General features: G+C 34.0%; 2 protein-coding genes, 1 long non-coding RNA gene and 1 pseudogene across 3 annotated transcripts; 3 read left to right on the top strand and 1 right to left on the bottom strand.

Annotated features, from left to right (window-relative positions):
• The first annotated feature begins 14,802 nt into the window (after window positions 1-14,802).
• On the top strand, window positions 14,803-26,717 carry LOC114729856 (cysteine-rich receptor-like protein kinase 10). The gene is made up of 11 exons (XM_028916891.1): window positions 14,803-16,260; window positions 16,425-16,550; window positions 16,647-16,780; window positions 16,877-17,233; window positions 23,836-24,574; window positions 24,740-24,868; window positions 24,967-25,100; window positions 25,199-25,409; window positions 25,761-25,998; window positions 26,102-26,252; window positions 26,370-26,717. Exons 1-11 carry the CDS (start codon window positions 15,459-15,461, stop codon window positions 26,715-26,717), a joined length of 3,369 nt encoding a protein of 1,122 aa, XP_028772724.1. The 5' UTR covers window positions 14,803-15,458.
• On the top strand, window positions 19,162-19,897 carry LOC114729858 (uncharacterized). Its single transcript, XR_003738784.1, has 2 exons — window positions 19,162-19,297; window positions 19,630-19,897. It is a non-coding gene; the product is annotated as an uncharacterized LOC114729858 (long non-coding RNA).
• Window positions 26,718-32,030: 5,313 nt separating the features above from the next.
• Window positions 32,031-35,551, bottom strand: LOC114729855 (cysteine-rich repeat secretory protein 38-like). The gene is made up of 3 exons (XM_028916890.1): window positions 34,812-35,551; window positions 32,404-32,620; window positions 32,031-32,114 (listed from the first exon to the last, which is right to left on the bottom strand). The coding sequence occupies exons 1-3, from the start codon at window positions 35,549-35,551 to the stop codon at window positions 32,031-32,033; spliced, it is 1,041 nt and encodes a 346-aa protein (XP_028772723.1).
• Window positions 35,552-42,146: 6,595 nt separating this feature from the next.
• Window positions 42,147-48,033, top strand: LOC114729854 (putative receptor-like protein kinase At4g00960; annotated as a pseudogene).
• The last annotated feature ends 19,400 nt before the right edge of the window (window positions 48,034-67,433 follow it).

The following is a 67,433-nucleotide window of genomic DNA, read 5'->3' as shown; positions in this document are numbered from 1 at the left end:
AATTTTTTTTAACCACTATAGTCATTGGTTCACTGCTAAATTTTGCTTTATTGAATTCTAAGATCACATAAACATGGAGTTGTAGATCCAAATCACCAAGCGCAACTGAATTGGATGACACGTCACAAAATTATCGAAGGTGTAGCTCGTGGTATCCATTATCTTCATGAGGATTCCCGACTACGAATTATTCATCGTGATCTCAAAGCAAGTAATATTCTTTTAGATGGGGAGTTTAATCCCAAGATATCAGATTTTGGCATGGCTAGATTATTTGCTATGGATCAAACTCAATGTGATACTAGTAGAATTGTTGGAACCTAGTAAGTATAACAGGTTTAAATGCCTTATCAAGAAGAAAGAAACTTGAAGATGATTATCATATGAGTAGCAACCTTCATTTTTTAACAAAGCTTGTTTATATCGACATGCAGTGGTTATATGGCCCCAAAATATGCAATGCACGGACAATTTTCAGTTAAATCAGATGTTTATAGCTTTGGTATACTAATCCTAGAGATTGTTAGTGGGGAAGAAAAACAGTAGCTACTTTCATGAAGAGCATGGACTGGATCTGCTAGGCTTTGTAAGTCTTTCTCCCCTTTTAAAACTCTCTCTCTCTCTCTCTCTCTCTCTCTCTCTATCACCCCACCACCCTCTCCCCCCAATAGAATAGTAAAATGTAAACTAAAATTAACTATTGATGAGGACAATGTTTCAGGCATGGAAAAATTGGAGGGACGGAACAGCCTCAAGGATAATAGATCCAGTACTAAACAATAGTTCAACAAATGAAATAAGAGATGCATCCACATTGGGTTACTTTGTGTACAAGAAAATATAGCTGATAGGCCAACCATGGCGTCCGTTACATCGATGCTTAGCAGCTACTCATTTTCTCTCCGATTACCATCACAGCCTCCATTTTTAATTAGTAGCACAAGCTCATCAGAGAAGAACTTTCACGAGAACAGTTCATCAGGGGCAACAAGATCAACTAAAGGAGGAAGGAATAACTATGCTGAATCCTCAACAAATGAAGTCTCTGTTACTGAGATTTATCCTCGCTGATTAAATTGGCCTTGCAGATGACTGTCAAAGATCAATTGTAATTCATGCCACTAAGTTATGCACATGAAGTAATTGGTTGAAAAGTTGAATTATGCAGCAGTGAAATTATTTCTTACTGTGACGTGTAGACAGAAAAATAAAGAGCGTTCCCACTATTGCAAAATACCACAGTACAACAGCAAAGTGTCGGACACAGAAATGCAAATGAAAATGTAATTCTTAAATTACAATAAGCAATGCTATACTCTTGATTCATTAGCAAATGGGATTCATCTCAATCTCCTTGTAATTCTCAGAAATAATTTGCCTAGCTATTATAATATGAATAAAATTTATTAGGTCTGTTTTTTTTCACGATTATTATGTCAAGTTTTTTTTTTTTTTTTGACGATATACATTACAAGAAGGTAGTGAAAACCTATTAGGACAAAAAAGAAAAAGACGTAAACGCCTAAGCAATATCCTACAAATCTTCTATTACCAACCTAAGTCCAAGTGTTGTCGAAATCTGATGCAGCAGAAACTTGAAGACCTTACTATCACGTGATTGTAGCTGCAGTGAGTATGCAAATAATTGATGAACCATAGACTGACTAGAGATAACCAACAAACCCAATTTTAAGAATATGAAATTCTCCATCCACCTAAGCTTGGTGGTGGAATTGGCCGCCTAAATGAAGTAATATACCCATATGAGAAGTAAATATCTATTGAAAACCACCTTGCAGTAGAATGTGAGGAAGATCTACATCCACTGACTGTAATTATAATTTATTATGTGTCTCATTTTTTTTTAAATATCATTATTTAATAATAAACTCAGAAAAAAAGGACATATGATAAAACGTAATTAAAGAACTTGACATGATGGTAAGAAACTTGACTATTATCCTCTGTTCAACTAATTTGGGTTGATTTAAGGAAATTTAATTAGTTATTTGTTAAAGACATGTGTTGATTTTCTTAAAATACTCTCTTAGATCATTTTGATTTAGGCTGTTTTTTGATGCAAACTCTTTTAACATATGAAATATAATAAATAGGGTTAATTCTTTTGGTTAAATCAGGAGACTGAGGTCTTATATTTGAGATTTGAGTCCTTTCAAAAGCCTTTTTTATCCTTTTCTTCTAAAATCTCATCTTTATTGTTGGATTAAATAATAAATATTTTAGATTTATTATGTTAAAAGTAGATATCTACCTTCTCTTTTATTTTTGTAATATTATAATAATAGTTTTATAAAGTATGAAATCTAAACTATTCATTATTTGATTTAACAGTGGAGATGGATTCTGAGGGGGGAAAAAAGGGAGAGTGTGGGATTCTCAGAGTATCTCCTCCCAAATATCAAGGGAGAAAATGTGATGACTATTCTTTTAAAACCCATTTAAAATTTTCAATTTATTCATAAGATTAACCATGATAGAAAAGAAGAAACTTTAAAATTTTAAAATCACTATCATGGTTAAAAGAAATAAACATATATCATGAGCAATGTCAATAAGTAACTTGGGCTTTGGACTTTCAAAGTCTAGGAATATCATTCAACCCTTAGCCCAAATAAAACTCATACTTTCAAACGAATGTCATGTGCAAAGTCTTAAAGGCCTTTGGCTTTTTAACAGTCATCTTATCAATTAGTAGTAATCAAATGTATTAGTTTACAACATCAAAGTAGATGAGTGATATATGGCAATATATAATAAAATAGCACATAAGACAAAATAAGAGAGGCTATACAAGAAAAACGTGATAGCTAAGCCTCCGCCATCTTCCCTGACGTACCAACCTTAGAGCTATCACCTGAAAATGCTAAACCACAAGGGTGAGACAAACGTCTCAATAACTAACTTTCCAACTCATCATACTTACTAACATGGGCTCGTGAGGTGTTAAGTGAGACAATTATTAATTCTCGAGAAATATAAATATATCCATAGAAATATAATTTTAATAATTCAAACCCTCACTATGGGGCTAATACACAAGCCATATAAGTCTATCCCTCACTATAGGGGATCAATCAGACATATAGGCCTATCCCCTCACTTTGGAGGATAAATAAAAAGCCACAAAGGCTTATCCCTCACTATGGGGAAAGAAGGAAGAAGCCAACCAATGTGCACCAATAGCAGCCTTACCATGTGGTAGGATAGAGCTCAATCCAAAATCCAAATAACAACCAATCATTCACAATATAATGAAAAATGTCTCAATCTTTTCTCAGTATAATCCATAAGATATAAATTATGTATCTTTTCCAAACTTCTCAATCACAATTCCAAAAATCCTGTAAGACAATTTTCATAGCTCAAAAAATATAATATATCTACTCGAATTACAAATAACAAATATTATTTGAAAATAGGAAAATACTCACAAACAACATATTAGCACATATAACAAGTAGAAAGTGGTTACTCCTCCCCAAAGTAATAGAAGGATTACCACGAGATCAATCCTTTGTTCAACCAATAATTAATCTATATAATTAATATAACCACATATTAATATAAACTAATTAATTAATTAATTAATTAAGCTTATATATTAGTTAAATTCGTAATTTAATTTAATTTTCATTCTAAATTTTCACAATTCTTATAACCTAAAATTAAGTACTTTAGAACTAACTGATAATTTTCTAACAAGCCAAATTATTTATTTACATCCTTCAACTTATTTACTTTAATAAAAAGAATTTTTCAAAATTTCTAGATATGAAATTATTATATTCTAAATTCTAAAAATCTCATTTGAAATTTAAACCTCAAAACCAAACCATCAAAAATTCAATAGTGTCTCAAATATTTATATATATAAATGATCTAATCAAAATTTTAATGGCACATATATATTTTTGTAAATAATAAACTTTAACTACAATAATTATTTTAAAACCTCTAGTCACCCAATAAATAAAACTAAACGATTAAAATTTTAATAATATGTCAAACAACCCAAATAAATTATTTAACTTAATTTTAATCGGTATAAATATGATATATCTCACAAATAACGTATTTTTTAGTTAAAAATTAATTTTTAAATACTAAAATCAACAAATAGACAAATCTAAACCGGTAAAAATGATCTACTATAACAGATCTACAATACTGTCTTTAACACTCATCAAAACTAAATACTTACTCGAAACTCTATACCAAAAATTTTCTCTAAGTAACACAAAATTACTATTGTTAGATAGATCTGATTCAGCAGAATAATTTTCATGAAGGAAGTTTTGTAATTAGAAGTAGTTTTACTTACTAAAATAATATGTAACGATGGAGAAAGAAACAACTGGGAGAGAGCGACGCTGCAAGCCACAACCTGCAGAGAGAGAGAGAGAGAGAGAAGGAGAAGAGAAAAACAAACGGGGGAGAAGGTTAAAAGAAAACACTTGGGATAAACTGAAGTTAAAGACCCTAAGTAAAACGAAAAAAATAACGGTTTGAACCCTTTTTTTACATTTTTTAAATATTCAAATCTTTGGAGTAGAATTTAAGATGTTACAGAAATTATACTCTCAGGATCCCTCTTTCTCTCTTATATTAAGAACAATGATTAGGATCAAATTATTTTTCACACGTGAAAATAATATACGAATAAAACGTAAAATTAAAAGCTAAATGATGTGAAATAAGACAAAAATCAGAAAGAGGATACTCTCTCTATCCTTTTTTATAAGTGATTTGAACCTTTTTAGTCGCCTTGGGTTAAATAAAAAATAAAACCAAATTATGCAGTAAAGCACAACTCGGGTCGAGTCTCTTGAGGAGTTTTTTATTAATTCCTTAATTAACTAAGTGACAAAGAATTGAAAGGAGGGGTTGAAAAAGGATTTTTCAATTAATAAAACTAATTAAGAGAGTAAGAAATAAATCTAAACTACTTTTTTTTGGTATTTTTAAGAAAGAATGAAAAATGCAAGTTTGAATTGTAAGAAATCAATAACAAGAATGCTCTTGAGGAATGAATCAATGACTATCTTAGCTTGTTTAATGATATGGGAGTAACTTAAGTGGTTAAGATTGGTTTATATAAGTTATTCCTTTTAAATTAATACTCAACTAGAACATTAATTACTTGTTAAATTCACTTCAAGCATAATTTCTACACAACTCGCATAAAAATCACACTAACAATGAATTAACAAAGGCATAAACATAAATATATGTATAAACCAAGTACTCAAACTTATAAATACCAATCCAAATATCAGCAATTCCAATCCAAACCAAGAATTACAACTAGCAACTCTTAGCTTTAAACCAAATATAACAAACTTCAAACCAGAAATCATCAACAAAATAGTCTAAACTAAGGACTAAAATTAAACTCCCCTTTGTAGCTCCCAAACTCAAGCCATTGAATTCAATCCCGAAGAGCACAATGAATTTAGCCTCTCATAGCTCTGAACCAAGCTACAACTCGTGCCAAAGATAAAGTAGCCATGGAGGATAGATGGAGGGGAAGAAAGATGAATTTGGAAGATTGAATTGAAGTGTTGCGGCAGTGGAGTATGCGTGTGATGCGAATATGGCTCTGTGGTCTTGCGTGCGGCTGTGAAGGACGTGAAGGGGTGCGCGGTGGCGTGAGGCGTGGTTGCGTGTATGGCCTGCTCTTGCAATGGATTTAATATATAACCTAATATCTTTCCAAAATCCATGCCTTCCCTCTCTTCCGTCCTTTTCTTTCTTTTTTTTTTAATTCTTTTCTTTTGTTTCAACTTTCCTTCTATGTTTATTTCCTTTTCTGAGACCTGCAAAAGATAAATTGAAATACTATCATAAAGCCCAAAATCAATTATTTAAAAAGAGATAAAATATGATAAGATTTTCTTTTAAATTTCTAATTTTGTGCAATCAGTATTTGATTCAAAATACCCACAATTAATGCAATTTATCCCACTTTAATTGATAAATATATCCAAAAAGATATCAAATAAGATATTAAAATCAAGATTTATCAACTCCCCCACACTTGAACTTTTGCACTCCTGGGCGAAACAATCAATACATGAAAAACTAAGACTAACACCAAGAGCAATTAAAGAGTTATACAAATTCATGGAAAGAATATAATAGTCTGATAAATGACATCCAACAAGCTAGCAAAATCCATAGTTAAAACCAATGCAAAGAATTAGTTAAGTATGCAATCAACCTTGAAAGTGAATAAATGAGAGAAAGCTCTCAAGAATAATAATATTTCACTCATGTCACCTTATTAGGGTAATTTTCACTCAGATCTACTTAATTCACACTCTATCATAGGCTTGTAACAACTCTACTGTCTCAATTACTACCACAATTATACAATACATCATGAGGACTTTAAAGGGTTGTAATGATGGAATTAGGCCACATGGAATGAATGAGAAAAATGACAAGAACTATGCATGCACATATGAATGATAAGCATCTTAAATACTACTAGATATTTTATAAAATCATGTCTCACAAAGCTACTTTTGCTACTTCACAGAATCCAAAGGAATGCCTTATTTTCCCATACTTCTTCTTTTTTTTTCTATTCTTTTTCTTTTTCTTTTTTTTTTTTTTTTTTTTTTTTCATATTCAACTTTTTTTTTCTTTTTTTTTCACTCCTCTTTTTTTTTTTTTGGAAATTGGCATTCAAACACATTATGAAAGATAGTAGCAACATTCTATGATATGACAAGTCATGAGTATGTTAAGGTGCTTTGAGAATGCAATTGAGATGCATATGCATTGTTGCTTGTCGAAAACGAGAGTAAAAAGAAAGTGAGGCTCAAAAGGGGTATGCAATGGATAAAAATGATAGAGGTTTGTGTTTGGGATAATAGGGTTATAAATATGAATGCCTCAATCACTTTTATCATATAATCACAATGTAATTAGACTAAGAGTTGAAACAAGTTCTGCAGAATGAAAAATTAAGTGGATAATCACACACAAAGAAAGGAAATTAGGCCCAAAAATCTTCCAACAAGGTTTATTCTCTCATGTTCACTCACATTGGCTGATTAGACACTAAACTAATCACAAAGCATTAATCAAACTACTCAAATTACTAGCTATAGGAGTATCATAAATCAAAGCATTATATTCAATCATGAACAAGCATAACTCCAAATTGAAATAGTGAAAGCCATTTTCTCTCTTTTCAAAACATGGAGTAGCAAAAATCTAAATACGGGGTATAATGAGCAACAGAATCACCAAAACCAGCAGCAAAAACAGCAAAACTCAACCAGTTATAGGACCACAGCAAGCAATAGAAGGACTAAGAAATACAAAAACTTCCCCCACACTTAAATCATGTATTGTCCCTAATGCATAGCCCAAATGTAAAGTAGCAACAAGAGTAAGAGAACTACAAAGGAGAGATTTTATTGAATAATAAAAAAAAACTACATCTACTTTTCCTACTGGATTACCCCTTCCCCCACACTTAAATCAAACAAACATGTTAAACAGATATCACGAGCAATCATAAAACATGGAAAAATGAATCAAGGGAAGGAAGGGGACAACCTGACGAGTTATGGGGGTTTATAACTCGAATGGTAAAGTCGGAGCCGATCCAACTTCACTCGCATCCGCTGCCCTTTAGCAATCTTCACCACTGCTTTCTTTTCATGTGGACAAACAGAAGTGATCACCACAGGTCCGATCCATCTTGCTTTCGTCTCATGGTCTGGGGTCTCGAATTTAGAGAACTGGACCCAAACTGCCTCACCAATGGCCAATGATGCTACTCTTTCATCTTTTTTGAACTTCGGATCATCAATAGGAACATCAAGTATTTGGAGATGGCCAATGAGGTGGCTGATGTCATAAGATGTGAGTCTATACTTTCCTTCTTCTGTCTTTGTTTCTTGAGACTCTACACTCTGTACTTCAATACTATCAAAATCACCATATGAGCCAGGGTTAGCTTGCAAGATGGATTCAACAATTCTAGCTTGTTTCCGCTTCTTTTTCTTTTTCTTGTTGGCTTTAGAATGGGCAAGAGCCGCTACAGTAGCTTGTAGGGACTTGACCTCTGTGATCAATTGTGTTGTAAGCTCAACTGAGTTCTCAATCCTTCCAGTGGTACCTGCAGCATTAACATCCACAATACCTTTCTCAAGCCAATTTGAATCAGAAACAGGAGTAACATCTGATGTGTTAACTTCATAAGTACATGGTGTGGAAAGAGTACAATCCACATGAGCAACTGTAGAGTACTTCACGTCATCACCATGCGTGGGGGAAGGAGAAGAATGGGATGGAGAAGTGGGGGGTAGCATATAACCATCAGCGTGAGCGTGTGTAAGAGATAACCCATGTTCACTAGAAGCATCATTAATCAAAGCATCAATAACACTAACACCAAACAATGAATTATCTTCATACAATCTTTTCATGGAATCTTTAATGTTGAAATGCACATAATGATCTCCCACTGACATAGTAATAGTCCCTCTAGGCAAGTTAATATTAGTATTTGCAGTCATCAAGAAGGGCCTACCTAGTATCAAAGAACCATTACCCTTAGACTCACTAGCTATATCCAACACATAAAAATCAGCTGGAAAGACTAGGTCTTTCACTTTTACTAAGATGTCCTCAAGTATTCCGTGTGGATACCTAATGGTCTGATCAGCAAGTTGGAGTACTACGTTTGTTGGTTTAAGAATATTAACCCCTAAGGACTCATAAACTGACTTAGGCATCACATTGATAGCAGCTCCTAAGTCTAATAATGCATGGGGATAGTACTCTTACCAATGGTACAGGGTATGGTAAAGGAACCAGGATCCTGACACTTGACTGGGAGAGGGGATTTAAACATAGCAGACACATTCAATCCCAACTGAACCTTATCATGTGGCTTAAATTTTCTTTTATTAGTGCACAAATCTTTCAAAAATTTAGCATATTGTGGCACTTTCTTAATTAATTGAAGCAAGGGAATGTTAACCTCTAACTTGCTAAACATCTTAATCAATTCATTATCATGTTGTTCATCATGCATTTTCTTTTGTGATCTAAGAAAAGATTGAGGGAAAGGAATATCACTTATTTTTACCTCCTTACCTTTATGTATGATAGTTCCTTGTTGGCTTGATTCACCATGCTCCAATGTTGTGCACTTGTCATCTGGAATCACTTTAGTATGGTTCTGTCCCTCTTCTTGCCCTTCAGTAGGCTCTTTAGTGTTAGCCAGTAGTGCTCTTTCTTTAGAGCTCTCAGATTTCTTGCTTAGCGCAGTAGGATGCGGAGCAGGCTCAGCTTCTATTTCTTCATCCACATCCTCTTCATCCTCTTCAGTGAAGCGTACTTTCCTCCCACTTCTCAGAGTGATGGCATTAAGGGCCTTGGGATTAATAACTGTATTAGAGGGTATGCCTCCACCTCTAGCTTGCATATCACTCACAGTATTGGTTACTTGAGTTAGATGAGATGTCACAGTACTGTTCTTCAACTCTAACTCTTCCAACTTCTTACAAATGGTTGCATTATCACCTTGCATCTTTTGTAAAATAGTGGCAATGGATGAAAATTGGCTATCATTCAAGGCTTTATCTTCTTTCAACCGGTTATCCATATTGTTAAGTTGGGCGGCCATACTCTTCAACAGTTGATTGGTCTCATCACTCTTTGGTTGAGAAAGTGAATTGTTCTGGAGTGGAATGACCATCCTTGAAAGTTCTTGAAAGTAGCTTGAAGAAGCACCAAATCCACTAGTTCCCTCTTGAAATTGTTTCGACCCTCTGTTATCATTATCCCTCCAACTGAAGTTAGGGTTCTGTCTCCACCCTTCATTGTATGTGTTGGAATACGGATTCCATTTTTGGTTGGTAGGACGTCCCTAAAACATAGCAGAAACTTCTTCGTATCTTGAAGGACATGCATTGCTTATGTGCATAGGAGAACCACAGTAATCACAACTAGGAGCTACCAATGCTTGGGAAGTTCCCATTGCATTACATTGTCTAGGAACCCTTTCACTCTCTAGTTTCTCCAATCTCCTATCAATCTTCTCCATAAACTGCTTAAGTGTATCATTAGAAGAGGATGAGGCAACTTCTCTAACACACTGTCTATCTCTAGTGCCATACTGTTGGTCATTTGTGGCAGTCTTCTCAAAGAGGTCCCAGGCACCTTGCGGAGTAAGATCAAGAATTGAACCATTAGCAGCAGCATTAACAGTCCTCTGATAGTATGGCAAGAGACCCTCATAGAAATACTGAACCAATTGTGACTTAGGCAATTGATGATTTGGACACCGAGACATCATGGTTAAAAACCTAGTCCAATATTCATAGAATGACTCCCCTTCATCTTGTTGTGCTCCGAAGATAGCTTTCTTAAGCTTGGAGGACCGAGATGCAGGAAAGAATTTCTCAAGAAAAGCGTTCTTGAGTTGCTCCCAGGTAAGTGTAGCATAGTGCTGGGGCAAAGTTCTTAGCCATTCCTTGGCTTTTCCTTCCATGGTAAAGTGAAACGTTCTTCTCAAAAGTTCCTCTACATTTGCACCCTGTGGCTTCATAGTGGAGCATACCATCATCATGGTTTCAATGTGTCCATAGGGATCATCACCTGAAAGACCAAAAAATTTAGGCAAAGTATTAATCAAGTTACCTTTGATTTCAAAATTAGCATCAAAATTGTAAAAACCATGAGGATCAAAATTCACAGTAGAGTTATTTATTTCTCTAAGACTCCTCTGGTCTTCACCATTATTCCTAGGCACATGATTTTCCCCATGACCATTATTATCTCCATTACCCCCATTTATGTTTCTATCATTTTCACCATTATTACCAACATTACCAGTACGATCTGCCATGTCTAGATTTTGGTTAGGTGCACTAGGAGTATGGTGTTCTAAGGCAAATTCACTTGTACTGTTTTGACCCTTTTTCTTTTTCTTCTTTAATTGCTTCAAAGTTATTTCAAGCTCAGGATCGTAGGGTAAGGGTTCTTTATCTCTGGGCATGCAACAGAGAAATTAGAGCAACAAAATGCAAAAACAAATGAAGATTCAAGTACAAATGGAGGGATGCAAAATGAAATGCAAGGTATGCCAAAATAAATAAATAAAAAGAATTAAAATAAAATCAGGATTTTTTTTTTGAAATTTTTATTAAAAAAAATTAATGATATGCAAATGCAACCTAAACTAAGGAAAAATAAATAAATTTAAAGAAAATAGAAAGAGAGAAAAAAAAAAACTGACACTTAGTTTACTAAGGAACCAATTACTTGGCTCCCCGGCAACGGCGCCACTTGATTTGAACCTTTTTAGTCGCCTTGGGTTAAATCAAAAATAAAACCAAATTATGCAGTAAAGCACAACTCGGGTCGAGTCTCTTGAGGAGCTTTTTATTAATTCCTTAATTAACTAAGTGACAAAGAATTGAAAGGAGGGGTTGAAAAAGGATTTTTCAACTAATAAAACTAATTAAGAGAGTAAGAAATAAATCTAAACTACTTTTTTTTGGTATTTTTAAGAAAGAATGAAAAATGCAAGTTTGAATTGTAAGAAATCAATAACAAGAATGCTCTTGAGGAATGAATCAATGACTATCCTAGCTTGTTTAATGATATGGGAGTAACTTAAGTGGTTAAGATTGGTTTATATAAGTTATTCCTTTTAAATTAATACTCAACTAGAACATTAATTACTTGTTAAATTCACTTCAAGCATAATTTCTACACAACTCGCATAAAAATCACACTAACAATGAATTAACAAAGGCATAAACATAAATATATGTATAAACCAAGTACTCAAACTTATAAATACCAATCCAAATATCAGCAATTCCAATCCAAACCAAGAATTACAACTAGCAACTCTTAGCTTTAAACCAAATATAACAAACTTCAAACCAGAAATCATCAACAAAATAGTCTAAACTAAGGACTAAAATTAAACTCCCCTTTGTAGCTCCCAAACTCAAGCCATTGAATTCAATCCCGAAGAGCACAATGAATTTAGCCTCTCATAGCTCTGAACCAAGCTACAACTCGTGCCAAAGATAAAGTAGCCATGGAGGATAGATGGAGGGGAAGAAAGATGAATTTGGAAGATTGAAATTGAAGTGTTGCGGCAGTGGAGTATGCGTGTGATGCGAATATGGCTCTGTGGTCTTGCGTGCGGCTGTGAAGGACGTGAAGGGGTGCGCGGTGGCGTGAGGCGTGGTTGCGTGTATGGCCTGCTCTTGCAATGGATTTAATATATAACCTAATATCTTTCCAAAATCCATGCCTTCCCTCTCTTCCGTCCTTTTCTTTCTTTTTTTTTTAATTCTTTTTCTTTTGTTTCAACTTTCCTTCTATGTTTATTTCCTTTTCTGAGACCTGCAAAAGATAAATTGAAATACTATCATAAAGCCCAAAATCAATTATTTAAAAAGAGATAAAATATAATAAGATTTTCTTTTAAATTTCTAATTTTGTGCAATCAGTATTTGATTCAAAATACCCACAATTAATGCAATTTATCCCACTTTAATTGATAAATATCTCCAAAAAGATATCAAATAAGATATTAAAATCAAGATTTATCAATAAGCAACCTTGAACTAAATCATGTAGATCAAAAAGTTAGTTAATATTAGTTAAAAACAATAAATATGTAAAAATTAATTTTTTTTTTCAAAATAATCTTATTTATAGAAGAGAGAGTACAAGAAAGAAAATAAAAAAGTCATTATAATAAAGAGAATTATGAAAGAAAGAGAATGTTAATGGAGAGAGATTATATTAAAATATAATTTTCAGAACATTTATTATCTAGAAAATAAATTTTTTAGAAAACAAAAAAATTAACTATTAAAATAAGTCTTTTAAAAAATAGAAAATTTATTATAAAAATTTTGAAAAACTTGTAAATATTGTTTATATTTAGGACATAATTGCTACTACTCTGACTCTATTAGTTGTTTGGAAACACCTAGAAGGATTTTTGAAAAGTACTTTTTCATAAATCAAAATAAATTTTTTTATATATTTATTTCGTAGACCGTAAAAATATTTTTAAAATTATAATTTGATTACTCTCTGAATATTCTTTTAATAGATGTGAGAGAAGTTATTTTTTGTAATAGTTTTCCTTTTTAACGGGATGTTTGGGATTGAAAAAGCAAGCAAAGCAAAAGAACGAAAAGGCAGATTAGAGGAGAGGAGGTAGGGGCTGAAAACTGAAAAGTGAATAGAGGGGAAAAAGCCCCGAAGGTAAAAAAGAAATGATCGAACAAGATCGAGGGCACGCCTTTTTTTCTGTTTCTGTTCTTCTTCTCCTGGAGGTCGCGCTTGAAGCCGAGAGAGGAGACGAAGCCGACGGACAGGAGAGGGAACGCGAAGCTTTCATTTGATTCTGGGCGTGTTTGGATAAACGGGAGAGAAGTTATTTTTTTTTTTAATATGACTTTTGCATAAGTTAGATTAGATAAAAGTCAGTTACGGTGATGTGATTCATGTTTGTATTAACTTTTGTAGAAAAATCAGTTTGAGAAGCTAAAACTTATTTGGATGAATGATAAAAAAATAAGTTTAGATACAAAATAACTGAAAAAGATATAAATTTTATTAAGTAATATTATAATAGTAAATTCTAAGCAATAAATAAAAAACAAAAAGATATCTTTTTTTACAAAAAAAATATAAACATTAAGTATTTACTTTTGCAATAATTTATGTCCAGTATTTACTAAAAAAAGATTATCCTTTATTTATTGTTCCACTTTTAATGTGAATGTCAAAAAAAAAAAGTTCACGTCTAATATCATCATCTCTTCTCTTTCTTCTTTTTTTTCTCTCCTGCACACGCCAAAGTCCCTCACCCCCAACCAACCGCTCATCACTCCAAAAACCAAAAGAAGTAGCTTCTGCCCAACAGCTCATTAGACCCTATAAGCCCATCACAAAAAGAAGTCAATCCAAACAACTTCAAAATCCCAAAAACAGCTTTTACTGGTGGAGACGTACGTTCAGGCCATGAAACGTGATGCCAAACACAGCCTCTATCGTTGCTCGCCGCTCTCAATCTCATCTCCGCCACAACGCCGCTGACAATCGCCTCTTCTCCAGTCCTCCGTTTTGATTCGATCAAGGTACTTTCTATGCTTGTGTCATCTTTGCTCCAACTATCGTCTTGAGCTTGGATTTCACCAGCTATGGCTTTTTCCTCCCTCACTATTTTTTTTCCTGTTGCTGTATTCTGATGTTTATGTCGGTTTTTATTAGCTTCAAGATGAGAGGGTGATTCTTTGTAAATACTTTCTTTTGGGTATATTTCTTATGTTTGATTATTTAATCAGAGCATTTTATCTTAGATTTTTCAATTGGTTAGACTTGAGATAGATTATGGGTTAGATCTTAGCTTTGTCAGGAATTGGATCTTATGCCACATTTAGTGATATTAGAATTGGGGTAAATTAATGCATTAATTAATTGATTGCGTGTGAATACGACATTATAAGTTAGTTAATTCGCAGGCAGTGGACCTTTTTTCCCCCCCAAGTACAGGCACGAGGCACTAATGTAGACACAGAGCACTCAAACCTTGCTTTTTGTAAACCTTCTGTTAGACCCAACTCTCATTGATTTAGTAGACCCTCATTCTCTAGAATAACAGATGCATGGGATTAATAATAGAGAGTAGTAATTACTTACTCTTTATTAAGGGAAGTAATTGGCTTAAGTAGCCTTATCTGTCTACAAAATCAGCACTAGCATTAACTGGACGATCGGACAAGTCCTTATGAGAATTGAGCAGGTTATTCTCCTCATTTTTCATTATCGGAAGAAGTAGAAATTAAAAGAGATGAGGGTTGAAAAATTAGTTACCTTTTATTCAACCAATCAACACATATAATTAGAAATCTTATAACTTGTAAATATAAAAAATAATAATTCAAACGCTAGCTCTAGTCCCTAAAAATAATTCCTCTCCCCTATGACAACAAACATAATCCATACACGTAGCATCCACTTAAATATCCTATCTTATTAAAATGATGAAGAATACTAAACTGTAAATGGGATCAATACAAATTAAGCAGATATTATTCCATCTCATAATTACGAATATGGAAAATTAATATTTCTCATTGTTTGCGTCGACTTTGCTACAATAAAGGGGAAGAGTGGAGTCTGGTCTGGAGTGCACGCCACGGCCCTTGAGCAGATATTATTCCATCTCTTTATGACAGCTTAACCGAATGGTCAATGCCATTGACTTAACCGGGTCAATGATCGACTTGACCCGCAATGGAGAAGCAATAATTATGGCTAGCTACTTAAGTCAACTAGACCGCAGAATAACTATTCTCCGGTGAAGTTATAAAAATAATGCATGATTCTGAATAAAAAGCAGAAGTCTAAAAGGAAAGCACTCTGCAATGTCTACCAGTTCTCTGGTTTTGCTCTCATTGCTTTCTCATCTTACCATTCTGTGTGCCCAGCTTCCTGTTCCTGACTGGGCATGTACCTATTGTTTCCATGACAGAGGTAACTTTACAAATACAAGTACGTACCAGAGCAACTTTAATATTGTCCTTTCAAATCTCACTTCCAACACAGAAATTGACTATGGCTTCTACAATTTGTCTCATGGCCAGCATCCTGATAGAGTAAGCACAATTGGGCTATGTCGAGGAGATATCACACCAGATGAATGCCATGCTTGCCTCAAGAATGCCTCACTTATTCTCCCTATGTCGTGTCCAAATATGAGGGAGGCTATGGCAGGCTCCGACGAGTGCTTTCTCCGACAATCAAACTGCTCAATATTTAGGGTCATGGAATCTAACGCTTCGTGCATATGGTGGAACAGGTATGATACAGCAGAGCAGGACAAGTACAATGAAGTTAGTGGATTATTGGAAGGACTGAGAAGCAAAGCGAAGAATGGAGATTCACTTCTTAAGTATGCAGAAGCATATCAAACGGCTCCAAACTTGCAAAACATATTTGGTGCGGTTCAGTGCACTCCTGATTTGTCTCAGCAAGATTGCTCCGACTGCTTGAAGACCGCTATCTCTGAACTTCCCAATTGTTGTTTCGCAAAGAGAGGTGGTAGGGTTATCAAACCCAGCTGCAATGTTAGGTATGAGAACTACCGTTTCTTTGGTCCCATGGCTGAGGATTCACCACCGCTGCTGCCGTCTCCTCTTTCCCCTCCAACGACGTCCACCTCAAAAGGTATCCAAGTAAAACAGGTCTAAAAAAAATTTTGGCCGGAAAAATTTACCTTTAAGCTATTACTTTTTAGTAGAAAATTCCAGTAAAAGTCTTACTTAGGTGGTTTTCCCTCTATTTTAGTGTAGGAGTGCCTCAATGAGCGTATATATGTTTGGCTTTTTCGGGGCATAGTAGACAGTCAATCATTACTAGCATTGCCATTGTTTTGCCCACTGCTGCAATCATCCTAGTGCTCATCTGTGTCTTCAGCATTTGTTGGAGAATGAGGAAAGGCAGAGAAGCAGTTCAAAGTAAGTCGAATTAAAGATCTCTTCAGCAGCTCAGGTAATTTGCAATTTCAAAAAGAAAAATATTTTGAAAGCTAATCTGTTTGAAATTATTCGCAGCGGAAGCAGAACTTGATGGTCAAATTGAATTTCTTGAGTCATTACAATTAGATTTTGAAACCATCAGAACTGCAACAGATAAATTTTCTGATGCAAATAAACTAGGACAAGGTGGATTTGGACCAGTTTATAAGGTAGAATAATAACAATGTCAGGATAAATAGATTAATGTCACCACTCTGGAAAATCATTTATACTAAGGTATAGTTTCGAACTTTTGACAATTGCAGGGTAAGCTCCATAATGGAGAAGTTGCTGTCAAAAGGTTATCCAACAATTCTGGACAAGGAGCTATAGAATTTAAGAATGAAGTAAAGTTGGTGGCTAAGCTTCAGCATCGCAATTTGGCCAGACTCATTGGTTTCTGTTTAGAAAGAGGAGAAAGACTTCTCATCTATGAGTTTCTTCCCAATAAAAGTCTTGAATACCTGTTATTTGGCAAGTTACAAGTGCTTTCATATCAAGAAAAAACTTACATGTTCTTTAACTTAATTAATTTATATATTATCTCTCTCTATTTTAAGTTAACTGTAATGATCGATAAAAGATTACATCCATTAATATTAAATTGGTTCTTTTGGTTTCAGGTGTAAAAACCAATACACACACCCTTGTGCGCACACATATATATTTATAATTATCATTTAATATTAATTATTAGGACAAGAGGCGATCAAGATGTGAACATGTAATCACTGATCATTAAGTACAAGATAGCATGTTAGTTTTCATTTCGCAGAAAATTTTTACCACATGCCGATCATATCAATATGAAATTGTAGATCCAAATCATCGTGCTCAGCTAAATTGGGAGACTCATCACAAAATTATTATAGGTGTAGCTCGTGGCCTTCATTACTTTCATGAAGATTCTCAACTACGAATTATTCATCGTGACTTCCAAGTAAGTAATTTTTTTTAGATGCATAATTAAATCCCAAGATATTTGATTTTGGAATGGCAAGATTATTTGTTGTGGATCAATCTCAAAGTAACACTAGTAAAATTGTTGGAACTTGGTAAGTATAATATATATCAACAACATATCAAAATAAAACATAAATTCTAAGGAGCATGCAACAATAATCTTTTCTAATTAAACTATTTCATGTTGACATGTAGTGGATATATGGTTCCAAAGTAGGCAATGTGTGGATAGTTCTCAATGAAATCAGATGTCTTTAGTTTCAGTGTGCTAATCCTAGAGATTATAAGTGGAAATCCACCGAGCTTTGTGAGTCTTTGCCCTTTTTGAAACATACACAAGCTAGCGCATGCACATAAACTCACATCATGAAACAGCAAAATTGTATACTAAGCTACTATTGACGAGGAAATTCTTGTAGGCATGGAAAAACTGGAGAGAAGGGACAACCTCAATCCTGTATTAAACAATAATTCAAACAATGAAATAAAGAGATGCATCCACATTGGGTTACTGTGCGTTCAGGAAAACCTAGCTGATAGGCCAACCATGGCTTCAGTTGCTCTAATGCTTGATAGCCACTCTATAACTCTCTCAGTACCATCAAAACCTCCATTTTTAATGTGTAAGAGAAACTTACCAGAGATGAACTCGAGGGAGAATAGTTCTTCAGGGGTTAGAAGATTAGGTGGAGACACTACAAAAAAACAGCTGATTAGCGATGGAATTTGCGACGGAAAAAAATTCCGTGGCAAATTAGCGACGGAAACAAATTCCGTCGCTAATTTTTGACGAAATTGCAACGGAAATTCCGTCACTAATTTTTTCAACAGATTAGCGAAGGAATTTCTGTCCATCACTAAATTCTATCACTAATCCGTCAGAAAAACCGTCAATAAATATTTAGCAACGGAATCTTTTCCAGTCAGAAAATTCTGTCACTAATTCCGTCACTAATCCGTCAAAAAAAATTAGCGACGGAAATTCCGTCGCAATTCTGTCAAAAATTAGCGACGGAATTTGTTTCCGAAGCAAATTCCGTCACAAATTTTAAGAAAATAAATTACATAGGATATATATACAAGTAGGAGAATACTGTTTATCATAATCTATTTAAATCATTTAATTTTTTATATAGAATAACTTATTAGATTTTATTATAGTAGTTATTTTTTGAATAACAAGATTTTTTGACTAATAGTAAATGATTTTCTTCAAATATATAAAACACATATACATAATATAATATAATGTAATATAATATATATAATTAAATTGTATATCTTATCAATGTTAATTAAAAAGTAAATTTAAAAAATATTTATAAAAAATTATTTATGATTTAAAATTCAAAATTAGTGTCATTAGAAATTAAAATTATATTAAAAATATTTTTAAAAAAATAAAACATTATAAAAAATAGTAAACAAATATTTAAAAATTATTTTTTCATTAAAATAGTTATGATTAAAATTATCATATAGCATATTTTTAGTTTTTAATAATATATATGTATATATAATTGTTTGTGTAAAATAATACAATATATATTTAATTTTACATAATAAATCAATAGGTTCATTGCAGCTGAATTGGTAAAGCCGCATGTGTGCACGGAGGAGGTCCTAGGTTCAAGCCATAGAGAAGTCACTTTGAGGAGGGAATTATGCGGTGGTGACATGTGACGCACACGTGGCAGGCAGAGGTTAGGTGGCAGGCACATGTGGTAGGCAGAGGTGTGACACGTGGCGCACACGTGGCAGGTGGAGGTGAGGTGGCAGTGACATGTGGAAGTGGTCCCCAATGATGATGTGGCAATTAGTAGAGGTGCCACGTGGCATTTTATTTTATTTTTTAAAAAATTGAATTAGTGACGGAAAAATTCAGTAGGTAATTAGCGACGGAAAATCCGTCGCTAATCAATTAGTGATAAAGGAATTAGTGACAGAACAAATTCCGTCGATAATTTCATCGCTAATCTGTTTCTGTCGCTAATTCCGTCACCAAATAAAAAATTCCGTCGCTAAATTCTGTCGCTAAAATCATGTTTTTTTGTAGTGAGAAGGAACAGACTATGTTGAAGCCTCAGCAAATGAAGTCACAATAACTGAGCTTCATCCTCGCTAAATTTTAGCTTGCAAGTGAAATTCCAATATTAGTTTTAATGTGCAGATTACTTTAGTGGAAATGAAAGCTAGCAGTTCACCTAAAGATAAGCAGGCTGTATATTGATGCAGAGATTTTACTTCTCAAAAATAAAATTATTAATTGCGGACTTTTCCCCAATTTTTTCTATCTAACATCTTTTGTAATTGCTTATTTATAAGAAAAAAAAATGAGTGTTTTTAGTGTAAATGAGGCTATGTATGATCCATTCCTCCCACTGTGTGAAAGATAGGTTAGGTTTGTCCAACTTGATTTAATCCGAACTAGTCCAAGTTAAAGCTCACTTAATTTCCAAACTTGCGTGTTGTCAATGAATGAACACATTTTTATATGTTCCTTTTAAAAAGTTTCTCTACATACACTCAATTTTCTTGAACTTGCAGTAGATTTAATTAGACGTGATTTTAACAGTTATATTTCCTGCTTTGTAAGGAACTTCTTAAATAGCTGGATGAAAAATCATTTATGTATTGATAAAAGATTGGGTTTTTGTTTATATCAACTTCTATAAATCATGTTTTTTTTTGTTAATAAAAAAAGTTTATATGAGTTGCGTCTTAGGAGTTTACCAGGGTCAAAGCGTGTTTCTGGCTTTTAAGCTTAGAGAGTACTTATAGAGGTACTTAAAAATTGTTCACTAACAAAATTTTCACACTGGCAGCAGAATTCAAACTTATGATCTTATGGGTGGTGAGTGGATTCCTTACCCAACCAAACCAACTTTTGTTAGTTATAAATCAAGTTTTATTTTATTGATTAAAACTCTTATGCTATAAGCCGTATGAGAATGAGGCTAACTCAGAGGTCAAGGGTGCGTGGGAGATGAAGGATTCAAACCTTTTTAATGTGTTAAAAAAAAAATCATGTTATATCGATGCATTATAAACATAAGCCCAATTTTGGGACTCCCACTGACACAGTGGAGCTTGTATCTAGTCTTCTAAGGACAAATAACAATTAATAAATTGGCGTTTGAACACACTTTTTCTTCCCCAACCAATGTGAACACAGACATAGATGCATAGACCTTAAATTCTTGTGTAGCAGCTCATGCCTTTAGAATAAAAAAGAGACCAAGACTTTAGTCTTTGAAACCAGACGTGAGAAAAACTTCAAAGACTTAATTGCGTTAAAGCTGTGGCCTGTGGCTAGCTGTGGCTGGAGATTCACTTGGCAAGTACGAAGAATGAAACCCAAAGACACAATTCAAAGCAAGTCAAATTAATATAATGCTCTATATATCCAGCAATTCTTGTGATAAACTATTTCAAACGGAAGTTAATTTTTATGACTACGCTTCGGGTTCTATTAATTATAAGGCAGAAAGAAAATCTTTTTTGGTCTTATTTATAAGTTACTTCATTAAATTTTTAACGTAAATATACTATTTCGTCCTTCATTTGTTGTAGTGCAGATAGTTATCTTTTTTGATAGATGCATATATTAAATAGGGGTAAAAATGGGGAAGTTGTTATATTTTAATAAAGAGCCAATGCATTTTAAAGTTTTTTTTTAGTTTGTAAAATATGTTAGAAGTGTCTTGTAAATAGGACTTGAAAAGCACGTACTAAATTTGTTTGAAGATTCCTTTGCAGAAGCTGAATCGATAGTGGAATTAAACCTACTGAGATAACACAATTTGACTTTGACACCATCAAACTAACAACAGATAATTTCTCTGATGCAAATAAACTTGGACAAGATGGATTTGGAGCAGTCTACAAGGTACAAACAATGTGAGTACGAGACAAAGTTCACCACCTTGGACACGCTAAGGTAACTTCCAACTTTGATAAATGCCGGGTGAGCTCTATAATGGAGAAGTTGCAGTTAAAAGGTTATCCAAGAATTCTGGGCAGGGTGATGGAGAGTTTTTTTTACCAGCAGGGTGATGGAGAGTTTAAGAATGAAGTAATGTTGGTTGCTAAACTTGGGCATCGCTAGTTAGACCCCTTGGCTTCTGTTTGGAAAGAGGAGAAAGACCACTCGTGTATGAGTTTCTTCCAAGTGAAAATCTTAGACTGCTTATTATTTGGTAAGTTACACATAGATCTTCCTATTTTTCTTTTGAAAAAGGTTATAAATGCTTTAGCTTTATTAATGTGTATTATATCTCTCACTTAAAATTAATTGAATGAATTATAAAGGATTATATATATTTATCAGTTTTATTAGGTCTTTGGGTTTGAGTTGTCCGCAAACACACACATTTAGGTGTATCTTCATCAAATTTAATTTAAAATAAAAAGACAAGAGGAAATAGAGATACAAATTTGTAATCACTATGTTTATTCAGTACAATTCATTTTACTGCAAAATATTTGCTATATGGAATTCTAAGACGATACATGTGGGGCTGTAGATCCGACAGGTGGTGCTCATTTAAATTGGGAGACACGCGTAGCTCATGGCCTTCTTGATTCTTGATTTCGAATCATTTATCGTGATCTCAAAATAAATAACATTCTTTTAGGTAAAGAGTTAAATGGTAAGATATCAGACTTTTGTATAACAAGACTATTTACTGCATATCAAAATCAAAAGGAGACAAATAGAATTGTTAGAATCTAGTAAATATTATACACGGGGAACCTATTATGAAAATAAAAAAAGATATTATTACTTCCAGTCTTAATTATAAGACTTTGTTTATAGACTACAAATAAAATCTTATAATTAGGAGAGGAGGTAGTATTATAGTATGAATATCAATATATACATATTTTAATTAAACTTGTTCATATTGACATACAAAAGATATATGACTTCAAAATGCGCATTGTATGGATAATTCTAAACCAAATAAGATGTTTCTAGCTTCGGGTGCTAATTTTAGAGAGTGTAAGCGGGAAGCTGATAAAAAAAAAAAAATAGTGTAAGCGGGAAGAAAAACAATAATATATTTAATGAAGATATCCTCGGTCTTCTAGACTCTGCAAGTCTTTGCTCTTTCGAAATTTATGAACATTGCATAGTGCTAACTATGGCCTCAGTTGTAGTAATGCTGAGCAATCACTTTTTCTCTCTCCCATTAGCTTCGGAACCTTCGTATTTGGTGAATACAGCAATTCAACTGAGACGCATTTGAAGGAACATATTACTTCCGGTTCTTAATATAAAATCTTATTTGACTTTTATTTTGATTTTAAATATAAGGCCCCAATCTACTTTGTCTCTCATATTTATATATATTTTTTCAATATAGTCCTTCTGACAATAGTAGTTATAACAAATCACTTGATTAGTAAGGATATTTTAGGAAATACAACATCTATTTATTACAAATAACTAATTTAATTTTTTTTAATCTTTTCAAATTAGTCAACTAACTCTTATAATTAGGACCGGAAATAATAGGCAACAAGATCAAGTGTTGAAGGAGAAAGCACCTCTGTTCAAGAGTCAATATATATGAGGTCTCAATTACTCAGCTTTACCCTCCCTAAATTTAGCCTTGGATGTGACACACATTCAATATACATGAATATTTTTAATCTGCAAATCATCCGGGAACAGAGAAAACATAAAAATAATAATAAAAAAAATGGATTGTAGTTCACCTAGAAATAAAAACGACTGTCTATATATTATTGCCTAAAAGTTTTTGCGCACAGGCTTGAAAAAAGTTTGAACTCTATAAATAATATGTCAAATATAATGTTTCCTTTTTGACAAGGTTTCTGTCAAATTCCCAGAACTAGTAGTACGGCTCCTATTTGTTTTTGGCGGCATTTTTTAGGAGAAATTACTAATAATAGAGATCAAAGAAAAATCTTAATCATTAAAAAGTTCTAATAACCAGAGAAGTAATTAATTAGTAGGCTTGTTAGTGGACCCCACCAGTAAGTATAATGACAACGTACGCGAACGTGATTAACGGCATGCCATTGACGTAACCGGGTCAATGATTGACTTGACCCGTAATAGAGAAGCAAAAAATTTGGCCAGCTTATGTCAACTAGACCGGAGAATAACTATCCTGGGGTGAAATTATAAAAATAATGCGTGATCCTGAGTAAAAAGCACTTTTCAATGGCTGCGATTTCTCTGGTTCTGCTTTTATTCCTTTCTCATCATCTCATCATTCTCACTGCCCAGCTTCCTGAGTTGAGATCTATCTACTGTTTCCATAGCAGAGGTAACTTTACAAATTCGAGTACGTACCAAACCACCCTTAACATCGTCCTTTCAGATCTCACTTCCAACACAGCAATTGACTATGGCTTCTACAATTTGTCTCATGGCCAGTATCCTTATAGAGTAAGCGCAATTGGGTTATGTCGAGGGGATATTAAACCAAATGAATGCCGTTCTTGTCTCAAGAATGCCTCAGTTCTTGTCCCTATGTTGTGTCCGAATATGAAGGAGGCTATGGGAGGCTACGACGAATGCTTTCTCCGATACTCAAACCGCTCAATACTTGGGGTCATGGAATCTGACGCTTCGTTCATATTGTGGAACAAGTATGATACAACAGATCAGGACAAGTACAATGAAGTGGTTAGTGAGTTGTTGGACGGACTGAGAAGCAAAGCTAAGAATGGAGATTCACTTCGTAAATATGCAGAAGCAAATCAAACGGGTCCAAACTTTTACACCATATACGGTGCAGTTCAGTGCACTCCTGATTTGTCTCAGCAAGATTGCTCCGACTGCTTGAAGACGGCTATCTCTGAACTTCCCGATTGTTGTTTCACAAAGAGAGGTGGCAGGGTTATCAAACCCAGCTGCAACGTCAGGTATGAGAACTACCGTTTCTTTGGTCCTGTGGCTGAGCATTCACAGCCGCCGCCGCCGCCGCCTCCTCTTTCCCCTCCGAGGACACCCACCTCAAAAGGTATCCATATAAACTCGTTGGCCTGAAAAAATTTTGGCCGGGAAAACTTACCTCCAAGCTATTATCTTTGGTAGAAAATTCCAGTTGAAGTCTTATTTCGGTGGTTTTTCCTCTATTTTAGTGAAGGAATGCCTCAGTGAGCATATGTATGTTTGGCTATTTCAGGGCATAGCAGAAAATCAATCAAGACTATCATTGCCATAGTTTTGCCAACTGCTGCAACCATCTTACTGCTCATCTCTGTCTTCAGTATTATTTGTTTGAGAATGAGGAAAACCAGAGACGCAATTCAGAGTAAGTCAAATTAAAGATCTCCTTGGCAGCTCAGGTAATATGCACTTTCAAAAGAAAATACTTATTTTGAAAGCTAATATGTTTGAATTCCTTCGCAGAGGGAGCAGAACTTGATGATGAAACTGAATTTATTGAGTCATTACAGTTAGATTTTGAAACCATCAGAAGTGCAACAGATAACTTCTCTGATGCAAATAAACTTGGACAAGGTGGATTTGGACCAGTTTATAAGGTAGAACAATAACAATGTCAGGATGAATAGATGAAACTCACTGCTTTGTGGAAAATGATTCATGCTAAAATGTAGTTTCCAACTTTTGATAACTGCAGGGTAAGCTCCATAATGGAGAAGAAGTTGCTGTCAAAAGGTTATCAAAGAATTCTGGGCAAGGAGACATAGAATTTAAGAATGAAGTAAAGTTGATGGCTAAGCTTCAGCATCGCAATTTAGCTAGACTCCGTGGCTTCTGTTTGGAAAGAGAAGAAAGACTTCTCATCTATGAGTTCCTTCCGAATAAAAGTCTTGACTACTTATTATTTGGTAAGTTACAAGTGCTTTCATATCGAGAAAAAACTTACATGTTCTTTAGCTTAATTAGTTTCTATATTATCTCTCTCAATTTTAAGTTAAACTGAATGATCGATGAAAGATTACATCCATTATCTTAGTTCTTTGGGTTTCAGGTATAAAGACCAATACACACACCCATGCACACACGCATGTATATTTATCGTTATCATGAAGTTTAATATTAATTATAAGGACAAGAGGCGATGAAGATACGAACACGTAATCACTCAGATTTTAAGGACAAGAGAGCATGTTAGTTTTCATTTCACAGAGAATTTTTTCCACATCAAGTCCTGAGATCATATCAATATGAAATTGTAGATCCAAATCATCGTGCTCAACTGAATTGGGAGATGCGTCACAAAATTATCATGGGCGTAGCTCGTGGCCTTCATTATCTCCATCAAGATTCCCAACTACGAATTATTCATCGTGATCTCAAAGCAAGTAATATTCTTTTAGATGCAGAGTTGAATCCCAAGATATCTGATTTTGGCATGGCAAGATTATTTGCTATGGATCAATCTCAAAGTAACACTAGTAGAATTGTTGGAACTTAGTAAGTATAACATGTCTCAACAACACATCAAAATAAAACAAACTTTGAGAAGCATGCAACAACAATATTTTTTAATTAAACTTTTTCATGTTGACATATACAGTGGATATATGGCTCCAGAGTATGCAATGCGTGGGCAATTCTCAATCAAATCAGATGTCTTTAGTTTCGGTGTGCTAATCCTAGAGATTATATGTGGGAAGAAAAACAACAGCATCTTTCATGAAGAGAATATACTGAATCTACTGAGCTTTGTAAGTCTTTGGCCTTATTGAAGCACAGACAATGTGACTCATGCACATAAACACACATCATGAAACAGCAAAATTGTATACTAAAGTTAACTACTGTTGACGAGGAAATTCTTGTAGGTATGGAAAAACTGGAGAGAAGGGACAACCTCAAATATAGTAGATCCTGTATTAAACAATGCGTCAAGCAATGAAATAAAGAGATGCATCCATATTGGGTTGCTATGCGTTCAGGAAAATGTAGCTGATAGGCCAACCATGGCTTCAGTTGCTCTAATGCTTGATAGCCACTCTATAACTCTCTCAGTACCATCCGAACCTCCATTTTTAATGTATAACAGAAGCTTACCAGAAACGAATTCTGGGGAGAATAATTCATCAGGCGCCACAAGATCAGCTGAAGGAGGAAGAGACTATGTTGAAGCCTCAACAAATGAAGTCACAATAACTGAGCTTCATCCTCGCTAAATTTTACCTTGCAGGTGAAATTCAAAGATCAGTTTTAATGTGCCGATTACACTACTGGAAATGAAAGCTTGTAATTCAGCTAGAAATAAACAGGCCGTACATTGATGCAGAAATTTTACTTTTCAAAAACAAAATTATTAATGGACTTTTCCCCATTTTTTCCCATTTAAGATCTTTTGTAATTGTATATTTGTAAGAAACATTGAGTGTTTTCAGCGGTTTGGCTCACATAATTTGATCTCTAGGCCCTGTAACCAAATGAGGTCATGTATTACCCAGTTCTCTCTGAGTGAAAGATAGATTGGGTTTGGGTTTGTCCAACTTGATTTAATCTTTTGGTTTTTTTTTTTTTGGTGACAAGTGAAACTTGATTTAGTCTGAACGGGTCTGAGTTAACTCACTTAATTTCCACAGCTGGGTGTGGAGGTAGTGTTGTCAATGAATGAACACATTTTTATATGTTCCTTTTAAAATGTTTCTCTATATATACTCAATTTCCTTGAACTTGCAGTAGATTTAATTATGAGTGATTTCAACAGTTACGTTTCCTGCTTTGTAACGAACTTCTTAAATATCCAGATGAAAAATTAGTCCTGTCATCAATAAAAGATTAGGTTTTTGTTTATATCAACTTCTATAAATCAAGTTTTGTTTTATTAATTAAAACATATGCTATGAGCCATCTGAGGGTAGCTCAGGGGGCAAGGGTGGGGCGGCTGTTAAGCGGGGTCAAGGATTCAAACCTTTTTAATGTGTAAAAGAAATTCATCCATTGCGAGTATAAGCCCAATTTTGAGACTCCCACTGACACAGTCCGGCTTATATCTGGTCTTTTGAGGACAGATAATAATTAATCATGTGAACACAGGCTTAGTTGCATAGACTGTAAATTCTTGTGTAGCAGCTCATGCCTTTAGAATAAAAAAAGAGACCAAGACTTTAGTCGTTGAAACCAGACGTGAGAAAAACTTCAAAGACTTAATTAATTGCGTTTGGACCACCTTAGTTAACAGGGACCAGATACGCATAGCGTGGTCACACCAATTTTCAATTATGTGTCAGTATTACAAGGTTATAATTTTTTTGTAAGCATAACTATCCTATTATGCAAGAAAATCTTATTGAAGGTATTATTGGATATTAAACATATCACATTTTTCAGTGGGAATTCCAACCTTAAGACTAGTTACTCCTATTAGACCAACAAACGTTATTATCATGTCTTGAAGTTCATTCTTCAATCCGTATGATTCGCAATGTCGGTAATAATTTCTTTGCTTCTGCTTTCATTCCTTTCTCGTCTTCTCATTCTCACCGCCCATATCACTTCAACTCTTGTTTCCCACAGAAAATCACTATACAAATTCAAGCACCTACCAAACCAACCTCAATATCTTTAAGCTCTCACTTCCAACACAGAAATTGACTATGGCTTCTACAATTTGTGTCTTGGCCAAAATCCTGATAGAGTCAGCACCATTGGGTTATGTAGAGGAGATGTTGAACCAATCAAATGCCTTACTTGCCTCAAGAATGCCTCAGTTGTTGGCCTAAATAATTGTCCAAGTCAGAAGGAGGCAATGGGAGGCTGTGATAAATGCTTTCTACGATACTCAAACAGATCAATAATGGGGATCCTGGACGAACCTGAGTTTTGGCTCCGTTAATGGAGTGGTGGGAATAACGCAACAGATCCTGTAAAGTACAACCAAGCGGTCAAGGAGTTCTTGGAAAAGCTAAGAGTTAAAGCTGTGACTGGAGATTCACTTCGCAAGCATGCTGCAGCAAATAAATTGGCCCAAAATCTCAAACTATATATATATATATATATGGTGCGCTTCAGTGCAATGTGAGTACGAGACAAAGTTCACCACTTTGGAGATGCTAAGGTAGCTTCCAACTTTGATAAATACAGGGTGAGCTCTGTAATGGAGAAGAAGTGGCAGTTAAAAGGTTATCCAAGAATTCTGGGCAGCGAGATCGAGAGTTTAAGAATGAAGAAATGTTGGTTGCCAAGATTCAGCATCGCAAGCTAGTTAGACTCCTTGCCTTCTGTTTCTTCCCAGTAAAGGTCTTGGGAAGAAGATATATATAGATGCTTCTATTTTTCCAGTGAAAAAATTCTAAATGTTTTAGCTTTATTAATAATTTGTATTCTGTCTCTCTCATTTAAGTTTAATTGAATAAATTATAAAGGACTATACCAGTTTTATCAGTTCTTCAGGTTTTAGGTGTAAACAAATATATGTAGTTATTCTGCACAATTTATTTTATTATAAAATAAATATTTGCTATATGGAATTCTAAGATCACATCTGTGGGGTTGTAGATGCAAATCGGAATGCTCACCTAAATTGGGAGATACATCACAGAATCATCATAGGTGTAGCCGATGGTCGTCTTTATCTTCATGAGGATTTTTGACTTTGAATCATTCATCATAATCTCAAAATAAGTAATATTATCAGATTTTGGTATGACAGTTTGCCGTGGATCAAACTTAAAGTGTGACAAGCAGAATTGTTAGAACCTAATAAGTATCGTTGATTAGCCTTGTCGTTATGGGCTCTCAAAAATACTAGAATTAAGCTTAGAAGTGCAGTGGCTCAACCCTAAGTCAATTCACAAGGAGGTCAATTGCTCATGAACTTAGTTTAGTTAAATGCCAATCACAAATTAATTGTAAAAACTGAGATTGATTTTTATCTGATTGAATTACTCTAATTATCTAATATTTATTTGATTTTCTGATTTATGAAGATGTAGATGGGAGGGACGTAAGTATGATCAGAAATGCAGTGATGAAATCTTCCTAAGAAATATAATCTGACCTTCATAGCCTTTAATGAAATAACGGAGATGATTGCATTTCAGAAAGTATTATGTACCAGCGTTTAATCGGACAAACTGAAAACTCCAAAGATAGAATCAACCGATTACTACCGTGAATCATTCGATTAAATTGCAAACCAAAATCAGACCTGACTTTAGAATCCAATTAAATCTACTCGAGTTAAGGAGTACACCGTCAAGTTCAACACAATCAAATCTGGATACAAAATAATCTTCAGAAACGTAATCTCTAATCTAGCCTAAAACTTGGTCAAAATATGCAACACCTCACTTTTATATATATACTAATAGGATTATTTTAACGTCTGTGAATCACTAACGTCAGGTTTCCGTCCTGGGAAAAGACAGAGAAATTTTTTTTCCCCTTTAACATTGGAATCCGTTGATCAAATATTTCAAACCTTCAGATAACTTATGAGTGATCCAATATCAACCCTACTTTCAACTTAATCTATTATCACCTAAAATGATTTCATTTTGTGCAATCTCTATTATGTTGAAAATATAGTAACCATCTTGGTTAATAGTACATGCTTGCACCCGGCAATGCTCTCCTCATTATGCTGGATACAAAATAATATTTACATAAAGCAAGTAAAGTTACTTGCCCAAATATTTTGCTATACAATTTACAGAATTATAACAGGTATCTCTACTCTTCAATCAGCTTACCTTCTTCTTAACATCCTCCTTATCTTTCGAGTTACTAGCCTTCGCTGGTCATCATGAATGGGAAGGTGAGATTCTAAAGAATTCCCGTAGTAGTAATTTCCATCAAACAAATGTGCAGATCACATAAAGCATGCAAAACAAGCCATATGGAACATAACCTTGCAAGCTAATGCAATTAAGCATTTATGCGCAATGACAGATAGACAAGCTGAATAAATAATGCGCAAATAATTGGCAATCACTGCCCCATGTCTATCAGCTACACGTGATCACGGCTAAATAATCCATGCAAGGAATTAAGGATTACATGTTCTCATGCTTTTTGAATAGCAATATGGCACAAACAGACATGCAGCAATCATACACAAGTGTAAGGTAGGAAAGAACTATTACCTGAACATTCTGCTTCAAAATCAAACCTTACTTGTTTCCTTTCTCTTAGCTTCTTCGGTAGGCTTTTGCAGATATCAAAACCTATTACCAACTAAAATTCATAAATTAGAAATCTCTCTTTAAATCCCAATCCTTTTTCAATCTCTATTAGCCTTTAATTACTCTTATCCCCTTGCCTTACAAGCTTACTAATCGAAAGTGTGTACACATACACAAATATATACTTTATAGCACTTCCCATGCCAAACACCTAACACTTATGCACCTATGCTAGAGTATAAATTATTATTTGTACTTCTAACTTGCTTCTAAAAATTGGCTTGGCTTAATTAACTTCATACTGTAATTTCCAAATCCATACAATTCTTATCTATTATATTTTAAGGACAAAGTCATGTCTCACATGCATTTGCTTTCAAGTCCACTAACTTGAGTTTCAGTCAAGTAAAAAGTCCAAATGACTTTGACTTACACGTACTCATTTATAAATACACATTCAATCTCCCTTGTTAGAAATTTAGTCAAATAACTCAATCATTTGAATCCCCACTAAACCATTCATAATTCATTTAAACACTTGACTACCTTCCAACATTAACCGTTAGCCTCAATTATTTGGATTCAAATCAAGAAGCTCAACCTCTTTCTTAACAAGCTTGATTTTCCTTAAGCAAATTCCTAGCTTAACTTTATTTAACTTGACAGCACACGTGTATACATATTTAAGAGAGCTCACAAATCCTCTGAATCCTTTCAACAATAATAACTTGATTCTATAAACATTCTTTAGTCAATTACAATTCCTCTTCACCATTTGCAAACCCTAAGAACACAAATTTCCTTCTTGTTTCTTGAGTAACTTTAGGATATCCAAAACCAATATTTAATCTTCTAGCTATCAAGCATCAGCTAAGTCTCTATTAAACATTTCTTACTTCATTTGATAATTCTCTAACTTCCTAATTTATAATTTCACTCTTTATTAACTTCTAAGAATCTCGATTGACTTAAACCCAATATCCCTCTAACTCAGCAACTTTTACATTAAACCACTCTCATTTGCACAGGGACCCAAAATCATACACCCAGAAGTAATAAACCCCCGTACCGGAAGTCACTAACAAACATATATATATATATATATATATATATGTAAGTATAGCTTTCTAACTCATTTTCCTATCTCTCTTCATGGCAATGACAACACGCACCTACTCTCAATGCCCACGGTCAACATTCACAACAATTGAATTCATATATATTTATTTGCACACCCACACCCCTCTTCTAAAACCTCATTCCAAGCAGCGTGGCATCCGTGTGTGTGTGTGTATATATTTATATCTATATGTACAGCTCGGTTACTCTGGTATTTAAGAGTTTCATATCTCTCCATTATCCCAAAACTAAACCAGCGGCTTCAAGAAGATAACAGCCCCTGTCTCGGTACCTACAAACCAGAGCAACAGCACATGCAATCTAGAAAATTTATACAGTTGTGTTCACTACTTTACTGTCAGAACACGACACCCAACACTTCAAAACTTAACCCCTGTTTTCGGTTGACATAAACAGAGCAAGGAACCTGTACGCAAGCTTGAAAACCAACATCAAACACTTCAATCTACCCATAGAATCCGAATCCATCGGTCCTCTTATCCTTTCCATCACTTTCTCTCACTACCCTTCTGTCTCTCTCTCCTCAAACACGCCATAACCACTCGGATAACAGGAAAGAAAATGGTGGGAGGTTGATCAGGATGCTCACCTGGAATGTTTGATCGGTTTGCATGCACTGGATACCACCTCCGATCACCAGATTCAACTCAGCCTCCTCTCCGTCGCCGACTTCTTCCTCTCGTGCTTCCTCTCTCTCTCGCTCGCGCTCTCTATCTCTCTTTTCTCTGGTCACCGAATGAAATGAGCTAGACGCGTGGTAACCAGCTGTTACATGGAGGAGTGAATTTAGACGCGTGGAAGACCAGCTGTGCAACGGAGAAACGATTCAGACGTCTTGAGGAGGAGGCAGCACGTATACTACATGATTGCTGAGTCATTTTGCCCTCCTAAATAATTATTCTTCCAATCCTATCCCTTCTCCTATTTTTCTGAAATATAAGATATATCCAGAAATTAAACCAAAATATCATAAATGGATTTTCTTATCCATTAGCTTCTTTGACCCATAAATAATTTTCCTAAGAATTTCAGATCAAAAGTCCACTCTTGACTATTTTTCTGAAATTTTCCAAAATATTTCTAAACCTTGAAAAAATCAATATTCCATAATTTTCTCCAATTGTGATTGAGCTATTAAATAATTTTAATGAATTTTCCCTTTTCTACTCATCCTGAGTCAGAAAATTCGGGATGTTACAAAATACAACCAGATATTCGGCCATGGATCAAAAGCATAGAAAGACTCCCCTGTTGGCGCAATGACTCTGGTCCGATCATATCTCTCAGGAAGGTTGAATGATTAGCTACTCATGGATGGAAGAGAAACTACACCGAGACGCTCCCAAATCGCCATGGCAGTAGCGAAGGAAGAAGATGAAGTGATGGTGGAGATGCGAGAGTGACGGTGATTGCGAGGTTTAGAGGTGGAGACGTGAGAGGATGGGAGAATAGTGACGGTGTGGGTGGAGGAAGGTGACGGAGCCAGTGAAAAAAAATGACGGAATGGTCGAGTGAATCTGATTGAAGTGAGTCTCCCCTCCTTAAGTGTCGTCCTCCCCGTTCGAAGCTTCTCCCTCAATGAATTGAACTAAACCCCAAATCTGAATCTCCTTATCAAAACGCACCGCGTCTACTGATCCTCTTTGGTCATGTTGCAAATTCCATTATGCCATTACTTTAGTCCTTGGATATTAATTTCTGAAATCTTCAATAAATCTGTAATAATTCCCATAAAATGATGTAATACCAAATATCAAAAAATAGATAGTAATTAGTGCAATTTAACTCATAAAAGATAATAAAACCCCCAAATAATCACATATAAAACATAGTAAAATATGGGTTTATCAATCGTACACCACAACAACTTATGAAAATAAGAGAGAAACTTGAATATTGCTATAGTATGGATATCAATATATATATTTTCAACTAATATTGCTTGTATTAATATAAAATGGATATATAGCTCCAAAATATGTAATGAATGAACAATTCTCAAACAAATAAGATGTTTTTAGTTTCAGGATGCTAATTCTACAGATTGTAAGTGGGAAAAAAAAAAAACAAGAGTATGTATCTTTAATGGAGATATCCTCGGCACACTAGACTTTGTAACTTGTAAGTCTTTGCTCTTTCGAAATTTATGAATATTACATATTGCTTACTAAAATTAACGTATTTATGAGGACATTCTTGTAGGCAGCATGGCAAAACTGGAGGAAAGGGATCGGATGAGCCCAAATATAATAGATCCTGTGTTAGTCAATGGTTCAAGAAATGAAATAACGAGATGCATTAACGTTGGGTTGCTATGTGTTCAGGAAAATGTAGCTGATGGGCCAACTATGACTTCAGTTGCAGTAATATGCTGAGCAGCCACTCTGTGTCTCTCCCAGTCCCATCAAAACCTCCATTTTTAATGAATAGCAGCAGTTCAACTAATTGAGAAGTTTTTGAAGGATTCTAGTTCACCAGGGGCTAAAAGATCAACTGGTGGAGGAAAAAACGCTGTTCGATCGTCAAAAAATGAGGTCCCCATCAATCGTCTAAGATTCTGCTTTCGTAGCTAGCAACTCCTTAAAACAACACATTAACTTAGAACGGTCATAATTCTCTGTTCTTCTTTTTCCATAACATCAACCTCTTACAACTGCAAAAGCATTAGGTGTTTCTTATTCTCAACTTCTTGCAATATCATATGCGGTCTCTGATCCTTCATACATACATAATTCTAAGTCCACATATCTATACAAAGCTCATAATTCCACGTACATAACTTAGGAAGTGTTTGGATGAAAACTAAACTATAGTTTCAAAAATATTTTTATGGTTCATGAAGTAAATATGTAGAAGAGTTTGACTTATTTTGCAAAAAAGTGCTTTTTAAAAGCACTTGCCAAACACCCCCTTAAACACACATATATTCCACACATCACGCGTAACTCTAAGGCTCTTAAAACGAACTCTAAAAGCCTTTAATTAATTAAAAATTACTAACTATCATAGAAGGCGTAATGTTCATATCTAAGAAAGCAGCTCAGTTTGATAATCCTTCCACCAGTCTTGTTCTCCGAACAATCTGGGATTTCCGACACAGCTTTCGACAAGCAGTCTGTGCAATCTTGTCTGGACAAATATGGCGTGCACTGAACAAGACCATAAATAGTTGAAAGTCGAGTTCTCATGTTTCCCGCAGCGTACTTACGCTGAGACTCAACAGCTGAAGTAGTGTTTCCTAGACTTTTCAAAAAACCATCAAGCGGACCGTGGTACATGTCTGGATCCGGGTCATTATTTGGGTTCGCCATGCAGAAGGAGAACTCAGGATTCTCGTATATCCCAACCATTGAACGACTTGAATATCGTAAAATGCAAAGTTCATCGTACAAAACTGCCTTCCTCTGGTTTAGACATAGATTTGGGAGAAGCTTCGCGGCATTGTTGAGGCAACTCTGGCAAGAATCTGGATTCACATCTCCTCTGCAGTACCCAAGTGCATGAACCGTGTAGGGATCTTTGCCCTGAGAAGCATTGTAGAAACTAAAGTCATCGACGTCGTCTGTGGCCGAAGTGAGATTAGAAAGAAGGACATTGAGGTTCGTGCGGTAGGGAGATGTCTTTGAGTAGTAACCATTGTCAGTGAAACATTCGTGAATTTCAGCGGTGAGAATGACAAGATGACAGAGGAATGAAACAAGAGCCAAAGAAATGACGACAGACGAAGAAGTTGTCATCATCATTGGGCTGATCGAAGTGTGAGGCAGAATATATATTCTGAAACGGATTTATATAGTACACATGTAGCAATACAATGGTCAAGTGGCAGGCTCATTAATTGCTCATAATTCTAGCTAGCTTGCATATTCGATTTCGTTGATTTGTCGTAGCTTCCCGTGATATATAGACCAACATTAGTGTCCATCATTGAAATGGGATTATGAATGGCCACCACGCCTGCCTGGTATTGGGTCGTTTTTCGTCATTCGTAATGCAGAAACGCTCAAGTGTGGGCTCAAAGAGAGGTTTTGGCCCCTCAATATCAAATGCGCACTCAGATATATATATATATATATATATATATATATATATATATCTGAGCGCGCATTTGATCGTAGTGGGAATCATAATTATCTATATATAATCCTCTTGATGATTGCGTTTGAATTCGATTTGGAGGATGATTTTCACTCAAATTCTGAAAATTTGGATCTTTAGGCATATCAACCATTGAAAGTTAATCCAATAATAAAAAGATTAAATAGAAAGTAAAGTCAGTGAAAACATTCTTCTTCCCATCAAACTCATATTGTTAATATAATATTACATATTTCTCTAGTATTAAATGATTTTAATGCATTATTAGTCTGCAAAGTCATACTCTTATAGAAAAATTTACCTTGTCTTAATGCTGATGATTGCCTGTGACATTTTTTAAAAAAAAATTTATGGTCCAATTTCCACAACATGATGGAAGATGATTTTCTCATTGATTTGATGATCGTTTTATCGCTAAAAATTAATTTCACAAATATCCCTAATATGCGCTTGAGCGGGGGGAATCATAATTTCTTATATACAATGAATCTTCTTGATGATTATATTGAAATCGATTTGGAGGCTTCGTGGCATTAATCTGTACGTGCGCTTCAGTCCCCAAAAAAAAAAAAAAAACTGTACGTGCGCGTTCCACATCATCCTCGCTTACAAGCTGTTTTGTTTGCCATATTATTTTCACAAGCTTGACTAATTAAATAAAAATAGTAATAATTTAATGATAATACTCCCTCCGCTGATCCTTATTATAAATTTCAAATAACTAATTTGCAGATAAGGAACTGTTAAAAGTAATAAGTAAGTTAAAAATATACTTTTATTTTTAAATATGCCTTTAGAATAAATGAGAAAATTGATAAAAGAGAGGGTATGAGAAAATGTGATAAAAGAAAGCATAGAGTCATAAAGAGAGAAAATAAATAATTAAAGACAAAATAAGAAAAACACATTAAATGTTAAGACAAACATAAATTAAAATTTATAAAATAAACCACACTCTTCTTCAAATTCAAAACTTATATAAATAGAATAAAAAAGAATAATAACTAACGTACTTCTCGATTAGTGGGGTGGATTGAGCCAATGGGGACAAAGGGGCTATAGTCCCCAGAATTTTAATTCTTTTTCTTAGTATATAATGGTATTATTTGAATCTAACATACCACTTTGATTCTTATTATTTATCACTTGTATCTTTTTTAATGTTTCATTTTCAACTTTGCCCATATTGATTAATTATAAAGTGATGAAGAGAGAGGAAATGTGTGAGAGAAAATATACTACCTGTTTAATAAGAAAAAAAGTGAAAGATTTTATTTATTTAATGCTCTCCTTAGTATGTAAGAAACTCCTACAAATAACAAATTAAAAGGATCAGAGTGGTATATAAATGAAGTTAGAAGTAGAATCCAAATTAATCCAAGGACTATAGTCAACAAATAACAATTATGACATCAAGACTTTTATTGAGAAGAAAGAGCCAGTGGCTATTATTATCTTTATTTCAAACAAATATATAGAAACCAAATTATCACTAAACTGTGACAAAGGCACCAACAAGAACAGCCGTAGCAATGACAATTCTTGATGTTCTGTTGCTATTTCCGGGAGAAAAAAAAATTGGCAATGTTTAGTTTTCCAATTTTAATGTAAAAAACGTGCCAAGCCATATTATTTGGGTTGGAATTCGTACCTTCTAAGGAAGATGACGCTTTTGGTGAGTCAGCATGGGCAACTCCTAAATACGACATCAAAAATTTATTTATTATTGATAATATAATATTCATGACTAATAATTAATCAGCAATGTCATAGACATTATTAATTATAAAACTATACGTTGAGTTCTTAAGTTTTCATATCATCCCTTTAAGCTTCCTGAAAATGCCGGGCACGCTCGGAGTTTTGAAGAACATATTATTAGACACAAGTATATTAGACTTGGGCCAGGCCCACTATCATGAAATTATTGTATTCTGAATTCTAAAAATCTCATTTGAAATTTAAACCTCAAAATCAAACCATCAAAAATTCAATAGTGTCTCAAATATTTATATATATAAATGATCTAATCAAAATTTTAATAGCATGTATATATTTCCATAAATAATAAACTTTAACTACATAATTATTTTAAAACCTATAGTCACCCAATAAATAAAACTAAACCGATTACAATTTCAATAATATGTCAAACAACCTAAATAAATTATTTAACTTAATTTTAATCCGTATAAATATGATATATCTCATAAATAACGTATTTTTTAATTAAAAATTAATTTTTAAATACTAAAATCAACAAATGGACAAATATAAACCGGTAAAAATGATCTACTATAATAGATCTACAATACTGTGGTTAACACTCATCAAAACTAAATACTTGCTCGAAACTCTATACCAAAATTTTTCTCTAAGCAACGCAAAATTACTATTGTTAGATAGATCTGATTGAGTAGAACAATTTTCATGAAGGAAGTTTTGTAATTAGAAGTAGTTTTACTTACCAAAATGATCTATAGCGATGGAGAAAGAAACAGGAGGGAGAGAGCGACGCTGCAAGCCATAACCCAGAGAGAGAGAAGGAGAAGAGAAGAACAAACGGGGGGAGAAGGTAAAAAAAAAACACTCAGGGTAAACTGAAGTTAAAGACCTTAGGTAAAACGTAAAAAATAATAGTTTGAACCCTTTTTTTTTCCTTCAATTTTTTAAATACTCAAATCTTTAGAGTAGAATTTAAGATGTTACATAAAATACTCTCAGGATCCCTCTTTCTAGCTCTCATATTAAGGATAATGATTAGTCTCAAATTATTTTTCACACGTGAAAATAATATACGAATAAAACGTAAAATTAAAAACTAAATAATGTGAAATAAGACGGAAATCAGAAAAAGGATACTCTCTCTATCCTTTTTTATAAGCAATCTTGAACTAAATCATGTTGATCAAAAAGTTAGTTAATATTAGTTAAAGACAATAAATATGTACAAATTAATTTTTTTCAAAATAATCTTATTTATAGAAGAGAGAGTATAAGAAAGAAAATAAAAAAGTCGTTATAATAAAGAGAATTATGAAAAAGAGAGAATGTTAATGGAGAGAGATTATATTAAAATATAATTTTCAGAACATTTATTATCTAGAAAATAAATTTCTTAGAAAACAAAAAAAATTAACTATTAAAATAAGTCTTTTAAAAAAATAGAAAAGTTATTATAAAAATTTTAAAAAGCTTGTAAATACTATTGTTTATATTTAGGAGATGATTGTTACTGCTCTGAATCTATTAGGAGTTTGGAAATACCTAAAAGAATTTTTGAAAAGTACCTTTTCGTAAATCAAGATAAATTTTTTTATATATTTATTTTGTAGACCGTAAAATTACTTTTAAAATTATAATTTGGTTACCCTCCGAATACTCTTTTAACAGATGTGAGAGAAGTTATTTTTTGTAATAGTTTTCCTTTTTAACGGGATGTTTGGGATTGAAAAAGCAAGCAAAGCAAAAGAACGAAAAGGCAGAGTAGAGGAGAGGAGGTAGGGGCTGAGAACTGAAAAGTGAATAGAGGGGAAAAAGCCCCGAAGGTAAAAAAGAAATGATCGAACAAGATCGAGGGCACGCCTTTTTTTCTGTTTCTGTTCTTCTCCTGGAGTTCGCGCTTGAAGCCGAAAGAGGAGACGAAGCCGACGGACAGGGGAGTGAACGCGAAGCTTTCATTTGATTCTATCGTTGCTCGCCGCTCTCAATCTCATCTCCGCCACAACGCCGCTGACAATCGCCTCTTCTCCAGTCCTCCGTTTTGATTCGATCAAGGTACTTTCTATGCTTGTGTCATCTTTGCTCCAACTATCGTCTTGAGCTTGGATTTCACCAGCTATGGCTTTTTCCTCCCTCACTATTTTTTTTTCCTGTTGCTGTATTCTGATGTTTATGTCGGTTTTTATTAGCTTAAAGATGAGAGGTTGATTCTTTGTAAATACTTTCTTTTGGGTATATTTCTTATGTTTGATTATTTAATCAGAGCATTTTATCTTAGATTTTTCAATTGGTTAGACTTGAGATAGATTATGGGTTAGATCTTAGCTTTGTCAGGAATTGGATCTTATGCCACATTTAGTGATATTGGAATTGGGGTAAATTAATGCATTAATTAATTGATTGCGTGTGAATACGACATTATAAGTTAGTTAATTCGTAGGCAGTGGACCTTCCCTCCCCCACCCCCCAAAGTACAGGCACGAGGCACTAATGTAGACACAGAGCACTCAAACCTTGCTTTTTGTAAACCTTCTGTTAGACCCAACTCTCATTGATTTAGTAGGCCCTAATTCTCTAGAATAACAGATGCATGGTATTAATAATAGAGAGTAGTAATTACTTACTCTTTATTAAGGGAAGTAATTGGCTTAAGTAGCCTTATCTGTCTACAAAATCAGCACTAACTTTAACTGGACGATCGGACAAGTCCTTATGAGAATTGAGCAGGTTATTCTCCTCATTTTTCATTATCAGAAGAAGTAGAAATTAAAAGAGATGAGGGTTGAAAAATTAGTTACCTTTTATTCAATCAATCAACACATATAATCCGAACTAGTCCAAGTTAAGGCTCACTTAATTTCCAAACTTGCGTGTGGGTGGGAACCCATATATACTTGGGTAGAGGTAGTGTTGTCAATGAATGAACACATTTTTATATGTTCCTTTTAAAAAGTTTCACTACATACACTCAATTTTCTTGAACTTGCAGTAGATTTAATTAGACGTGATTTGAACAGTTATATTTCCTGCTTTGTAAGGAACTTCTTAAATAGCTGGATGAAAAGTCATTCATGTATTGATAAAAGATTGGGTTTTTGTTTATATCAACTTCTATAAATCATGTTTTTTTTTGTTCATAAAAAAAGTTTATATGAGTTGCGTCTTAGGAGTTTACCAGGGTCAAAGCGTGCCTCTAGCTTTTAAGCTTAGAGAGTACTTATAGAGGTACTTAAAAATTGTTCACTAACAAAATTTTCACACTGGCAGCAGAATTCAAACTTATGATCTTATGGGTGGTGAGTGGATTCCTTACCCAACCAAACCAACTTTTGTTAGTTATAAATCAAGTTTTATTTTATTGATTAAAACTCTTATGCTATAAGCCGTATGAGAATGAGGCTAACTCAGAGGTCAAGGGTGCGTGGGAGATGAAGGATTCAAACCTTTTTAATGTGTTAAAAAAAAAATCATGTTATATCGATGCATTATAAACATAAGCCCAATTTTGGGACTCCCACTGACACAGTGGAGCTTGTATCTAGTCTTCTAAGGACAAATAACAATTAATAAATTGGTATGTGAACACACCTTTTTTCTTCCCCAACCAATGTGAACACAGACATAGATGCATAGACCTTAAATTCTTGTGTAGCAGCTCATGCCTTTAGAATAAAAAAGAGACCAAGACTTTAGTCGTTGAAACCAGACGTGAGAAAAACTTCAAAGACTTAATTGCTTTAAAGCTGTGGCTAGCTGTGGTTGGAGATTCACTTGGCAAGTATGGAGAATGAAACCCAAAGACACAATTCAAAGCAAGTCAAATTAATATAATGCTCTATATATCCGGCAATTCTTGTGATAAACTATTTCAAACGGAAGTTAATTTTTATGACTACGCTTCGGGTTCTATTAATTATAAGGCAGAAAGAAAGTCTTTTTTTGTCTTATTTATAAGTTACTTCATTAAATTTTTAGCTAAATATACTATTTCGTCCTTCATTTATTGTATTGCAAATAGTTATCTTTTTTTATAGATGTATATATTAAATAGGGGTAAAAATGGGAAAGTTGTTATATTTTAATAAGAAGTCAATGCATTTTAAAGTTTCTTAGTCTGTAAAATATGTTAGAAGTGTCTTGTACATAGGACTAGAAAAGCACGTACTAAATTTGTTTGAAGATTCCTTTTCAGAAGCTGAATCGATAGTGGAATTAAACCTACTGAGATAACACAATTTGACTTTGACACCATCAAACTAACAACAGATAATTTCTCTGATGCAGATAAACTTGGACAAGATGGATTTGGAACAGTGTACAAGGTACAAACAATGTGAGTACGAGACAAAGTTCACCACCTTGGACACGCTAAGGTATCTTCCAACTTTGATAAATACCGGGTGAGCTCTATAATGGAGAAGAAATTGCAGTTAAAAGGTTATCCAAGAATTCTGGGCAGGGTGATGGAGAGTTTGTTTTTTACCAGCAGGGCGATGGAGAGTTTAAGAATGAAGTAATGTTGGTTGCCAAACTTGGGCATCGCTAGTTAGACCCCTTGGCTGCTGTTTGGAAAGAGGAGAAAGACTACTCGTGTATGAGTTTCTTCCCAATGAAAATCTTAGACTGCTTATTATTTGGTAAGTTACACATAGATCTTTCTATTTTTCTTTTGAAAAAGGTTATAAATGCTTTAGCTTTATTAATGTGTATTATATCCCTCATTTAAAATTAATTGAATGAATTATAAAGGATTATATATATATTTATCAGTTTTATTAGGTCTTTGGGTTTGAGTTGTCCGCAAACACACACATATTTAGGTGTATCTTCATCAAATTTAATTTAAAATAAAAGGACAAGAGGAAATAGAGATACAAATTTGTAATCACTATGTTTATTCAGTACTCATTTAAATTGGGAGATACGCGTAGCCCATGGCCTTCTTGATTCTTGATTTCGAATCATTTATCGTGATCTCAAAATAAATGATATTCTTTTAGGTAAAGAGTTAAATGGTAAGATATCAGATTTTTATATAACAAGACTATATACTGCATATCAAAATCAAAAGGAGACTAATAGAATTGTTAGAATCTAGTAAATATTATACACGGCAACCTATTATGAAAATAAGAGAAGATATTATTACTTCCAATCTTAATTATAAGACCTTGTTTATAGATTGCAAATAAAATCGTATAATTAGAAGAGGAGGTAGTATTATAGTATGAGTATCAATATATACATATTTTAATCAAACTTGTTCGTATTGACATACAAAAGATATATGACTTCAAAATGTGCATTGTATGGATAATTCTAAACCAAATAAGATGTTTCTAGTTTCGGGTGCTAATTTTAGAGTGTAAGCGGGAAGAAAAACAATGATATATTTCATGAAGATATCCTCGGTCTTCTAGACTTTGCAAGTCTTTGCTCTTTTGAAATTTATGAACATTGCATATTGCTAACTATGGCCTCAATTGTAGTAATGCTGAGCAGTCACTTTTTCTCTCTCCCATTAGCTTCGAAACCTTCGTATTTAGTGAATACAGCAATTCAACTGAGACGCATTTGAAGGAATATACTTGATTCTTAATATAAGATCTTGTTTGACTTTTATTTTGGTCCTAAATATCTCTCATATTTATGTATTTTTTCCCAATATAGTCTTTCTGATAATGGTAGTTCTAACAAATATACTTGATTAGCAAGGATATTATAGGAAAGACAATATCTATTTATTACAAATAATTAATTTAAATTTTTTCTTAATCTCTTCAAATTAGTCAACTAATTCTCATAATTAAGACCGGAGGTAATAGGCAACAAGATCAAGTGTTGAAGGAGAAAGCACCTCTGTTCAAGAGTCAATATATATGAGGTCTCAATTACTCAGCTTTATCCTCCATAATTTAGCCTTGGATGTGACACATATTCACTATACGTGAATATTTTTAATCTGCAAATCGTCCGGGAAAAGAGAAAACATAAAAATAATATAAAAAAAATGGATTGTAGTTCACCTAGAAATAAAAACGACTGTCTATATGTTATAGCCTAAAAGTTTTTATATACATGTAATTATACCAATTTCATAACCTATTAAAAAAAATGCAATTGTATGTATCCAATATCAAATTAACTATTTGTGTCTATTGTAACATTTATAAAAAAGTTTATGTCACTTCTATTTACCCCAAAAATAAAAATCTTTTGTAATCATTTGTCTAGGTTTAAAGTGGCATTTCTTTTTGCTATTTTTCTTCTTTTGCTTCATGTGACTACTCACATGTTACAAAAAGTTTGCAAGTAGTTTCAATCCAGATGATTTAAGAAGGTATTTTAAGGAAATAACATTTTTTTATAAATAACTAATTTAACTTGTTTACTTAATTTACCTAAATTAATTAAATAGATTTTATATTAAAGAAAAAGACAGTATGAACTATGAACCTTCATCCATTCATTTACTTACGTTGAAACTCATCTTTCAATTTTACCAATCCGTCTTATTTGCAATATTGTGTCTACCAACCCTATATTTGTACATCTAAAAAAATAGAAATGTCTGTGAAATATATATATGTCATTTTTGTATTTGTATATGTTCCTTATTAATATATATTATATAAATTCATTTTTCAGAGCCTGAAAGATCTTGACTTATAAGAATTTATATGAAAATGCCTTCCCTTCGTTGAAGAAATTTTATTGACGGTGCACCAATATTGTTTGTCTTATAGACGTCATTACGTGGGGAAGGTTCCCTGCAGCCTGCATATTTCAATATTCACTTTCACAACCTGCAATTTAGGGATGACAGAGAATGACATAAGTCAATCTATCGTAGTCAATAATACCCATTGATAGATTGTTGAACCAAGAAATAGGTGCTTTTTGTCCTCGTTTTAATATTCTTTATTTCGATTTTGAAGAATAAATTATAACATTTATGACTTGGAAAAAAGTGTGTTATGATGCTGATGATTAGCGCAGCAGTAAGACAGAGTCATAGAAAAATTGTATCTTGGCATCAGAAAAGACCATTTACGCGTGACAAATTTCAAAGACGATAAAGCTACCTTTGAAATTTACCCATAATTAAGTCAAGTCAACTCTGGGGATGAGTCTTTTACAACAAAAACCTCATAAAGCGAAACGAAATAAGAAATGTACGAAACAGAGCTGAAGGCTTTAGACTTTAAAACTTCCCTGAATGCTATAATACTCGGACACAGTTCAATGGCCGGAGCTTATTTAGCATTGCTTCAATTTCTTTGTGTACTTATCGCTCAATTATTATATGGAGCCAGCAGCCAACCAGAATTTCGAGATTATTATTGCAGCAACAGCAGCAACACAGCAAATAGCACCTACCAGACCAACCTCAATACCTTTTTATCAAATCTCGCTTCTGACAAACAAATAGATTATGGCTTCTACAATCTCTCTTATGGTATTTACCCAAATACAATGTATGCTGTTGGGTTATGCAGGGGAGATGTTATGCCAGATTTTTGCCGTAGCTGCCTCAACAATTCATCAGTCCTGCTGCCACACCTATGTCCAAATCACAAGCAAGCTTTTGGGATGTACGATGAGTGCATGTTATATTACTCAAACACTTCCATATTAGGCATGCGGGTGCCTCCTACTGATGCATTCTACATGTGGAACGTAAACTCTGCGAAAAGTTGGAATCAGTATAATCAAGTCCTTTCTGGTTTGCTGCGAAAGCTAAGTAGCAGTGCTGCATCTGGTGACTCCAGTGTAAAGTTTGCTGCAGGAAATGAAGAAGGACCTGACCTTCAAATATATATGCTGTTGTTCAGTGCACACCTAATTTGAACGAGTCAGAATGCAATACCTGCTTGCTTTGGGCCATCTCAAAAATTCCAGATTGCTGTAATGACAGGCCAGGTGGTAGGGTTATTACACCCATTTGTAACTTTAGATATGAAAGTTACCGCTTCTATGCAATTACAGCTGATGTACCCTTATCAGCTCCGTCGCCGCTACCATCTCCCCCTCCCCGTACTCTGCTTACACCTCCATCACTTCCATACACCAACATAACATCTTCATCACCTCCTCCATACGCAGATACAACATCCTCAGAAGGTACTTTCATTAGCAGTTAAGCCACCAAAACTCCCCCTTTGTTGAGATTTCACATTCCAACAGGGAGGAACGGGTGGTTTTTAGCAAATAAGTAAGCCTCCAAAATCAACATTTTTTTCCATTATTTCTCTTAATGAACGGGGATTTTATTTTTCCAGGAAAGAAATCACAAACTGTCATTGCCATTGTTGTGCCAACTTCTACATTTGTTGTGTTGCTTCTCTGTGTTTGGATTTGTGTAAGAGTGAGAGACCAAGGAAGAAAATTTCCAAGTGAGTACACGTTGATATATTGCTAACAGCCTGACAATGTTGAGCGAAGTCAAATTTTATTAAATTTCTTGTGGCTTTTTCAAGGCGTTTGTTCTGTAGAACTTGCATCTTTGATTAAACACCATCTAAGGTAATGGCTTATAAACATATTTTGCCCAGGTGATATTGAAGCTGTTGATTCAATTGACGTCACTGAGTCAATACGGTTCGAATTTGACACCATCAAAGTTGCTACGAATAACTTCTCCGATCAAAACAAGCTTGGACAAGGAGGATTTGGACCAGTTTATAAGGTAGACATGTAACAATCACAAAATTACAAGGTCAAATTTTGATACTTGTTGTCCAACTTTCAGGGCAAGCTCTCCAGCGGAAAAGAGATTGCAGTAAAAAGGTTGTCTATGGATTCTGGGCAAGGGGACATTGAATTTAAGAATGAAGTACAAGTAATGGTCAGGCTTCGACACCGAAATTTGGTTAGACTCCTCGGGTTTTGTTTGAAAAAAAAGGAACGGCTTCTAGTGTATGAGCTTCTTCATAATAGAAGTCTTGATCACTTTATATTTGGTAAGTTAGACATTCTATTTCTACATGGAAAATGAAATTCATTACCCTTTGTCACAAGTATAAATAAGCAAATACCCTGACTCTACTTTATATGATTATGTCTTGGATTGAGATATAGATCCAATTAGACGTGCACAATTGAGATGGGAAACACGCTACAAAATTATAGAAGGAATTGCCCGAGGCCTTCTTTATCTTCATGAAGAATCTCAACAACAAATTATTCATCGTGATCTTAAAGCAAGTAACATTCTTTTAGATGAAAGGATGAATCCTCATATTTCAGATTTTGGTATGGCAAGACTATTTATTAGTGATCAAACTCAAGCCAATACAAATAGAGTTGTGGGGACCTAGTAAGTACCAAAACATATCATATCTAATTAGTTTCTAAATGTCATACACCAAACAGAAGAAAAACTTGAATATGATGGTCAAGAGAAGTGTAACATATGGTATTTGATCACTTTGACATGTAGTGGGTATATGGCACCAGAGTATGTAGGGCATGGAAGATTCTCAGCAAAGTCTGATGTCTTCAGTTTTGGTGTACTGATTCTAGAAATGGTGAGTGGCCAGAAGAATGGGGTTCATAATATGGAGGATGTAGAGCATCTACCAAGTTTGGTATGTTTTGATCCTTTTCACTATTTATTCCTCCTTGGCTTTGAAATTCTCAAGAGTTTAGGAAATTAATCATTATTGGTCCGCATGAAACTTAGAAGTTTCGAACTAATACTTACCAAAATTGAGCAATTTGTCGCAGGCGTGGAAAAGCTGGAGGAAAGGGATGGCCTCTAATATTATAGATCCCACGTTAAAAGATGGTTCAAGAAATGAAATAATGAGATGCCTTCACATTGGTTTACTGTGTGTTCAAGAAAAAGCTGCAGAAAGACCAGCCATGGCTTCCCTTGTGCTTATGCTCAGCAGCCACTCTTTCTCACTTCAAGAACCCATGAAACCTGCATTTTTTATGGATGACACAAGTTTATCAGGCAGACAATCCGGGAATTACAGATATAGTAAATCTGCAAAATCATTGTCAGTAAACGAGGCCTCAATAACTGATATACATCCTCGGTAATTTGACTTGTAGAGGTGACACTCTCAATCATAATTGCTGCCAATATAACCGAGTGCTTTAAGTGCTTTAATTTTTTTTCCAATGAGAACGATAGAGTGTTTTGAATTGCATAAACAGGAAAGGATGCAATGTATTTTAATTCAAAAGTTCCCTATCATAAGTAGAGAATTTCATATCACGAGAACAATGCAGGTAAAAACAGTAGTGATTCTGATTATTCAAGGTTAGTTGATAGTTGACTTGCAGAAATTGTCGCTTTTTGTATGAATGCTTATGCTTAATAGAATCTCACCTGTTTCAAGCATTATTTTTCAACAGACCTGGCAATTGTTACTCGTTCCACAAGCTATCTGCATCCCATTTATCCAGCAATTCAGAGTTATAGAAAACGTTTAGTAAAGATTTATTGTTTGTTGGAAGGCCATTTGAATCTGCCAAAGTCAATGAAGTGCTCATACAAACTATCGATGGTTATTGAGTTCTCCGATGTTATAGTACTAGCTAAAATAAGCTGGTTAGTTCATCTCATCTAAACAAAATATTAGCACCAAAATTTCCTTTACTATTTTTTAAGCTAAATTGAAATCTTGTATAAAATTAAAAGACTAAAAATATATCTTAGTCTAAATTTTTTTGCGGTTCCTCTATATCCAATTGACAGCTGAAGGATTTAACTTTTTGTTGTTGATTTGATATACGCTTCTCTATTTCATTCTTTTCTAATAATATCCCCCAATCTCAACTTCGTTTCTTACCTGGTGTTTTTTTTTTTTTTTAATCTTGTATTAATTTCATTTTTTTTTATTTCTTTACCATATACATTGAATTTAACAGTATATTCGTTGCGCCACAAGTGTTCTGCAGAAAGCCGGAGCAAGAAGACGACTGCAAACATGATTAAGAAGGTAGAAACTTCGACACCCTATGCTCAAAGAAACTTCACTGCCGAGAAACTATTCAGTGAATGATGGTGACGATCCCTGTCAAGTCTCCGGGAAAATTCTGCAACAGAGAAGCAACTACACATTTCCCCATTGAAGTTGTCATGAAAGCTCACTTTTTTCCCACCTGTCATCTCTCTATACGGCAATTTCTATCATTTCTTTTACCCTCGTTTCTCTCCTTTCTCATCTCCCCTTTCTCACCGCCTTCGACCCTAACGATTTCCAACATAGCCACTGTTTCGATTTGAAAAGTCACTACACATAGAAGCAAGTATCAAACTAACCTTCATATGCTTCTTTCGCGCCTCAATTCGAACGCAAAAGTCAGCAACTATGGCTTCGTCAATATCTCTCATGGCTAAAATGCTGACGGGTTAATGCGGTTGGGCTCTGCAGAGGCCGGGTTGAGCAAGACGAATGCCGTAGTTGCCTCAAGAATGCCTCAACTCTTCTCCCAAAGTTGTGTCCAAATCAGAAGGGGGCAGTGGGAAACTATGGTACTCAGATTGTTCGATATCAGAGACGGCGGAATCCGATTCTCCGTCCCATTTAACAGCCGCTATGAATCTTCTGTCTTATTCTCTCATATTGAGAATGCCAGGGAGGCAGTATCACATTACCCCTTTTATGATCCCGCAACTGATGGCTCGCCAAAACCTTCTTCCAGCGTCAGCCTCTGGAGGTACGTACCAGTCAAACTATTCTAAGAAAATTTGGTCCCATCACTAGGTGATGAAGTTTGATGGAGAAATTGTGATGTAATTTGAAAATTTGTGAAAATTTATTCTCTTTTTTATGGACAACTTACAAGAATATAGAGATAGAGAAGCTTTGGGTTCTGCTTCTTTGAGTCGGCTTTGAACTCTCTGTTTCTCTGTAATCTTCGTCTCCTCAAACGATAACTTTCTGGTGGGGCTTCCCTTTCCATATATGGAAGGAAAGGAAGGAAAGGATGCAAATTTTCAAAGATACCAGCATGTCATATTAGGCTTCAAGATTTAATGTACTTGGGGATGTTTTCATGGAAACTTCTTTTCAGGAAAGACCAAGACATTACTAACAGGTTGTCCCTATAGTTGTGCCAATTCTTGCCTCTATTGTGCTGCTTTATATTGTTTGGATCGTTGTACGAGCGAGAATGAACCGGAGAAGACATAATCAAAGTAAGTTTACATATTCTGTTATCGCAAACCATATAAATGTGAATCAAAACATGGTTAAATTTCTTGCAGCTTTTGAAAAGAGATAGAAAAAAAAAAGGAAAGTGAGACACTGAGACCTACTTGACGTTCTATGTCAAAGCAAGTTGTTGTCACTATGAAGCTTCTGGAGATGGGATTCACCTTTTCTCTTATGCTTGTGCCTTCCATTTTTCCTGCTGGACATCTGGGAATTCAAATCCATTATTCATTAGGATCCTACTTGGGAAGGAGTAGAAAGAAGAGAAAGAATTGAGTCACACTTTCCTCTCTTTTTTTTCTCTATTTCATTTATTCTCTCATGCAAAAGTTAATCTTGATACATTATGAACAATTATAAGCCCATTTAAATTTTATATAAGGAACTAGCTTAAATTCTATTTTCTAGATGAATCTGAAAGTTGACAGTGCAATCGAACTTGCTGAATCAATATAATGTGCACTTGAGACCATCAAAGCTGCTACGTACTGATAACTTCTCAAATGAAATGAGAAGGCGGATTTGGACAAGTTTACGGGGTGAAGAGAGAAATAAAACTCATGTTGAAGGGTCCGTTCGTGTGTGTATTGTCTAACATTAAATAGTGATGCGCCCTGGTTGACTTCAAGTTGGGCTCTCCAATGGACAAGACATTAACTGCAGTGAAAAGATTGTCTGGGAATTCTGGCCAAAGGCTATATTGAGTTCAAGAATGAGGCGTTATTAATGGTCCAACTTCTGCATCGAAATTTAGATAGACTCATTGGTTTTTGGTTGAAACAAAATGAGCGGCTATTAATATATGAGTTTCTTCCTCATAAAAGTCTTGATTACTTTTTATTTGGAAAGTCTTGAATGAGAAATTCATTACTTCCTTGCTTTCTTACATGACTGAATTCGTGATTTGTTATGCTCACTGCACTTTAAACTACGTTATTTCAAGGGAAGATTATCCATAAATCCAGATAAAAAAGATTAAATGTAAAGAGTTCATGTGAAATTCAATTTTTAACAAGTTATATAAGTTTGATTTGTGCATGATGCAATTTGACATGTAAATATACAACTTTAACTTGTAAATATAAATTGTTGAGTTTGTCTTGGAAATATGAATTTGTTCTTGGAACCTCCTTATATTTAATTTTTTTTACCTAAGAGCTATGGATAATTTTCCCTTATTTCAAATTAACATGCATAGGTCCTACCAGACGTTTACAATTAGGTTGGGAAACTCACTACAAAATAATAGAAGGCCTTGCTCAGGGTCTTTTTTATCTTCATGAGAAATCTCAACAATGAATTATTCATCATGATCTTAAGGCAAGTAACATTCTCTTAGATGCAAAAATGAATCTTAATTAAAATATCTGATTTTGACATGGTACAATTATTTGTCTCAAATCACACTCAAGTCAATACAAATAGAATAGTAGAAACATGGTGAGTATCAAATTATAGCATGAATACATAAATGTTTATGTATGCCAAACCAAAGAAGGTTTAATATAGTTGTCAAGAGATATATTGATGATTATATTATATTAATGGCAATGATTTGCCGTAGATATATGGTACCAGAATATATAAAATGTGGACAATTTTTAGTAAATTAGATGTTTTTAGTTATAGTGTGTTGATTCTTGAGATAATAGGCGGCCAAAAGAATGGAAGCTTTTACTTCAACGAGAATGTAGAGCATCTGCTAAGTTTTGTACGCCTTCCGCCTTATTGTCATGATTTCTCAACCTTCCATTAGAACTATCGGTTTAGAAAATCAGTCATTATAAAAAGCCGGATGAAAGAGACTCTTTGATGTTGTAGATTCCACATTAAACGATGTTTCAAGACATTTTTTTTCCCGATAAATTTATGAACTTTATTGATATATTAACATTGTTTTTCTTATGGTATTCCGGTTGATATATTTTTTGGATTATATATATTAATTAATTAATTACAGTGCATGTCAATTATTTGATTGTGCTCAAAACTGTCAAAAGAAATTAATTGAATAAATTATTAATGAATCTTTCATCCATTTTTTTAGCTGAATCTTTCATCCATTTTTAAAACCTACATTTTGTTCAATTTTTAATATCATGAAAAATGTTCTGCTAAAAATTTTAATGGACATGGATTTTGGGCTTTTGGGTTTGTTTTGAGCTTGGGGCCCAAGATCAACCTTAAAGTATTGAAATGTTTAGAGTATTGAAATGATGCATACCATGATAGTAGCTCTTCAAGGTTTAAGTGTGCATTCAAAGGTTTAGATTGTTTTAGGGATAAAAGTAGAAATTGAAGAAGATAATTGATTCTTTAAATTTAAGGAATAAAAAGGACTTAGTACTATTCATCCCTTGTATATCATAATCTTCAATTTATCTCGTTTCATAGGTTTTTTTTAATGAAAATATGTGCTAATGATTTAAAAAGTAATCATAAAATTTTTCTCAAGTCAACGAGTGTTTAATTTCATTAATTGCTCAATCTCTTGTTGTAATTAATAAAACAGAATTTATCTAACCCTCTTAAGCATCAATCAAGAGAACCTAATAATCTCATCGGTGCAATCAATAAGAAGCATTAAGCAAAAAGTAAAATAACATATATGTGTCACTAATCAAAAATAGAGATAAACAATCAAGAGTCAATCTATACAAAGGTTCAAAATAATCTTACAGCAAATTGTTTACCTACTCATAGTCAGCCAGTAGCCAAAAATACATGAGAAAATTATAGCCATAGCATATTACAAAAGAGGAAAGGAATAAATAGCAAAAAAAAAAAAAAAAAACCAAGAAGAAGGAGCTCCAAATCTCTTCCATAGCTCGATCTCTCGCTTCAAGACCTTTAAGCACCTAAAACCTTAGCATAGTAGCTCCTACGGATGACTAAGAGGTCTGGAATGAGTGAAAATATCGCTTCCCTTTGATTTACACAACATATGGAGTCGCAGGATGCATGTTGTCTTTAAAATGCAGAATTTTAATAAAGGGAAAATTTCAATCAAAGACCACAGTAAGACAGTCATTTCAAACAGCCCCCAAAATATTCTGAAATGCCACTGTTGGACCAAAGGAGCAAACTGAAATTAATTTAGTAAAAGAAAAGACATTTTTACCCCTCAAAACTTTGTGACCTGAAGCTTTTCCCCCTCTCTCTAGAAACATTCAATAGCTCCAACTCTTCTCTCCACTACAAAAAAACAGTTGATTAGTGACGGAATTTGTGATGGAAACAAGTTTCGTCGCTAATTTCTGACAGAATTTGAGACAGAAACAAATTCTGTTGCTAATTTTTTTTTGACAGATTAGGGACAGAATTTTTCCATCGCTAATATTAGTGACGGATTAGCGACGAAATTTCTGTCTATCGCTAAATTCTGTCACTAATCCGTTAAAAATCAGTCAATAAATATTTAGTGATGGAATTTTTTCCGTCAGAAATTTTTGTTGCTAAATTGTTTGTTACAGAAGTTTTTGTCGCTAATTCTATTCCGTCACAATTCCGTTGCTAATCCGTCACTAATTTTAAATTTCATTATTTTAAATTATAATATGACAAAAATTTATATAATAACAATTAAGAATATAATGATTTAAAAACATTTTTAATTATAAAATAAATTGATATATTTGTGGAGTTGGTGTTAATGAGGATATCATTATCATTCATGTCATAATTATGTATATACTGAAAATAGAAAGACAATTTCTTAGAAAACTTATTTATATTTTGTTTAAATAAATTCCTCTCAAATATTAATAATAATTTAAAAATATAATAAGAAATTAATAACTTTCTTATACAAACTGATATAAGAAAGAAATAATTTTATCATATGTACAATATATTGAAATATATAATATATGATAGAAATTCAAAACCAAAAAATAAATTTTATATGAACGCAAACTAATATTGAAGTGGATTTTGAATTTCAATCATTAAATAATAAAATTTAATCACGATATAATTAATACCCATGATATAGATTGATTTTGGTCTTCAATAAAAAAAATGGTGTGTACAAAGAATTTTAAGAAAATAAATTACATAGGATATATATACAAGTAGGAGAATATTGTTTATCTTAATCTATTCAAATCATTTAATTTTTTATATAGAATAATTTATTAGATTTTATTATAGTAGTTATTTTTTGAATAACAAGATTTTTTGACTAATTGTAAATGATTTTCTTCAAACATATAAAACACATATAGATAATATAATATAATGTAATATAATACATATATAATTAAATTGTATATATTATTAATGTTAATTAAAAATAAATTTAAAAATATTTATAAAAAATTATTTATGATTTAAAATTCAAAATTAGTGTCGTTAGAAACTAAAATTATATTAAAAATATTTTTTAAAAAAATAAAATATTATAAAAAATAGTAAAAATTATTTTTTCATTAAAGTAGTTATGATTAAAATTATCATATAGTATGTTTTTAGTTTTTAATAATATATATAATTGTTTGTGTAAAATAATATTATATATATTTAATTTTACATAATAAGTCAACAGGTTCATTGCAGCTCAGCTGGTAAAGCTGTACGCGCGCACAAAGGAGTTCAAAAGTGACATGTGATGTGGCAGGCAACGGTGAGTTGGCAGCACAAATGGCAAGCAGAGGTGAGATGGCAGTACACGTGGAGGTGGTCACTGGTGATGACATGGTGATTAGTAGAGGTGCCACATGGCATTTTAATTTTGTTTTCAAAAATAAGGTTATTCCATCGCTAATTTGTGACGGAAATTTCTATCAAGAATTAGCGACGGAAAAATTCCGTCATAATTAGCCCATCGCTAATCAATTAGTGATAAAGGAATTAGCGACGGAACAAATTCCGTCACTAATCCGTTTCTGTCACTAATCCGTCACTAATTCTATTGCTAATTTAAAAATTCCATCCTAAATTCTGTCATTAAAAGCATGTCTTTTTGTAGTGCTCTCACACTCTCTAAAAAATCCGCTATTGCGTTGAGAGAGATCATTTTTTGTCTTCATAGTTTGGGTAAGGAGAGCCTTCATCGTTTCTAGTATGGATGTCAGTGCTATTTTGGTGATAAGAGCCTTCGTTGTCCTCATAGTCTCTCTCTCCCCCCATACATGACCTCTTTCACTGCCTTTCCATTCAAAAATTTCTGCACATAATATTGCAAATCTTTCTCCATTTCTTCTATTATAGATTATGTGCCTGTTTGGCATCACTTATTTTGAGCTTATAAGTAGCTTATAAACTCTATAAGCTCTATAAGCTCGATTGACACAATTAGGTCTGTTTGGATCAGCTTTTCTGTAATCTGACTTTTGTCTGAAAAGCTACAATAAGCTATAAGCTAAAATTAACAGCTTATGACTTATAGCTTATGGCTTATGGCTTTTGAAATATGGAGAGAGAAAAAGTTAAGAAATTTATTACCTCTTTTGGTTCTTATTATAAGCCTCAAATAACTAATTTGTAGATAATAAAAAATCAGTTAAAATTAGTTGAAAGTAATGAATAAGTTAAAAATATATTTTTATTTTTAAATATGCTCCTAAAAATATACTTTTATTTTTTTATGTTTCACTTTATATTTAAAATATTTTTATGACTTCTTCATATTAAATTATTTTAATTTCATTGTATTATGTGAAATTATTTTTTTAATCATGTTTCATTATTTATTAAAACTCATATATTTTGGTCATTTTACAACCAAACTTACTTTTACTCAATCATAATCCAAACAACCTTTTACCAATCTCATTTTTGCAATCTAGCTTTTCTGAACTCTAATCCAAACACAATTCAGCTTATCCAATTTAGCTTTTATCCAATTTCACTTCTTTAGAAGCTACTTTTTCAATAAGCTACTTTTCCTATCACTGATCCAAATGGACCCTATATGGGTTTGGTTTAGGCTGTCATGAAGTTCTAAATCAGCAAGAAATTTTTTTACTGCTCAGATTTGAGATAAAATTATATAGTGGGTTGATTTCAGATTCACACCGTTGAGTATTGAGAGTAAGCCATTCAATTCTTATCGTGAATTGTATTATGAATTTGCAAATTCCACTTCTCCAGAAAAATAGTGATTTTGTATTATGAAAACTCATATTTTTGTTGTGAATTCGTAAATTTCTATTATAAATGTATACTGTGTTTAATTATTAAAAATTGATAGAAATTAATACTTGAATGATGTGCAGCAACATATTATATATGACTAGCGACAGTAGAATTAAATGTTTATGAGTTCATTGATTATTTTGAGTTTTTATTATTACACCTGTGCGAATGTACTAATGGGTTTTATCCTTTTGCCATAGAAACAACACACCATACTAAAGTCTGAGTTGTTGTGGTGGCTCATTACTTACAAAAAAAATACAAAGTCAAGTACTGTTGTGAAACTATTTCCACAGATAAAGACACAACAACAAAAAAGGCAATGACATAGCGATTGTTATATTTCTATCCAAGATATAATTTAACCTACTTTAGAATGTGTTCAAATTTGTGTATAGAGAATTTGTGCAATTTCAATTTTAAGGAACATATATTATGAGTATGTTTTATGTCAATTAATTCTAATCTTCTACTTATCCCTACTAGTTTATAAGTATGCGATGTGCTATTGACAAATGAAATTAGGGAATTGGCAACAATGATACATTGCTTAACAATTTCATGTTTTGTAAATATGGCTGTCATATTGACAATTGAAATTAGAAAATTTGCAAACAAGATACGTTTATTAACAACAAGAATATATCCATTTGCAAGTGAATTAGTTGAATTGAAGAAGATGAACATGATAATTCACAAGTCTATGCAGGGACTATTTACAAGTGGAATTAGGCAATTTGCAACACGGATACGCCCCTTAACAATTGGAATCTGTCTATTTGCAAGTGAATTTATTTAATTCACGAACACGACAATTTAGGAGCAATAGTTCACAAGTGGAATTAGAAGATTTGTGACACGATTACGCCCATTAACAACATAAATACGTCTATTCATAAGTGGATTTGTTTCATTCATAAAGTTGAACAGAGCAATTCACAGGTCTGAAAGCGATGGTTCCCAATTAGGATCAGGACATATGCAACATAGATACAGCTATTAATAGCATAAATACGTCCATTTACAAATGGAATTATTTTATTCATAAAGTTAAACAAAATAATTTTCAAATCTGAGACCAACAATTTACAAGTGAAGTTAGAACATTTGCAAGACGGATATGCACATTGACAATGTAAACATGTCTACTTGCAAATAGATTTATTTCATTCATAAAGTTGCACAAAACAGTTCATAACTCTGGGAGTGACAGCTCAAAAGTAGAATTAGGATATTTGCAAAATGGATATGCCCATTAACAATATAAATACATCCATTTGCAAGTAGATTAATTTATTTTACATTTGCATAGTTGCCAGCCAATTTCAGTGTAGTACTTCATCTATCATTTTACTTTCTAAGGTCTTCACAGATTCGCCTCCCACATGGAAGAAGCAAAATAATTGGTTTCCACTACCACTTGCCATATATAATATGTTGCTGCACATCATTCAAGTATTAATTTCAATTCATTTTTAATAATTAAATATAGTATACGTTTATAACAAGAATTTGCGAATTCACAACAAAAATATGAGTTTTCACCACACAAAATCACCATTTTTCTAGAGAAGTGGAATTTGCAAATTCATAATACAATCCATGATAAGAGCTGAATGGCTTACTTTCAACACTTAGCGGTGTGAATCTAAAATCAACCAATTGTATAATTTTATCTCAAATCTGAGTAGTCTAAAAATTTCTCGCTAATTTAGAACTTCACGACAGCCCAAACCAAACCCATAAAATCTACAATAGAAGAAATGGAGAAAGATTTACAATATTATATGCAAAAAAATTTGAATGGAAAGGTAGTGAAAGAGGTCACGCGTAGAGAGAGAGCGAGAGACTATGATGACAGCAAAGGCTTTTATTACCAAAACAGCACTGACCTCCATGCTAGAATAGTAGTGACGGCAAATGCTCTCCTTACTGGAACAATGACAATGGCGAATGATCTCTCTCAACGTAATGGCAGATTTTTTAGAGAGTGCGAGAGAGAAGAGCTAGAGCTATCAAATGTTTCTGGAGAGTGGGGTAAGTGCTTCAGGTCATAGAGTTTTGAGGGGGTAAAAACGTCTTTTCTTTCCTAAATTAATTTCAGTTTACTCTTTTGGTCTTGCAGTCACATTTCAGAATGTTTTGAGAGCTGTTTGAAATAATTTTTTTACTGTGGTCCTTGATTGAAATTTTCCCTTTAATAATCTTCGTTAGCTATAGCCAAGAATAACGAAGATTCTTGGCTATGGCCAATGACTCTCTGTCTTTTTGTTGGCTAAGGCCAATAAATCATTATTTTAGTTTCTTCTTTACTTGATTTTTGCATTATGTAATAGCTTCCTAAATAAAATTCCAACTTCCTGAGCAATGATATCTGCTTCAAATGGCTCCATAAATAAACCCAATAACAAGTTTCAACTACCTAACAAAACAAAACAATTTATGAAAGCCAATATTGATAAAATAGGGGCAAAATATTCACGATTAACTAAAAATCCATAACTTTTGCCTAAATATCAACTAAACATATTTTCTATCATAAATACTTCTAAATATGTATTAATTCACCAAAAAACATACTAACTAAAAAATTGTGCTGAAATAGTATGAATTTTACAAGGTTAACAATATATACACGTATACAAATATGTCAACGTCAGACTCGAGCATGGATCTAATTCTGTTGACAAATCCATTATTTTTTGTGTTGCCACTTGGCGAGAGCTAGCAGCATAATTTATTATTTAGTTTGTCAAAAGTAAGGCTCAATAATACCCACTACGAGTCCATGCATGGACACCTCAATGTAACGTGCATGCCCCACTTTGTAGAAAAATAATGTAACGTGCATGCCCCACTTGGTGGAAAAAAGCCCACCAGAATATAATCTCTTGAATTATTTTCTTTCGTTGACTGAAGACTCTGGAATGAAGTAATTCACAAGCCTGCCTAATGAGATCAAGCTTCATCATGGATGATGAAATTAAAGCATATACAGTACAAAACCGAACTCAGCCAAGCTACTTGATATAGATGGATAGCCAGAAAAAGGAAGAGAATTTTTTCTTGTACTGATTTTTAGAAATAGAAATAACATAAAAAATGATGAATTAGTCATATGAAGATGGACTTTCATATTCTTCTTCTCAGCGTCCTCGCATTCTTCTTCTCTAATTTTTTCTGAACCAAAATAAACGCAAGGAAAAAGAATGGATCCTCTCCCCTTTTTCTTTCACACTATTGAATTAAAATTTTACTCGTACAGATGTAACATTTTATAAAAATATTATTATAATTTTACATGCATTAATATATAAATAAATTTAGGATGTTAAAATTTGATTTGGACGGACAATTATTATAAAATAGATTTTTTTTAACTACATTTTTGTTTAGATCAAATTTTCAGAGTTTAAACTTGCTTATGCTTTTTTAAGTATAATTATCATAATGCTTTTATAAAATGTTAAAATGAAATGTGAAATAATATCTTTTGATTAGCATGATTATGATTGAAAATATAATATTATTCTCCCCTCTTGTTTTTTTTTTTTTGGGAGCAACTTCTCCCCTCCTATCTAATTTCGTAAAACAAAATATAAAAAAGATGTTCTGACTTTTTTTTCTTTTTTAAAAATAAATTTTAACTTTTTTATTTTTAACACAACCAAAAATACATTTTCGAACATGTTTTATTTTTTTTTTTTGTTTAGTTTTTTAAAACGAAAAGCTGTCTTGAAAACTGAAAGCGAAACGAGCTTTATATATCTCCTTCCGTTGAGACTCTTCCATTTCATACGCTGACTAACACAGTCTCCTCAGCCAAGTTACAGACCACCCAATGGCTATTGATTCTGTGAGACCCATTTCCTTTCATGCTCTTCTTCTTCTCCATTCTCATTTCTCTGATTACTGCTTCACTTCCTTTGGAACCTATGCGCCAAACAGCACCTACCAGTTCAACCTCAACATCCTACTATCCAAAATCACTTCAAGCCCTAACGTCCATTACGGCTTCTACAATCTCTCTTACGGTCGATCCCCAGACACAGTCAACGCAATCGGACTCTGCCGAGCAGACGTTACTCCGACCACCTGCCGTAACTGCATCAGAAACTCCACCACCGCCACGCATTCCTGTTATAATTACAGCACCGCAATTTCAATACACGACGAGTGCCTATTGTTCTACTCAGGATATTTTATATTCGGTCTCGTCCCCACTCTGGATTTCACTATCTACAATAGGAGCGTGAGGGAAAATATAAAAAATTGGGATGAGTATAAGCTAGTTGTGAATGGCTTACTTGGAAGTCTGAGTGGGAAAGCAGCGTCCGGTGATTTTTGCCGGACATTCGCCGCCGGGAACACTGAAGCAGGATCCAGTGGGAGGAAGATATACGGCGTTGTTCAGTGCATGCCTGATTTGGATGACTCGGAGTGTCGTAATTGCTTGGACGGGGCTATCCCGAAAATTCCAGAATGTTGTAATGGTAGCGTAGGAGGCCAGGGTTTTTAAACCGAGCTGCAATATCAGATTTGAAAGTTACAGATTCTATGAAGCTACGGCGGATGTACCAATTTCAGTACCTGCACCGGCACTGGCACTGCTAGTTTCTCCTCGTTCCGTCAATATGACGTCGCCACAGGGTAATTTTCAACTTTTCTTAAATTAAGAGCTTCTTGTTGTTTTTTGGGAACTTTTCAATCTTAAACTGTTAGTGCTAATTTAAAGAGATTAAAAAAGTAAGTTAAATTAATTATTTATAATAAATAAGTATTATTCTTTTAAAAATATCTTTATTAATCAAGTGTATTGGTTAGAACTATTATTATTAGAAGAAGTACCTTAGGAAAAAAATACATAAATATAAAAGATAAAGTATGTTGGAATCTTATATTTATGATTAAAATAAAAGTCAAACAAAATTTTATATTAAAGACTAGAGGTAATACTTCTCATAAAAAAGGGGGGGAAAACCATTAGTGCTATCCTTTAATTCAAAAAATAAGGAAATAAAAATATGAAAAATCCCACATTTAAATCCAACCAAAATGCTCAAATTCCAAGCTAATTGGTCCATCAAATTCAACAAACCTCTAACTGAATCATGAGGATCAATTTGGAATTTGAGAATCTTGTACTTTTATTTTTCAACGTTGCTCCTCGCCCTTTCTTGTATTTGGGGGGGGGGGGGGGGGGACAAAAAAAAAAGGCTACCCTACTTGCGGTCAAAGTTTCAGTGAACTAATGATGGCAGGAGCTCTAGTGACCGAAACTCCAACATCGGCGGATTGTCGGGACTTCGATTATTGGTGGTGGCAGTGGCGCCGGATTGCCAATAGAGGCAATTTAGAAAGAAAACTAAAGGAAAAGTAATTTGGTAAAAGACACAATATTTAAAAATCCTATGATCTTATTAGAGATTTGTTAAGTTTATACGACCAAATTGAAATTTAGGTAATTTATCTTGATTAAAAATTGTCATTTCTATAAAAATATGCAAAGACATAAATACCATCTAATCCTCATCCATAGAATAAATTTCCTTATAATTTTTTCAATTTCGTTGCAACAAGAAGCAAGAAGCAAAGTACTTTGCAAGCATAGAAAAGAACAGAAGAAAGAATGAACTTGGCCAAAGTGATGCGACCAGCGAGAGGGAGGGATTGACTTCTCCATCCAACAAGCTTGGAATGAACTCTTTCAAGAATATATCTATAAGTGCTTAAAGAAACTCTCCCAGTAATCAAAGGTACACCTAGATACTTGCCAAGTGATTCGGTTTGATTATAGCCTAGTTTGGTACAAATATGCCTTCTGATGCTTTAATGAACATTATTAGATAAATATATTTTAGTCTTGGATTGACTAATCTTATGCCCAGAAGACTCACAAAAATCTTGTAGAATTTGTTTAATTACAACCAATTGAGTAGATGTGGTGTGACCAAAAATGATTAAGTCATCGATAAAGAATAAGTGTGAAAGAGGCACGCCATTACGCCCCATTTTGATAGTTTTCCATACCCTTTGTTCACTTCAGCTGTGATAGCTTGTGAAACACGTTCCATGCAAAGCACAAAGATATAGGGTGACAAAGAATCACCTTATCTAATTCCCCTCATAGGAACAAAAGGGGTTGAAGGTTTACCATTCCAAAAGACCTGCATGGTAGGAGATGTGATACAATTCATAATTAGCTTAACCATAGCATCAGGCAAACCAACATCCCGCAGTGTGTCCTCAATGAAATCCCATCTTAATCTGTCAAAAGCATTTTCGAGATCTATTTTTGTGGCCATCCACCCTTCTTTACCTCACTTTTTTCTCATGGAGTGAACAGTTTCTTGAGCTATAATGATATTATCAATAACGCTTTGCCCTTGAATGAAAATGGAAGGGTCCAACATACCACTTTGGTTCTTATTATTTGTCACTTGTATCTTTTTTAATGCTTTATTTTTAATTTTGTCCATATTGATTAATTGTAAAGATGAAGAGAGAGGAAATATGTGAGAGAGAAAATACTACCTATTTAATAAGAGAAAAAGTGAAAGATTTTATCTATTTAATACTCTCCTTAGTATGTAAGAAACTCCTACAAATAACAAATGAAAAAGATCACAGTGGTATATAAATGGAATGAAGTTAGAAGTAGCATCCAAATTAATCCAAGGACCATAGTCATCAAATAACAATTAAGCCATCAAGACTTTTATTGAGAAGCATGAGCCAGTGGCTATTATTATCTTTATGTCCGGGAGAAAAGAATTGGCAATGTTTAGTTTTCCAATTTTGATGTGAAAAACGTGCCAAACCATATTACTTGGGTTGGAATTCGTACCTTCTAAGGAAGATGACGCTTTTGGTGAGTCAGCATGCGCACTTCCTACATACGACATCAAAAATTGATTTATTATTGATAATATAATATTAATAACTAATAATTAATCAGCAATGTCATAGACATTATTAATTATAGAACTATACGTTGAGTTCTTAAGTTTTCATATCATCCCTTTAAGCTTCCTGAAAATGCAAGCACGCTCATAGTGTTGAAGAACATATGCTCTTTGATCCAAGACAACCTTAAAAACAATGTTACTAATGTTAAATTTTTCTTCTTAATAATTTTTTTTCATGTCAGTGGCACGTTGTTTCAATTAGTAATATCTCCCACCATGCGTGGATAATGAGACCATAATGGTCTCGTGTTTAAATCTAATGTTAACATATTTATGTGTATGTTAAATTGTATAAAATAATTTTTTTTCAACTTATTTTGATGTCTATAGTAGAAAAAAACATATCAAACCATAATGCTTAGATAGCAGTACCTTCTGAGGATGGTGAAGCTTTTAATTTGGTGAATCAGCAACCCCTATGATACTTAGAAAATTTATATATTATTTATAATATAAGGAAATACACTTATAATATAAGGAAATACACTTCGTCATAGAGATATTTAAAAGTTGAATTATTCATGGGAGTGGAGAAATTTATAGACGCTACTTCAAAATTATCACATTTCCTTCATTCTCTGTTACTGCTTCAGTAACACTACGGTGCTTGCTATAACATTATAAAAATATAAGTTGTCTATATTCAATCTACGAGGTCAAAGCTTAATTTACATGACTAATTAATCGTCACATTTTACAATTTTACCGTCCGAAATTGTTTTTATTGTGTGTAATAGCGTTTATTTTAAGATGGAAGACACCAAAAAAAAGTGAATCAAAACACGAGGCCTAATACATTTGGCACTTAGTAGGATTCCTTAAGTATCTAGTTAGAAGTTTGATCACTGAAGGTGTGTTGAATGCATTCAAAAAGTCTATAGTATGAAATGACTAGTAACTGCTATGAGACTACTGGAAATTGAAAAGCAAGAGCGTACTAAGGGAAGCATCTCGTTGGAGACTAATTAATTACCTTTGGGAGGAGATGCTTGTCATGGCGAATCCCCAGCCACCACGAGATTGCAGAACCGATAATTCTCATCCCTAATATTGCAGCTGCGTTTGATAATCCTACCACCTGTCTTCGACGAACAACAACTTGGAACTTCTGAAATAGCCAACGTCAAGCAGTTTGAGCAATCTCGCTGAGACAAATCAGGAGTGCACTGAGCTGCACCAAACACAGTTTGGAAGTTTGCAGCAGATTCATTTGCTGCAGCAAATTTACGAAGTGAATCTCCACTCTCAGCTTCTACCTGCCTTAAGCAATGGGACGAGTTTTTTTTTTTTGGGGCCAAGTCAACCCAATTGCCCGGCTGGACCCGTTCAAACCCTTAGTTTGAAATGTTAAACCAGACGAATGCCGTAGTTGCCTTAAGAGTGCCTCAATTCTTGTCCCAGAATCATGTCCGAATCAGAAGGAGGCAATGGGAGGCTATGATGAATGCTTTCTACGATATTCGAACCGCATATCGTGTCATGTCAGAATCAAGCTGCGAGAGGAGATTCACTTCATAAGTTTGCTGTTGAGCACCATTTACAAAACTATTGAAGATGTGAATTCTCAAAACAAGTAATATTTTTTAGATGAAAAGTTGAATATCAAGATATCCCATTTTGGCATGACAAAATTATTTGTTGTGGATCAAACTCAAAATAACGCTAATAGAATTGTTAGAACCTATTAAGTATGGTAGCTAGATGTCAAACAAGTTATCAATAAGAAAGAAACTTGGAGATCATCAATAAGATAAGAAGAAGAGCTCATTTGTAATTAAAGTTGCTGATATTGATGACATGCAATGGGTGTATGACTCAGAGTACGTAATGCATGACCAATTCTCAATTAAATCAGATGTCTTTAGTTTTAGTGTGCTAATACTAGAGATTGTAAGTGGGAAGAAGAACAACAGCATCTTTGATGGAGAAAATGTACAAAATCTAACACACATGCACTGCTGGGCTCACACATACACACACACATCATGAAATAGCAAAATTGCGTACTAAAATTACTTACTTTTGATGATGATGAAATTCCTGCAGGCATGGGAAAATTGGAGGGAAGGGACAGACTCAAATATAATAGATCCTATGTCAAACATCACATCAATCAATGAAATAATGAGATGCATCTGCATTGTTCAAGAAAATGTAACTGACAGGCCAACAATGGCCTCAGTTGCACTAATGCCGTCGGAACCTCCATTTATGATTAACAGAAGCTTACCAGAGATGAACACGTCGGATTATAGTCCATCAGAGGCGACAAGATCAGCTGAAAGAGGAAGAAACTCTGCTGAACCCTCAATAAATGAAGCCCGCGTGCATAGCTGAGCTTCATCCTCGCTAAATTTGGCCTTCGCCAGAAGAATACCAAGTGAAAGCTTCCATTTCAACTAGACTGTATCTATATATATTGGCGTAACGTGTCAAGTTTATAGAGATTTGAATAACTACGCTCAGAATTTAATATAAAAGCTACTTAGAATTAGATTTAATCTTAAATATAAGACCTAAACCTGTTTTGTCCTCCTTAAATTTATAATTTTCTGTCTCAAAGTATCCATATTAATTGTACATCAAGGGAGTTGCTATCAAGAAATAGTTCCAATGTACATGACTGAATATAGTAGTTTAGGAGAATCTCAACACATATTTGTACACTAATTTAATTAATTTTTATAAATCCATAAATTAATTATCTACATATGCTAAGGATAGGAGTTAATATTTATATGTCATGAACGTCTGGCTTCTCTTGCCCAGTGTATCAGCTTGAATATACTACGACTATCGGTAGTTTGTTAGAGAAACCTTGATATAAATTTACATTATATTCATGATCTTGAGGACCAAACCCCATTGACGAGACGTTAAATATCAAAGTGGTAGGAAAAAAAACTAAAGCCCACTACAAAAAAATTGACTTTCAGCGGTGACAAAAGTCGCCGCCGAAAGTTTTTTGCGGCGACAAGTCTCCGCTGAAAAGTCATTGCCGTAGCAGCCGTGGCTGAAAACTTTCAGTGGCGACTAAAAAGGTCGCCGTTAAAAGATACTTTCAGCGGCGACTTTTAGAAGTTTCAGCAGCGACAAATATCGCCGCCGAAAACACTTTCGGCGGCGACAAGAGTGTCGCCGCAGAAAACACTTTCGGCGGCGACACTCTTGTCGCCGCCGAAAGTATTTTCTGCGGCGACTTTTTTGTCACCGCTGAAAGTAATGCCTAAGAAGAATTGGCTTTACCAATGCCACGTCATCACCGCCGGTGCCACGTCATCGTCTCCGGCCGCCACGTCAGCACCGTCGACCTCCACGTCATCGCCATCGGCGGCCACGTCATCACCGCCGACCGCCACATCATCACTAGCCACCTCCACGTCATTGCTACGTCACTCCTCCTCGCCACGTCATCGTCTAAATATTTTCACCTTAAATGTGTCTTCTTCCAGGTTCGAACTCGTGACCGCCTCCCTTCGTGTCCAACCTTCTTGCCGCTGAGCCAGATTGAATTTGTTTATTAATATTGTAAAATAAAATATATATTATTATATTATACTTTCAGCGGCGACAAAAAAAGTCACCGCTGAAGGTCCACTTTCGGCGGCGACAAAAAAAGTCGCCGCTGAAGGTCCACTTTCGGCGGCGACAAAAAAAGTCGCCGCTGAAGGTCCATTTTCGGCAATTTGTTTATTAATATTGTAAAATAAAATATATATTATTATATTATACTTTCAGCGGCGACAAAAAAAGTCGCCGCTGAAGGTCCACTTTCGGCGGCGACAAAAAAAGTCGCCGCTGAAGGTCCATTTTCGGCAATTTGTTTATTAATATTGTAAAATAAAATATATATTATTATATTATACTTTCAGCGGCGACAAAAAAAGTCGCCGCTGAAGGTCCACTTTTGGCGGCGACAAAAAAAGTCGCCGCTGAAAGTCCACTTTTGGCGGCGACAAAAAAAGTCGCCGCTGAAGGTCCACTTTCAGCGGCGACACTTTGGTCGCCGCTGAAAGTCTTGGTTTCAATGGCGAACTTTCAGCGGCGACTAGAAAAGTCGCCGCTGAAAGTCCACTTTCGGCGGCGACACTTTTGTCGCCGCTGAAAGTCTTGGTTTCAGCGGCGACTTTTTGGGTGTCGCCGCCGAAAGTGGATTTTCAGCGGCGACTTTTTTTGTCGCCGCCGAAAGTCGTCGCCTAAAGTCTATTTTTTTTGTAGTGGCCGTATTAATTAATTAATTCAACAAAGGAATTTTTTGAATTATCTTCTCTATCTTTTAGCTTAATTAATTTTGTTGGTACATAATTTTTTACTAAATTTTTAACAAATATACATATAAAATTTACAAATCCCAATTTACTGTATCATATGTTCTGTCACAAATTTACATGTATTCATATGTAAGTTTTCAAATGCACATACATTTTAATAATTAAGAATAACAAAATTTGCAAGTATAATGGATTTCTTAATAGATTTATCAGAAAATTTTATTCAAAGTGACTTTTTCTCGATATCTT

Source organism: Neltuma alba, unplaced genomic scaffold (genome assembly GCF_004799145.2).
Source record: "Neltuma alba isolate B1F8T4 unplaced genomic scaffold, ASM479914v2 tig00012686_pilon, whole genome shotgun sequence".
NCBI classification, from domain to species: Eukaryota; Viridiplantae; Streptophyta; class Magnoliopsida; order Fabales; family Fabaceae; genus Neltuma; species Neltuma alba.
The sequence above is the reverse complement of the archived record's forward strand: the minus strand, read 5'-3'. Positions and strand labels throughout refer to the sequence as shown.

Coding starts and splice junctions, on each gene's coding strand:
- LOC114729856 (XM_028916891.1), top strand. CDS start 15,459: ATGTCTACCAGTTCTCTGGTTTTGCTCTCATTGCTTTCTCATCTTACC. Junction 16,261..16,424: donor AACGACGTCCACCTCAAAAG/GTATCCAAGTAA, acceptor TGGCTTTTTCGG/GGCATAGTAGACAGTCAATC. Junction 26,253..26,369: donor TACTGAATCTACTGAGCTTT/GTAAGTCTTTGG, acceptor AAATTCTTGTAG/GTATGGAAAAACTGGAGAGA.
- LOC114729855 (XM_028916890.1), bottom strand. CDS start 35,551: ATGACAACTTCTTCGTCTGTCGTCATTTCTTTGGCTCTTGTTTCATTC. Junction 32,621..34,811: donor TACGCCTTCTATGATAGTTA/GTAATTTTTAAT, acceptor TCCGTTGCACAG/CTGGTCTTCCACGCGTCTAA. Junction 32,115..32,403: donor AAACCGATCAAACATTCCAG/GTGAGCATCCTG, acceptor TAAATTTTCTAG/ATTGCATGTGCTGTTGCTCT.